Source organism: Musa acuminata, chromosome BXJ1-8 (genome assembly GCF_036884655.1).
Source record: "Musa acuminata AAA Group cultivar baxijiao chromosome BXJ1-8, Cavendish_Baxijiao_AAA, whole genome shotgun sequence".
NCBI lineage: Eukaryota > Viridiplantae > Streptophyta > Magnoliopsida > Zingiberales > Musaceae > Musa > Musa acuminata.
In genome coordinates, this window is record NC_088334.1 from 19,084,599 (window position 1) to 19,156,687 (window position 72,089).

Consider the following 72,089-nt stretch of genomic DNA (forward strand, 5'->3'; position numbering starts at 1 on the left):
ATAAAGGTCAGCCTCCCCGAAGCCTCCCATGTCCCTTAGGACCCACAAAAGAGAGAACGGGTTAGAGAAAACGCCTCAATCGGGATTCACAAGCAAACATCTCCGAAAAACACTTCATAGACAATGTAAATTACAAACAGACTTTACAAGCTCTGAACAATGGCACAATAAAGGGTAAAATGGTCCATTACAGACCAAAAATCTCTCGCACGTGTCCACATGACACAACCTTTATTTACAACCTAAAGAGGCCACCAACCCAACTAAAATGGGACTATTAAGCCTTCGACCGCCCCTCTACATGCTGTACAAGGCATGAACATGCCGTACAAGGCATGAACATGCCAACAGACACGAACATACATAAGCATTACATCAAACATCTTGTTTAGAAGTTTGTCCGTGACAGTGTGGCATCAGCTATGATGTGTCCCGGGGATAAAACATGCCTTATCAGAAAGCACGTTAGGTAATCCGAGGGACAGATTCGAGTCGGGCTGCTGCAGTCGTTCTCCCACTCGACATCGAGAATAGTTTTATTTACATAAAATAAATTTATTTAGTTTGTACTAAAAAAAAAGTTTTATATTTTGTTGAATCACTTATAAGTAGACTTTTTATTGTTGTTCATGAAATCTTATAATTCTTTTCGTCTTGAAGGAAACGAATTAGTGAACATTTGCAAACCCCACTCGACGCCTCTTCTCAAACTCCCCCCCCACCCACCTACGTTGCGTTTGCACTCGCGACGAGGTGCCCACGAGGCAATTACCGGTCAACGTTCCTTCTTTCCGCTCGATTTCCTCCGCCGCGGCGATCCTGTCCTCCGCACTTGATCTCCCCCGCCACCGATCTCTCATTCGTCGCCAGGGTTCCTCCCCACGCGGAGCCGGCCGCTCCATCCGCTGCCCCGCCGCCTTAGCCTTTTCTCTCCTTGCAATTCCAAAAAAGGTTGTTCTGAGTCTCTGTTCCCTCTCCACCCTACAGCTTCTTGCAAATTTGTTCCCATGTTTCTCATCGAGTTCTATCCTCGTTTCTAAACTTTGTGTTCCTATTGGCCTTCATGAATCTAGGGTTCGTTTGTGCTCCAATCTTTAATGGTACTGTTACCGATTTCGTTTGATTTTGCTCATACTACCTATTGGCTTTGTCGATTTCACAAGTTAGATTTGGTTTCCCTGTTCGAATACCCTGTAGGATTCCCCTTGTAATTTTGTAACGCCTTCAATCCTGTTGTTTGCTATATATCGTATGGATCTCACAAGTACTGAGTGTTTGACATTTGATAATCATGTCTCTACTAGAATCTTAGTTGCTATTTCATATTGCTCGATAATTTTTATCCTCCCGCAACTGTAACCATTAATGAATCGAGCACATGGAGCACTTGGCATCGGTCTCCTCGTTTTTTAATCATCATCTGCGTCTGATTTTGTTCTTTTAGGTAGAAGAGGACTCAACATCCTCCAAGAAAAGCTCATGGCAAATTTTCGTTCACTTCTCTTGGGGTAGGTGACATTCAATCTCACTTTTTTCTTTTCATCATTGACAATTGTATTTGTATTAATAATCAATAGTAAACTCTTTCTATGGCGTTTCATGCTTTGATTTATGACCTCTTGTAGGCATGTGAAACTCGCAAGTTTTGTTTGTCTAGAGTGATTCAGTTGGTGTTATGAGTCTTCGTTTTATGGATCTTGAAGTGGTAACATATGGTGCAAGAGAAAATACAGAAATTAAGGGATGTCAAGGTCCCTATTTGTCATATTCCGACTACATCTTGAAGGGCAAAAAGTGGAATACCTAAATGGAAGAGAATTTTGAAATCCTCTTGGGAGCCTCTTTGCATGTGATTTAAATTGAAAGCGAATATTCACTAATGATGCAATTTGGAGATGGCTTGGCATCTCCTTATTAGAAGTGGATTGGGACGAGTTGCAGTTCTTGTCGATGTTGTTTTTTTGGCTGGTCTAGTTGGTAAGTTAAATTTTGATTTATTAAGATGGTAGGAAGATAAGCTTGGTTTTTGATTTCATCTCCGACAGGTTGCCATAGGAATTGATTAAGTTTTGGCCACTGAAAAAATAAAGGGTGCATATATAGCTGGATTTAACGTTTATGAGGACGAAGTAACATGTAGTAAAATTTATGCATCATTGTTTTCTTATGATTAGAAGGTCAACTACAATGTGGTTAACATTTTGCATATTTTATGTTTGAGTGATTTTGTTGCATTTAGGAGCAGAGAATTATTCTGAATTCAGCACCAAGTTGATAAATTCCCATGTACTTGTACCACTGAAAGAGTTAGTCAATCAGCTTCGAGTTTGGTTAAATTTGGTTCTTCAAACCTGTATATAGCTTGATATTTAGATAATTAGGAGCATAGTTCATCCTTGGTGTGCAATCTGGTGTAGTCTCCATGTAGCCCAAATTTCTAGATCGAGTGGCTGTTTTTAATAAATTATGGATTGTCCATATTTGTGTGTTGACTAAAGCTCGAGGCTTTAGAATGAAAAATCAAATTTGATAATTAGGATAGTGCTAGTTGGTTCAGCACTTCTTTTGGAGATAATTTGGCAGTTGGCTGAAATTCAAGTTTAAAGAGGATATGTTTCATTATCATGCTTGAGGCAAGATTTGTTTATCTGTTGATATTGCTTAAATCCTTCAATGTTTTATTGGATTTTTTCATCATTTATTTTTCATATCACTCTTATTCTTCATAATATTAATATCTGTGTTATCATTCATGTCCTTGTTTCTTATTTTTGCTTGGTAAATGCACTTGTACAAAAGATATGGCAGCCAAAGTTATTATGTATATATGTTTGTGATAAAGGTTTTCTTTTCTTCATATGTATTTAAGCATTTTGTTCTTAACAGTACTTCTCTTGATCAATGGAGCCATTTAAATTGGTCTTCTTATGTAACTGTTTTGTCCTTAGCTTACTGACATAAATTCCTAACTATTTGTTGTTTTTTGTTTCCACTGTTTCATTTGTAGTTTGTCACGGGCACGAAGTGCTTCTCTTTTTGGTATTGGTAGTAGTAAATATCCAAGGTATGCACATTCATCCATTATACTATACTTACCTTCTTTATTAATATCAAGTGGCCTTATCTACTATATATTTTTTAAAACTTGAATAATGAAGATAATCTCTTGATAGCTATGTTACATTTTCTTTAACATAATGTTTGCTATTGAACAAACTATAGTTTTACTTGATTGTTACTTGGAAAATTTTCTTGTGAAAACCCTTTTGTGCACATTGAGAGAGCATCATATATTGCCTACTGAAATGGACAGAATAGTTTATTTATTTGTTAAGGGTTGCAGGATTGCTTGGCAGACCACAGCTATGTGGCACAAATAGTTAGTGACAGTTAGTCACTAATGTGTCTACTTTAATGAGCTTTTTCTTGAGGGTAATTTTGGTCCTTTTAAAGTTATAGGCAATAGGCATTCTATCTTTTCCTAACCAATTACCAATGATATCTGATGATTGCCTTGGGATGTGGCTTCTAAAATACCCACAAGGTTGTTCATACCTAGTCAAGTCTCTTCCAAAGATGTAGAAATGGCCCGATGTAAGATGTGAAAATGATGCCATTATTGCTTCCGTGGGTGGTATGGAGGCTCCCTATTTTCTTACTTGATTAACTTGATCAAGGAATGCCGTCTCATGTCGGTCGTCTGTATCGATTGCTGGTACATACCAGAACTTCGAAAAAAGGGCCGAAAAATAGCTTGAAATTAAAACAGACATATTTTTGGAATTTTCTCTTCTAATTTGTTGGTATATAATTCATATTTAGATAAGAATAAAGTGTATCTAAGCCATAAATGAATATAAAATTTTGGATGAAAAATTGAATGAGTGAGAATGAGATTGAGGAGGATTTAAAGGGTCAAAACAGGACTTAATGATCGATTTGATTGTTAGGACCCTGTTTGACCCGAGAGGAGACCAATATGGATGAAATTCAACTATTATCGATCGCTATCAATTGGTAATGGTCAATTTTTGACTATGTCGAGTGCTACAAGAGGTGTACCACCCGGTCTGTCCCCCTAACAATGTACCATCCGAAGTGGATTGGTTCATGAATGAGTCAGCTGAAGAACCGATACATATTGCTACCACATCAGGCAGAACGTTAAACCATGATCTTGATTATGATATGATGTTTTATGGTCATTTTAAATCTTCTTGATGCTTTAGAGTTCTATTTTTGATATATATACGTATGGGCTAGTTCTTGTATGATCTCTTTTATTGTGATGAAATTTTCTAAATGGACCTTTTGTTTTTTCACAGAAGTTCACTTAATTACAAACTTGAGAGCCTGTAAGTTTCTTGCACATGTGAGATCTTTCTTTCTTGCAATAATGATAGTTAGTTTAGCATAATATATTCATTGCTGCTAGTTTGTAGGTATTTTTATCCCTCGAAGCAAAGAAGCTGTTACCTTTATGAAATAGTTAATGAGACCATTATTGATCTGAATGGAATTGTAAGCAAATATTGCTTATAGAACTGAAGTGGAATGATTGAGGTAGATAGGGTAATATGTGATGTTGTGTTTGTTTAGTGTTCCTTAGATTAAGAAAGTTGTGTGGGTATGGTTTGCATGCAAGAATATTTGGGAGAATGAAACAAACATATCGAAAGTGTTAGTGTCATCGGGATGTGAATGTTGTAAATTGTGATATGTATATGTATAGATATGTGGTATTATAGAAAAAAAAAACTTGTTTAGCAAAAGGTGGTTGAACAAGATAAATTTGCATTTGTTAAAAATTAGGGGCGGTATTGATATAAAATATCTTGAAGGAAGTCTTAATGGTATCTTAGACATGGCCAAAGGACATGTAGATTCACTAATAAAGGGAGGTGAGTTAGTGCAAATGAGTGGTTTAAGGAGAGGTAGAGGAGATGTCTTCATTGGCAACAATAGGGAAAAGGATTTTTGTGGCTATTGAGTTTGAGCATGTTAACCACATTTAAACAAAGATCAATGGTTAGAGAAAAGCCATGTGGCTCACCCCAATTAATTGAGATCTACGCCTTGATTTTTACCATTGTGGTTAGTTCACATAATCAAGGACCACTCAAAATGGTATGAAATGGGCGGTATGTACTTGGTCCGGGCATGGATTGGTATGCGGACCACCCTCGTTTCGGGCATTTTGGTCCAACTCATGAAATAATAAAAATGAAATCTAAAACAATGATGGGCCGTCCAACTCTGTAATTAATAAAAAAACCCTAAAATATCGACTAGGGCTCACTAGCACAACCCCTTGTGTTGCAATGCTGATGCCATTGCTACTTTTCGAACGTTCTTCTCACCGCTTCCATCATCTTGTGATGCTGTTGCTGTTCTACGTCGTCACACTGCTCGATGTTGTCGTTGCTGCCATTCGCCAGTATCTATCTCCTAGGTGTACTCCCACCTCTTATTCTCCTCCTCCTCTTCTTCCTTCTCCTTGACTCCAACACTTTTTCTTCCTTCGTCTTCTTCCTCCTCCACCACTTCCTCTTCTTCCTCCTCTTCCTTCAGTGCCTCTCCTTCTTCCTTCCTCTTTCTCTTCTTCCTCCACTCCCTTCCTCTTCTTCTTCTTCTTTTTCTTGCTCTCCGAAATGCTGGTGTACTAACACACAGCACACTGGTAACTATATATACCAGTCTGGCCAGTTCATCGAAACAGGTCCGGTACTTGAAATGATAATCAAACACTGATGCGTATTGGCTTATTAGTGTTGTGTTCCTTTCTAGAGAGACATTATTTGCAATTTTCAACGATCTTAGTAGTTAGTTCATTCTTCATTGTATACTTTAAAATGTTTGGTTGTAAAGGAAAGCATTGCAATGAACATTAAAATTTTGGTACCTTCGTTTTTTTTGTTCTTAAGCTTTTTAAATACACTTATCTGTAGGAATTGTGCAGTATCATCTCCCAGTGGTGGCTCTTTATATGTTTTATCTAAAAAGGTTAGTCATGTTGTGATATATGTACAAGTTCATCATCTGATCTGGTCCCTTAATTATGTTTTCTTTTCTTTTTTTGACACAGTTGCTTGTTCAAGTTCATTTGTTCTCATCTGCAGGTACTGCTTCTTTGTTTATTGCCTTAATATCCTTCTTGATAAGTTGATATATTTGAACTTCTGAAGCTTATCATATACTAATATCTATGCGTATTATGGTTTCATATATGATCACAACCGGGCAGACATGAGATTAAATTGGGGTGTTACATATACCTTCATGAAACTTTTTTTTTCCTCGTACAAAATAGACTCTAGATCTATTTCTTGAAACTTGTTAAGGAGAGGTTAAAGAAATGCAATATTTGTTGTTCAAAGAGGCATCGCCTGAGCGCTCGCCCGAGCCCAGGCGCCGGGCGCTTCGGGCGAACGCTTGGGTTAAACCAGGCGACCGAACCAGCGTTTTAGGTCTTGTTTGGTCTCTGGTGCTTTAGTTGGTTCAATCGAACCAATTAAAGCACTGATATCAACGCGACTTCTCCAACCATAACCCTGCTCGCTATTGCCGCTGCCACTATCATCGCTTGCCACTCTCGCTGCCGCTGCCGCTGCCACTGTCGTTGCTCGCCGCTGCCACTCCCGTTGCTCGCTGCTACTGTTGCCGCTGCCATTGTCATCGCTCGCCGTTCCCGCTCTCGCTTTTCTCAATCAACACCCTTGGTCTTCCCTTACACTCTTCTCTTCTTTTTCGATAGTATACTATTAACAGTATACAGTATACTGTTAATTGTATACTTGTAACAGTATTTGTATTTATTAGATTAATAATATATTATTTTGATTTTAATACTATTAATTTTTATTTGTTTGAAATTATTCTTAGGTTTCAGGATAAATGACAAGTGTACAGAGCAATTCAATAGAGTCTCCAATGACATCAAAAAAAGATCATGCATAAAAGTATAATTATCTAAAGGATCCGAAAGATTCTAATGCAGTGACTTGCATGTTTTACGATAAGACTACCAGAGGTGGTATTTTTCGTGCAAAACAACATCTAGTAAAAAATTTCAAGAATGCAGCAGCTTGCAAAAAGTATCCACTTGAGGTAAAAGAAGAGTTGCTGAGTTATATGAATGAAAAGAAGACGCAAAAGAATGAATCTTACGGGAATTTACCAGAAGACATTTTTGAACATCTTAGGGATGAAGAAGAAGATTATTCTATGAGTATTAACCTAAGTGGGAAAAAAATATACGACAAAAAAGGAAAAGAAGTCATGAGTACTAAGAACGATAAAAAAGGATCGATGGATCTATATATGTTTCAAGGATTACAAAAGCAACAAGGGCAAGTAGGAGGCTCAAAATTTAGACAAACAAATATAAGTGATGCTTGTGATAAAGAAATAAGAGGAAGAATAATTCAGCACATTGCTCGCTTCTTTTATCAGGTTGGTCTTCCCCTTAGTACAACTCGTTTAGACAATTTTAAAAAAATGATTGAAGCTATTGGAAGATATGGTGCGTGATTAAAACCTTCAAGTTATTATGAGATACGAGTTTCATTGTTGCAAAAAGAGTTAAATTATACAAATGACTTACTAAAGGGTCATAAAGAATCATAGGCAACACATGGTTGCTCTATTATGTCAGATGTTTGGACTAACAGGAGGCGTAAGAGTATAATTAATTTTATGGTTAACTATTCTTTAGGGACTATGTTTGTGAAGTTAATAGATGCTTCATCTTTTGTAAAATCTGGAGACAAGATATATAATTTACTTGACAAGTTCGTGGAAGAAATTGGAGAACAAAATGTCGTTCAAATCATAACCGACAATGGAAGCAACTATGTATTAGCTAGTAATATTCATCTTTTGATTTTTTTAATTTTTTTAATTATTTTATCTTAAATTAAATGTGTTAAACTCTTAAGTCTTATCATTTTTGTTATCCTTTGTCTCAGGTAAATTGCTTGAAACAAAAAGATCACTTATATTAGACTCCATGTGCGGCACATTATATTGATTTAATATTGGAGGATATTTGAAAGATCTTAGACATCAAGAAAACCTTAGAAAGGATAATTTTTGTTGTTGGATTTCGTTATAATCATATTGGGGCTTTGAATATAATGAGAAAATTCACAGGGAACAAAGAATTAGTGAGATATGGTGTCACCCGATTTGCTATTTCATTCTTGACATTACAGAGCGTGCATCGTCAAAACCATAATCTGAGAAACATGTTTACCTCTGAGAAATGGGTGACAAGCAAATAGGCAAAAGAAGCAAAAGGCAAGAGGGCTACTGATATTGTCCAATGCTATCCTTTTGGAATCATGTAGTTTATATATTAAAGGTAATGGGCCCTCTTGTTCGAGTCTTTTGGTTAGTGGATAATGAAAATAAGCCTGCAATGAGATATATTTATGAGGATATGGATACAGCAAAGGAGACGATTAAAATATCTTTTAATGAAAATGAAGAAAAATATGAGAAAATTTTTACAATCGTTGACGAAAGATGAAATTGTCAACTTCATCGTCCCTTACATGCAGCAGGATATTATTTGAACCATGAATTCTTTTGTAAGATTAAATCTGTTGGGTTTGATGCAAAAGTTTTGGATGAGTTATATCAGTGCGTTGCAAGATTAGTTCCAAGCCTGGAGGTGCAAGATAAGATTATTCGTGAATTATCTTTATATAAAAATACCGAAGGTCTTTTTGGAATTCCAATGGTCGTTCGATGTAGGATAACTACGTCTTCAGATATTAATAATTTGATATAATTAATTTTATCTATAGTATGTTACTATGTTATTGCTAATAATAACATAAATTTTGCAGCTGAATGGTGGAGTCTATTTGGAAATTCTACCCTGAACTTACAGCAATTTACTATCAAAGTACTTAGTTTGACATGTAGTGCTTCGGGTTGTGAGTGAAACTGAAGTGTCTTTGAGCATGTAAGGATCACTAAATATTTTTATTTTAATTAATTTATTTGGATAGATGTATTAATATATTTTTAAATTATATGACATGATATATTCACTCAAAGAGAAGAAATCGGTTGGAACATCAACGATTACATGATCTTGTTTACATAAAGTATAATCAAGCTTTAATGGCTCGTCATGATTTGCAAAATTGAATTGATCCAATCTCATTGCAAGATATTGTTGATTATAATGAATGGTTGGTGGGAAAAATGTGTGCCAACTTGCAAGATGCCGAAGACGAGCTTATATTTGAAGATGATAGATTGACATGAGGAGATGTGGCAAGAGCTTTAGGTGCTGGAGAATTACAAACATATACAAGACATATGACAAAGAGAAAGATGAGTGCAAAAACATCAAGCTCGACTCCTGTTATTGTTGAAGACATAGAGAATGAAACATATTTTGATGAAGAGGAAGGACAAGAGGAAGAGGATGAATTCAACGAAGATGATTTGTTTGAAAATGACGATAATATTGATTATGATGAATGACTTTGATGTAAAATTTTATTGTTGTGAATTTTGAGACTTTTTGTTAATGTGACATTATGATTTTGTACCTTAGATTTTCTTAATTTAATAGCATATTTTTATTTAAAATTTTAAATAATTATATTTATTAATAATATTATATATTTTTATATTTTAGCGTCTCACTTCGCTCGGGCGAACGCCTGGGCGAGCGCCTCGGGCGTTTTTGGACCTTGGCACATAGCGATTTTTAAATCACTGCTATGTATTTATGAAAGAAATGATTACTTTATTTTTTATTAGAAGTTCAACTAAACACTATATAACTGTAACAAATTAGTTGTTAGTTGGGAGTTGAATCCAACTTTTACCAAAATATAATTTGTTTATAAGTTGGATCATAATGGGATTGTTAATCAGCCATTGGAGTTGAGGTTGGAATCTTTATGAACTTTATCATGATATAAATTTTTTTATTCTCTAGAAATTAGTTGCATCTTAACTGATTTCTATAGTTCAATTGAATCTTAGCAGACTTGTCAGCATCTTCAGGTGTTACACAACAGACTTCTTGTGGAAATTCAATGTAGACATGCTCTTACAGGATAGTGTATATGCTTATTTTACAAAATGGAACTACTCTATACTGATACTACCTTGTTGATTTTACATTTATATCCTTGTGTTAGTGTAGTTGGATGTCACATAAATATATTGTTGACATGCATTATGACTCAACACGATCCACTTATTATTTTAGATGATGCCATGATGCTGCTATCAGTACCTGTAAGTGCTGGTCAATGTATAGAACAAATTGATTTTAATCTAGAAAACAATAAAATACCAAATTGAAACATATGTCAGATAAGAATCAAAAGTAGCATCTAAAAGTTACATGTACACGGGAAGAAAATCTGACTAACATGTACACGATTTGGGTTTAGAACGTCGTTAAATAGTTTGATTCCTATCTAGTATTAGTGTCAAGAGAACTACAACAAGGCAACCTTAGTACAGGAGGACTGGCTTGGGTCAACCTATTGTGCACTGATTGCTATGCATTGGGATCACTGGGCAGCTAAGTTGGTATACAAGAACAGCAGCAGCACTGGAAATCCTCCTCAATACAAGTTGGCTACAGATATCTTTGGACATCTGGCTTTCTCGTTATAAAAAATGGGGATCTAATATGTAGAAAAAGGATCATTTTGGTATTGATGTCACGCTTGTACCAGTGATTTAAAAAGCGCTAGGCGCCAAAAGGCGCCAAGGTCCAAAAACGCCCGAGGCGCTAGGCGCTCGCCCGAGCGAAGCGAGGTGCTAAAATATAAAAATATATAATATAATTAATAAATATAATTATTTAAAATTTTAAATAAAAAATATATTATTAAATTAAGAAAATCTAAGATACAAAATCACAATGTCACATTAACAAAAAGTTTCAAAATTCAAAACAATAAAATTTTACATCAAAGTCATTCATCATAATCAATATTATCGTCATTTTCACACAAATCATCTTCATTGAATTCGTCTTCTTCCTCTTGTCCTTCGATTCCTTCATCTTCATCAAGATATGTTTCGTTCTCTATGTCTTCAACAATAGCAGGAGTCGAGCTTGATGCTTTTGCACTCATTTTTCTCTTTGACATCTGTCTTGTATATGTTTGTAATTCTCCAGCATCTGAAGCTCTTGCCACATCGCCCCATGTCAATCTATCATCTTCAAATACAAGCTCGTCTTCAGCATCTTGCAAGTTAGCACCCATTTCTCCTACTAACCACTCATTTGAATTATCGATATCTTGCAATGAGATTGAATCAAATCTATTTTTCAAATCATGATGAGTCTTCAAAGCTTGATTATACTTTATGTAAAAAGATCGTGCAATCGTTGATGTTCCAACCGATTTCTTCTCTTCGAGTGAATCTGTCATGTCATATAATTTAAAAATATATTAATACATATATCTAAATAAATAAATTAATTAAAATAAAAATATTTAGTAATACTTACATGCTCAAAGACACTCCAGTTTCGCTCACAACCCGAAGCACTACATGTCAAACTAAGTACTTTAATAGCAAATTTCTGTAAGTTCGGGGTGGAATTTCCAAATAGACTCCACCATTCAGCTGCAAAATTTATGTTATTATTAGCAATAACATAGTAACATAATATATATGAAATTAATTATATCAAATTATTAATACCTGGAGAGGTAGTTGTCCTGGATCGAACGGCAATTGGAATTCCAAAAAGACCTTCAGCATTTTTATATAAAGATAATTCATGAATAATCTTATCTTGAACATCAAGGCAGGGAACTAATCTTGCAACGCACTGATATAACCCACCCAAAACTTCTGCATCAAATCCAACAGATTTAATCTTATAAAAGAATTCAGGGTTCAAATAATATCCTGCTGCATGTAAGGGACGATGAAGTTGACAATTCCATCTTTCGTCAATGATTGTAAAAATTTTCTCATATTTTTATTCATTTTCATTAAAAGATCTTTTAATCGTCTTCTTTGCTCTATCCATAGCCTCATAAATATATCCCATTGCAGGTTTATTTTCATTATCCACCAACCGAAGGACTCGAACAAGAGGGCCCATTATCTTTAATATATAAACTACATGATTCCAAAAGGATGGCATTAAGATGATATCAGCAGCCCTCTTGCCTTTTGCTTCTTTTGCCCATTTGCTTGTCACCCATTTCTCAGAGGTAAACATATTTCTCAGAGTATGTTTTTGACGATGCACGCTCTGTAATGTCAAGAATGAAGTAGCAAATCGGGTAACACCATGTCTCACTAATTCTTTATTCCCTGTAAATTCTCTTATCATATTCAAAGCCCCAATGTGATTATAAAGAAATCCAACAACAAAAATTGCCCTTTCTAAGGTTTTCTTGATTTCTAAGATCTTTCCAATATCCTCCAACATTAAATCAATACAATGTGCTGCACATGGAGTCCAATACAAGTGTTGTCTTTTTGATTCAAGCAATTTACCCGAGACAAAGGATAACAAAAATAATAAGACTTAAGAGTTTAACACACTTAATTGAAGATAAAATAATTAACAAAATCAAAAGATGAATATTACCAGCTAAAACATAGTTGCTTCCATTGTCGGTTATGATTTGAACGATATTTTGTTCTCCAATTTCTTCCACGAAGTTGTCAAGTAAATCATATATCTTGTCTCTAGATTTTACAAAAGATGAAGCATCTATTGACTTCACAAACATAGTCCCTAAAGAACAATTAACCATAAAATTAATTATACTCCTGCGCCTCCTGTCAGTTCAAACATCTGACATAATAGAGCAACCATGTGTTGCCCATGATTCTTTATGACCTTTTAGTAAGTCATTTGTATAATTCAACTCTTTTTGCAGCAATGGAACTTGCATTTCATAATAACTTGGAGGTTTTAATCCTGCACCATATCTTCCAATAGCTTCAATCATATCCTTAAAACTGTCTAAACGAGTTGTACTAAGGGGAAGACCAGCCTGATAGAAGAAGCGAGCAATGTGCTGAATTGTTCTTCCTCTTATTTCTTTATCACAAGCATCACTTATATTTGTTTGTCTAAATTTTGAGCCTCCTGCTTGCCCTTGTTGTTTCTGGGATCCTTGAAGCATATATAGATCCATCGGTCCTTTTTTACCTTTCTTAGTACTCATAACTTCTTTTCCCTTTTTGTCGTATACTCTTTTTTCACTTGGGTTAATACTCATAGAATAATCTTTTTCTTCATCCCTGAGATGTTCAACATTGTCTTCTGGTAAATTCCCGTAAGATTCATTCTTTTGTGTCTTCTTTTCATTCATATAACTCAACAACTCTTCTTTTACCTCAGGTGGACATTTTTTGCAAGCTGCTGCATTCTTGAAATTTCCTACTAGATGTTGTTTTGCACGAAAAATACCACCTCTGGTAGTCTTATCGCAGAATATGCAAGTCACTGCATTATGATCTTTCGGATCCTTCAAATAATTATACTTCCATGCAGGATCTTTTTTTGATACCATTGGAGACTCTATTGAGTTGCTCTCTACACTTGCCATTTATGTTGAAACCTAGCAATAATTTCAAATAAATAAAAATTAATAACATTAAAATCAAAATAATATATTATTAATCTATTAATGAAAATTAATCATTTCAAAATTCAAATAAACTTAATATTAAGATTTAAGAGTATACTGAGCAGTCTGAGCTTGACGGAGAAAGGAAGCAGCGTCGGCAGCGGCGAGCGGCGGGGGGAAAGGGAAAGGGAGCGGGAGGCGCGAGCAGCGGGAGGGCTCGCGGGAGTCGCGAGCAGAGGGAAGGCTCGCGGGAGTCGCGAGCAGAGGGAAGGCTCGCGGGAGTCGCGAGCAGCGGGAGGGCTCGCGGTAGCTGGGAGGGCTCGCGGGAGGCGTGAGCAGAGGGAAGGCTCGCGGGAGGCGCGAGCAACGGGAGGGCTCGTGGGAGTTGCGAGCAGCGGGAGGGCTCGCGACTGGGCTCGCGGCAGGCGCGAGCAGCGACAACGACGAGCAGCGGCAGCGGGAGCAGGAGCGACGAGCAGCGAGATCGGGAGTGGCAGCGGTGGCGGGTTAGGGTTAGGTAAGGGTTATATCGGTTTAGTTGGTTCGATTGAACCAACTAATAACCGAACCAGGACCGAACCAGACCTAAATTCCTGGTTCGGTCACTTGGTTTACCCAGGCGCTCCCCTGAAGCGCCCAGCGCCTGGGCTCGGGCGAGCACCTAGGCGGCGCTTGTTTGAAGCGCGCCGCCTGGGACATTAGCGAGGCGCTCGGGCCTCGTCTCACCTTGCCCAAGCGCCTCTTTCAATCACTGGCTTGTACAGATCCAAACTGACACAATATGAGCCAATATCAGTTTTGGTACAATTTTGATCAGTATTAGTTACAAATTGATATTTGAATCCTTCTAGCTATTAAGTTTTAATTGGATTGGACAACAATATTTATGGTTCAAACTTATGAGCTCATAAGCACTTCCCTATTCCCTTCTCCAAGTAAATAGTGCTTCTTAAACAAAATGAGGAAGAAAAATAAGATAAGGTGAATACTTGAGTTGCTTGTGATGGTTTTCATTTTGGTTTATGATTTTCCCACAGGTACAATAGGCTGTTGGATGCCTTTGTTTGAGTTACCTTCTATCTACTGAGTCGTAATAGTTATGTCCTTGAACTATAAATTTTGAAGCTCAAGGAGCTCTCATTTTGTTTCTTAAATGGCGGCCTAACTGAATCTAGTTGACCCTGGTTTTAATCAGGGAGCTTATCTGAATGGAAATTTTATACTCCCACTTTACTTTTCATATCTCATCTCATCCCAAATGAATGACCTCTCTCCGTAAAGTATTTTTGGTTATTGCTTTAGATTTTGAAGATGCTCAAATAGTATGAATTATACAAGGAATTTGAGAGGGATGTTCAGCTGATCCATTCACCATTACCTTTTGAATTGATAGGTAAATCAATAGGACCTCATGGGGCTAATTTAAAGACTTCTTATTTAATCATTTTTATTGATGCAGGACTTCCTTCACATATGGTGCTTGGAATGCCAGCACTGTCCCCTACAATGGTGAGTAATGCATGAACAGATTTTCACTTGTTTGAATGTATACAGTCCCATGTATATTTTTTGTACTTAAGAACATGATAGGAGGATTGATAGGATTCAATCTGATTCTCTCAGAATCAAGGTAACATTGCAAGGTGGAGGAAAAACGAAGGTGATAAGGTTAGAGATGCCATCTTTACAAAATTATTAAGGAGCCTATCATATTATGATAATTGTTGGTTTGTCCTGCCACTGCTCTGACAGATTCATTCTAATAACTTATATCTTTTATTCAGATTGAAGTAGGTGATGTTTTATGTGAAATAGAGACAGATAAAGCAACTCTTGAATTTGAAAGCCTTGAGGAGGGGTAATATCCCAGTTTATTGTCAAGCAAATGATGTTATAATTTTTATATGCTGTTTTTCACAATTGCACTTAAAGTTCTTTTTATTACAAAAAAAAAGCAGAAAGTTCTATTTGTATGCAGTGTTAGTACTTAGTAGCTTGATATGCATGTAGGTTAAGACTTCCAGAAATACTACAATAGTTGGATTGAGAGTTTTGAACTAGTTTAAGTTTTTTCTTCTTGGGCACAAATTACTAGCATCCAGCAAGTTTGTGCTATTTCTTTTGCAATACCTATCTGTGAAAAGCTAAGTTAATAAGCAATTCTCTGATACTATATGAGAGGACAGCTGACTGAGGACTAGATATGAGATGAATATCTCTATAACTTGGTTCAATTATATCTGGATGTTTAAACAAACGACATTTATTTGTTGAGATAATTAATTGAAATGCATATAGAGTAGAAAGAAATATAGGATGATGTTGTAGAAAGAAAAAAGTTTTACATAAAAGTATTAAAAAGTATAGAGAAATATTAGTGGTTATAAACTTGCTAATGTACAATGACTAAGAAAAGGACTCTGTCAGAGTTGCAGAAATATAGCACCATGTTATAGAAAGAAAAGGGTTATTTAGTGGTTATTTAAAAGTATTAAAAGATATATACATTGGATCAGTCTCTAATGGATAAAAAGAGTGTTTAGGACTAGTAATGAACAAAGTTATTAAGCTTATTTGCGTTAAGTTTTCATGGTTCATGTTGTTCTTTGATGATATACCCTAATTGACGATGGCCTTGTTGCATCTAGGTTTAAGTTTATGGGAACAAACCTAAGAATACTAAAGTTTTAGTTAAACAAGGTTAGGAATGAATGTCCAATGCAACTTTACGAATGTTATGGAAAGAACCAATGGTATTTTAAAAATAGATGGATTAGAAATTCCCTGAAATAGAAAATTTAAATATATTTGATCTATCATTCAAGAGGGGGAATCAGTGAAGATATTGTTCATAGAGTTAGAGCATGATAGCTAAAATAGAGAGGGGCATTAAGAGTCTTTTGTGATCATATTTGGATTAAAGAAATGTATAGTTTTAAAGTTAGTTTTGTTTTTTGGGTCAGAATGTTGACAGCTAAAAAATAACATCCACCTACTATGAGTTAATGGCACCGAGATGAAAATGTTCAGGTGGATGTGTGAGATTACAATAAAATCATAGTATTAGAGATAATGTAATAACGCGTGGCACCTTGATGCTTGGTCATAAAAAAATATCATTGTCTAAGCACTATGTCCTTTGACTAGTGATTTTCATTCCTGCAAGCAAAATTCAGGTCTTGCCTGGTGGAAAAATTGGCATTTTCCCTTGTAGAAATTCTTCTATTTGCAATGATATTGAGTCTTATGTTTGTTTTCTTGTTTACCTTGATACTAGTATGGTTCTATTCTCCAAGTTTTCTTCCCTGTTTGGTAACGTGACGTGGCATTCCTCTGTGCCTTCTTTCCAGCTAAGTAGTCTGTCAAAATAACATGTCATTGCTATATGTGTTCATCTGTTTGTTGGTATGAATGTGGCATTCCTCTATGTGGTTGTCTTCTTTTGACTTGAACCTAGCTAGAATTGTCTGCAATTGATGGAGCTCTGACCCCGATAAATCCTTTTTCTCAAAATTGTTTAAGCCTGACCATAAGCCACAGCCCAATATTTGTTTACACCATTAACCAACATAGGACAAGAGAAGGAAGGGTTCCGTGTGATTCCGGTCGAGGACAACATAGGGCATGCTAGCCATGCATCTCTTTGAGATAGTTTTTGATAGAGTTGCTTTGAGACTTCAAATTTCAACTTTACATTACTGTGCTTGTATCTGTTGCTTAAAATATATATGTTTTTTAAAGTGTGTACGTGCAATTTTGCTGATGATAGTAGTGACCAAAGAAATTGATGCGAAGTCAATGAGCATACTTGCAGAACTTCTATCTATGCAGTTTTTATGTTGCATTATGCTCTGTAGGTTTTTGGCCAAGATATTAGCACCTGAAGGTTCAAAGGATGTGCTTGTGGGACAACCTATTGCAATTACGGTATGATGTTTCACACAAATAAACCAATTTAACATTTAGTGTTGGCTATGTGTAATTTTGTTGGCCATGGGGTTATCTATTTTATTCTATGAATTTTTAAGAATATTTTTATTAGATGACAGTTATCCTTTTCTTGATCCCATGCTTGCTACTTGCTCAACATTGTCTAAAGAAGGTTTAGTTGATGAGTCTTCTAACATTGTTATTCTCAAGGTTGAAAATCCAGATGATGTTAAAAGCATACCAGCTGATATATGCAAAGGATTCGAGGCCAAAGGGGAAGAATCGACTAAGGAATGGACTGACACTGCAGAACACAAAGTGAGCATTCCAAAGGCAAATTTCAGCAGAATCAGCCCATCAGCAAAGTTGCTAATTGCACAGCATGGTTTAGAACCATCTTCACTATGGGCATCAGGTCCTCGTGGAACTCTTTTGAAGGGGGATGTACTTGCAGCAATTAAGTCTGGAGTGCAGTCTACAGGAGCTCACAAATCAGATCAAGAGCTGGTAGCTGCATCAACAAGTACCTTGAAGCCAACTGTTCATCAGTTGTCTCAGTCTGCAGTCCCTTTACATGATACAGACACTCATGAAGATTTTCTAAACAGTCAAATTCGTAAGGTACGTGTTGTGTTTGTTTAGAGGAACATACCTTTTCCTAGTAAATGCTACTTTGGAGTGTGAAATTCTGGTAATTGATTTTCTTAAAGAACTTGCAGAAGAATTGTTTTTATACTGATCTGATATATTTTGGCATTATAGAAGTAAATATTATATTTAGTATTTCATATAAGGTTCTTTCACCTGCACACTATATTTTAAATACCAGACTGTAGTGGATACCAGCCAGCGCCTGGACCACCATGGGTTCGTTAGATAGACCAGTATAGCACACCACTCCAGTCCATATCATTGAGAAAAAATTAAAAATGGGAAAAGAATATAAAATACTTCGAACTTTTCTTCTTCCTCTTCTTTGGTGAAGGACTCCACTTTTATCTTCTCCATATAGGAGCAAAGTTGCACATGAGCATGACACCATGGGTTTTGAGGTTTTGAACCCTAAAGTTGGAATTTTTAGATTGGTCCAGCCTGGGCCTACTAAATAAACCGGGTTAGCTGGCTTACTTTGTAAGGCTGAGGTGCAAATTGCCCCTATATACCAGTGGTATAGTTGAATGTTTGGTCAAAACTGGGTACCATAATCAGTAAATTAAAGAACTGTTATCAAAATATGGGCTGTAAGGTACATTTAACCGAGGTTCTCAATTGTGGTCCATACTTGTGTACCGAGCCCTGCGCGGTACGGTACGTACCGAGGCGTACCGATCGTATTATCACGGACTTAGCTAGTTTTGCCTAAGTCGTGCGACACCCTTGCGTGTCCGTCCGCAAAGGTCAGCCTCCCTGAAACCTCCCATGGTCCCTTAGGACCTACAAAAGAGAAAACGGGTTAGAGAAAGCGCCTCACTTGGGATTCACAAGCAAACATTCCAGGAAACACTTCATAGACAATGCAAATTACAAACAGACTTTACAAGCTCTGAACTGTTGTACAACAAAGGGTCAAAATGGTCCACTACAGACCGAATATCTCTCACAAGTGTCCACATGACATAACATTTATTTATAAGCCTACGAAGGCCACCAAACCCAACTAAAATGGGATTGTTAAGCCTTCGACCGTTTCTCTATATGCTGTGCAAAGCATGAACAAACAGAAAGACACGGACATACATAAGTATTACATCAAACATCATGTTTAGAACTTTGTCCGTGACATTCTCCCCCACTTATTCCTTTGACGTCCTCGTCGAAGCCTTTGCCGATACTACAACTCCTTACCTTTGCCGAATCTTCAATCTTCTGCTCCAGTTGCAATGCGCCTCTTGGCTCCCAGTTGCTCTCCGCTGTTTTTGAGTAGTTGAACCTTTGATCCGCCATGCTGCTTCAACTCGCTAATGACTCTGACTCTAGTGTGGGGTTGGCTGAGTTGTGTTGATCCCTGTTGGTTCCTGCAGATTCTTTAGATGAAGGAAAAGACCATCCTTACTATGCGCCAGTCTCTCAAATGCCTCATGCTGCTTGAACTGGGTGGATCTTGTTGGAGCTTTAACGAGCATCGCCTCGTAAACTTCTGAAGTTTTGGGTCCTTCCTCCACAAAATTTGTCCATTGACTCTTCTTTCAATTAGTTGTCACTTCCAATTAGATTCACATCACTTCCGCTTTCGATTGGCATTCTGTTGGGAAATGAAACGGATAATCTACTCTCAGTAGTACTAATCACCATTGGTGAGGATTTGATAACTATTGTCTTCTAATATTTTCGAAGGGTCTTTGAATCTGTGCAGGGCTCCTCTACTGGATAGATAAGAGAATTGGAGTACTCAGTTTCGCCCATTCTCTTAAGAGTTGAGAAGGCAATGGTTACTTGACTTTGCCGGCCTCCTCAAGGGTTGTACTCCATGCATCGAGCTGATTACTGGCCTTCACCTGCTCTTTGCTCACACTTCTGAAGTACTCGAAGTGTTTGCACTCCTTGCGTTGAGTTAGCTACTGTGATTCACCTTCTCAATGCAATCGAACTTCTGGAATGCAGGAAGTTTTCACCCAAACTTGGAGTAAGTCTCTAATAGTTTTGGTCGCCTCTGGGATTGTACCGTCTTCTCTATCAACCCCGTCGCCTACTCCACTGAGTAGTAAAGGTACAATATCGCGTACTGCCTGCTTCGTTCCTTGGTCATGCACTCTTGCATGACCCGAAGTCCTTCACTTTCGGCTATCTTGATGAGAAGCTCGTTGACACCAGTCTTACGAAGTTCCTTAGCCTCTGCCCTTCAGCCTTGTCTCAGTACTTGAAGTTTGCCTCTGCATGCTCCACCTCCTCGGCCCCTTTCACGACCAAGCGCTTTTCCTCCATGGGAACAAGGGATCAATGACTTTCACGGAAGTCCCGCCTTTGCGGTACCATGATGCTGTCATGCCCGTGGCCCTACTATCCGTCGCTTCGCATCTGCATCCCTTTTCTTCACGATCAGTAGATATGTCTCTGTGGCACTCCTCCGAGTCCACCTTCATTCTAACTGATACTTGATTTTGGGTAGCTAATTCCTTCTGGACTCGTCATCGCTTCCTCGCCCCTTTCGACCCCCTACTTCAACACCTTTGTGTTCTCCAAACAGATCCCTTTGGTCGATGGAAAGACAGATTGCAACTCCCATGTATGGCCTCTGCCATCACGTTGTAGGGTTTGCACCGATTCGGTTCTCCTTAGCTTCCTTGGTATCAACATTCGCTTACTCAACCTTGTCCTTTGACTTGCTAGGCTCCCTTAAGCGAATATGGGCTCTGGAGCAGTCCAACTCTCCAGCTACTTCGATCATACCTCTGCATGATCAAGTCCCTCCTATGGGACTCACTGGTACTTGCATTCAAACTTTTTCCTTGGTGGAACACAACCCTCATATGCTGATGACCAAGGCTTTCATCCGATGCAAAATCCGATGCACGCACGGAAGACCCGCCTCTGCGGTACCATAGTCTTCACTCCTTGAATCCATAGCCCTTCTTGTCGTCGTGTTGTTCACCGAAGTGGAGCTCCTAGTAGTTCTCGATCATACCTCCGTATGATATAGTCCCTCACGATACTATGTCGTGTGTATCGCATTGCCACGAATTGTTCCACCACGATCCACTACACCATGTCGCCTCCTGGTGACATCTCTAATGCATTCTGATCCTTGTGGGATGAACTCGAATTGTGATCCCTCCATGTGTGGCCTCTGCCAATACATCGTAGGGTCTCTTCCACCTTCGATTTTGTTCACTCCTTTGGCAATCGACCTTCATCCACCCACTCTTGTTTCACACCTAGATGAAGCACCGCTCTAGGACAGTCCGTCGCCTAGTAGCCCCCGAAGTCCACCGACTTCGCTGCAATTAGTGCACCATTGTTTGGATCCTGGGCCTTTGCTCCTACCAGTTCAATCTCCGCTACGCACCGCTTCCTTCATGGCAACTTAAATGGCAACATTGTGGCGTATTCTTCGAGAGTACCCGTCTCTGCGTCCTCTTGCCCTGTGCCAAGGCCGTATGAACCCAACTTCGCCTCCGCAAGTTGAGTCGCCTTAGTTCCTCCATCAAATGCTTCTCCGAGATAAGGTGCATGTGCCCATAAGCTCCCATCGTCTTTGGCACTATGCAAGACGAGTTCGCTCCATCCAAATGAAGGACCTATGGAACGACATGATCCCGCTCTTGCCTCTGCAAGAGTTCATGTCCTTGGGCCCTGTCTAAGGAAAGCTTTGTGCCTCCGCTCCATGTTCCATCTTTTATGCTGGCTCCCTTCATGCGGCTTGGGTACTTCGCCAAGTTACACCCAAGTTGCTCCGCTCCTCGTTTTGCATTAAGTTGATGGTGGCCCTCGCACCCACCATTCCACGGGTCAGCCCTCCCTTGAGTTTGATCTTATATCAACTCCAAGTGTGCTTTCATTTGTGTTGCTTTGGGTCGCTTCCCCTCTTGATCTCGCAATGCATCCCCCAATGCATTCTCTCAAGCGAGATCATGCGACGACTCCTTGCCGCTCGCTCGGTTCATTGAGTTTCGTGGAGTTGTTTTTTTTTTTTGAGGTACTTCTCAACATGTGCGGTCTGTTGCACATGATTCTCCCTCTAGAGAGCCGGGACTTATCCCTCCTGGATATCTATCCCGTTAGAGCAACATCTCTCTTCGTTTCGGAGACCACCATCCCCTTGGACTACTCCGATTTGCTGAACAAACTGTGCATTGTTCTGCCTCCTGCAAACGTACTTGCTAGATTGTGACTCCACGTCAATACAGCCCCCGCTGCACCACTCAAGGCCTAGCAACATGCTGAACTCGTTGCACACTTCAGCCTCCTACGGACGTATCATTCACATGCCAAAGAGAAAGCTTCAATGCTCCATGGCGTTGAGTTTCGATCGCCTTGGGATGGCTGCAAACATTCCATCGTCCACATACAAGCCCATGCATGAGTACCGAATTCTTCGAGTTAGCAATTCCCCTCACCTCTGTAAGCTTTGCATAACTCTTTCGGTCGCTGAGCAACTCATTCCACCTTGCATGGTCTCATCCTTTACCAAGTGCCTCGCTTGCCTTGAGCACCATCAAGTATAGTTGTCAACGTCGAGCCATAGCTCGAACTCGGCCATCCCAATCTTTGTGCGCTACGCATTCTTCCAAGCTTGCTTGTTCTCATGGTGCCTCTTGCTCGAAGGGTTGGCCATTCCTCTGAATGCCAATCTCAAATGCCCGCTCCTCCGAGCGACTTCTTTTCCCTATATCTTCATGCTCGTTTTCCCCCAAACGGTCGCGCGTGTGCTGACTGCCTTCAATGCAGCCCCGCTAGGTTCCCCACATTTGTATGCTAAGTGTTTCTATGAGTGCTTGTCCCGCTCTGATACCATCTGTCACGGACTTAGCTGGTTTTGCGTAAGTCGTGACAGTATGCCGGGGGCGTACTGACGGTATACCCAAAAAGAGCTAAAAAACCTCCAAAAATACCGAGGCGTACCGACCTGTATGCCTCGGTAATGGTCGAAATCTGGGACGTACTGACCTGTATGCCTAGGTAACGATCGAAATCCAGGGCATACCGACCGGTACACCTCAGTAATGGTCGAAATCCGAGGTGTACCGACCGATACACCTCGGCAACGATCGGATTTCGACCGTTACCGCCCAGTACAAACCATGTATTGCCTGATACGGGGTCAAAACATTGGTACCACCCGATAGAGGGTAGTTCGTGTACCGATATTGAAATTGAGAACCCTGCATTTAACTTAATGGTCTTGACTGTATTGTTAATCACTGTCTGCAGATTTCCATAACCGACTTTTAGGTTTGCCTCCTTCCTACGATGGATGTCGGATAATACTGATAATTTTTCGTAGTAAGTTATTTCTTCAGCAAATCATAACTATGTCCATACTATTTATTGAAACCTTGGAATTTCCTTCAGTTCTTGTTAAATCATAACTAATTTTTCGTAGTAAGTTATTTCTTCAGCAAATCATAACTATGTCCATACTATTTATTGAAACCTTGGAATTTCCTTCAGTTCTTGTTAAACCTTCACCATGCAAGAATTGCTTTGTGTCAGAACATCTCATGCTGATTAGTGACCACTTTGGTGCTTGCTATGCTTGCATCACTTTGGCTCAAGTTACATTTATCTTAAGATTAGTTAAATTGTAATTTGTGCTATATTAGTGTCATTGGTCTACAATGAGTCCTTATGTAGTTTTTTATTTTAGGAGTTCTTTGGGGTATTTGTTTTTTCATAAAAATTTTCTGGGAATTACCTGCAACATCACTGATCTGCAGAAATCTTCTAGATCTGAAGACCAAGAGATTCAAAAGCTGCAATACTGTTGCGTCTAAATTGTAATTTTGGAATGAGGAAATGGTTTCAACATTGTAGGCGTTTTGATTGCTGAACTTTATAGCTGAGCACTAATAGCCAACTGATCACTTCTAACTTCTGCAAGAACATAGCCTTCCAGTTCTCTTTACTGGTTCTGGTAAAGTTAAAAGTGGTGTTGAGTGCACTTTAGGGTATTTTAGGGACAGTTGTGTTCTCAAAGAACTGTTGTGATGAAACAAATGAAAAAAGGGGCATTTTTCACATAATCGTGTTGTACAATTGTAGCTTTTCTATCTTTTTTGTTTTCTCTATCTTTGATGCCACTGTTGTGCATTTTATTAACTCAAGGGCCCAATGCGACATAAATGTGGCATTCCTGTTAAAAAGCTAGCCGACAATATCAGTTCAATCATTTAGATTTCTTGTATGTTGAATTTGTTAAGAAAAAGCCTTGGGATACTCAAACCATTGCATTGATAATGCCATCATCAGATATTTGACTGCCACAACCATTCATCATAGAATTAGAAAAAAAAGAAAAATGGAAATGAGGATTGAAGTGTTCCTACAAGTGTAGATGAAGTCTCTGGCGGTCGGTGAAAAGGCACAAGGCTTTTAAGCCACATAAGAAAGACAAAAGTTCTAACTTTCAAATCCATTTGAATGGACTGGCTTGGTTCAGTTTGCCCTTATTATGTGGCTTTTGGCCATATAAATGATGTAGACCATCGTGTTTTGCTACCAAGCCTTCTTTCTTTTGGTTCTCAGAATATGTTTCAAGTGTTACACCTGAGATATGTTGACACTTACCTTGGCACTTACATCATGTTTGGTGTCTGTCTACTAGTGGCTAGAGCAGTTTGTATTGAGCCACGTTTTGTGAGCATGCCTGCATTGGTATTATGTGCTATATCCTCTGTAGCAATATGTTGTACTGTATTCCGTTGCATGTATATTTGTAAGGTAGGCATGAGTTGAACTGGCACAAAGTGTATACTATGCCCCATTTTCAGCATTTCCATGCTATATAATGAGTCATATGAATGGTGCCATATTTGGAACTACACTTGAATTATACTACATGTAAAAATTTGAATGATACTACACTTGGAAATTACGAGCTTTGGTTCATTGTAATTAACATCAAACCTACAATTTTTGGAATTTGTACTGTTATTTCACTATGTTATCTTTTTTTCATGTACACCTTTGATGATCTTGGCGGATATGGTTTTATTTAGGTTATTGCAAAACGATTGCTGGAATCAAAACAACACATTCCCCATTTATATCTGTCCTCAGGTGGATCTTCATTCTTCAATTAGCATTTCTCATACCTTTTAATTGTAATTATATGTTTAACATGTTTTCAGATGTCATATTGGACCCTTTACTTGCTTTCAGAAAGGAACTTAAAGGTTGGCAACCATATCCATTCTCATTAAGTGTATTCGAGATATACTGCTTTTTTGGTTGATAAATATAAGTTCTTTTTGTCTCAACATGCAGAGCAATATAATGTCAAAGTCTCAGTAAATGACATTGTCATAAAAGCTGTTGCACTTGCATTGAGAAATGTACCTGAAGTAAATGGTAAGAGTTTGAACCATCTGTACTTGTATAAGATCCTCAAGTTTGAAATCTGAACTTGGTCATCTGATAGGAGAATACCATTGCATATAACTTGTTATTTTCCTTATACATAAATGTGAAAATATTCTTTAACAGATCTAAATTTTAAAAAGCTATCCTCAATCGAGCCATCGAACTTAATGTGAATTGAAAAGTCAGCTATCACTGCTTTTGATTTGAAGTGTTCTAAACAATGGACTTGAAATCCCTTCCCTCTTTATTTATCCATTTTTCATGTGAGCCTGGCATGCTTGATGAATAGATCGATGGAACAGTTGCACTGTTCAATTTACTGAAGGTAAGAAGATCTCATCAGTTAGGAGATGTGACTGTTAGCTTGACCAACTACTTTGTATCATTAAAAAACATAAGTTTTACACCACTTCATGTATTATACCACTATTTTTTTTAATGCAAGTGTCATCCATAAGTATTCTATTGGTTTAGATGACCTTCTTTTGAATCATTTAAGGTAAATAGAAATTTCTACTTGGTAATTATATTGGTTTTTGTCACATACTCTTTGAAATGATATTTCCTAAATGGTTGATTTAGGAATTTGCACCGTGTCACCACATGAAGTACATAATAGTGCATCTATGGCTTTAGATGAGCAGGTGATTAGAGCATGACTAATTGTAACAACATTATTATATTTAGCAAACACCTTTTGATGTTATAAAGCTTTAACTTCTTAATTTGGTCTTTTACTAAGTTTATTGTAGTCCCATTATCATGAAACTTCTATAAGATAGGTATTATAATAGCTAAAAGAACATATATGAAAGATGGGAATAATATGGGATCTAATTACTAGGGTTTTTAATCTCAAAGGTACGTATCGGTACGATAGCATATCGGTACGTGGATTGCCCGGTACCAGGCGGAACGCTTAATAATGCCTTGTATCGGACGATACAGGGGTATATCGGGTGGTAACGGTTGAAATTTTGACCGTTACCGCCCGACACAACTCGTAAATGATCGTTGGATCCCTTTCTCATGGGTTTTTAACCTCATCTTCTTCCTTATTTTACTCTATTTCACTCTCATACTCTCTTAAATTACCTCGAACTCATTTTTTCTCACATTTTCACTCTCCTAGACTATACAAAGCAATGATTTGTGAATTGAATCGAGGCTAATTTGGGAAAACTAAAAAGAACTTTTTATCAAGAGGTATTTATTTTACACATGGATCGAGGAATAATATTTTAAATGTCACCCAAGATTCAGATCATGGGCCTCGACAAGGTACTGGTCAAATTTATGCGCGGAAGGGGAAGGGGAAGACCGTGGATGAATTTGAGCAGATGTGATGGAGCCTACATGATGTAGACATAGAACGAAGCTCATCGTATTCATAGTCGTCGTATTATGGAGAATCATATGGCCAACAGCAGTACGGTGATAGTTGGTCATACCTCGTAGAGCAATAGTATGATATAGAGCAACATATTAGTAGTGAAAGTAGAAGCTCTGACAATCACCAGTATATACCTCAGGAACCGCCTCGGACAAATGTGATTCATGACGATCAACTTACGATCATCACCATATCGATGCACCAATGGTATACGGTGTATCGATACACTATGTCATGGGATCAATTTCATGACTGGGTCCAATAAACATATCATATTGATATGCATATGTATAGGATCGAAGACCCTGATCCACCACCCCTGGAGGCCCATTGTTCGTTTTGGTGGCAGAATCAACAATCAGGTATATCTACATATGTGATTATTTAATTCATTTGAATTTTAAAGTTTATATTGTAACAAAATAATCTAACAATTCAAATGATTTTTCTGTAGATATTTTAATTTTTTATAGAGGGATAATCCGTAATGGATCGAAATACGAACCTTGCACAAGGTTATTCCTCAAAGTCCGAAAAAGATATGTGATACTATTTTTACTTAATTTACATTGATTTTGCTAAACTTGTGCCGATACACCACATACAGGACTTGTATTGTTCCAGTCAGGGATTGACACAAGTCTGGTGTCCAAAGTGTCAAACCTTATAAAAGATTCCACAACACGAGCTTGCATATCATGTACCGATACAACACATATGGGACTTGTATTGTTCCAATCGGGGATCGACACGAGTCTGGTATCCAAAGTGCCAAACCATGATAGAACAGAACACTATGGTGGTATTCATCATAGTGTAAATACATTTGGACTTACTAATCTAGTGCCACTACTTTTCTAGTGCAAAATTTGGTATTTATCAAATTTTACAAAATATGAATACCTAAAATGACTTCTAGTGTCAGCAGAATTCTCGTTGAAAAATTTCAGCAGTTTACGATGAAAATTTGCAGCAACATAAAATCGTTTTTAGAGATGAATTCCTCAATAGATCAATCTTAGATGGAAGCCAAGTTGATCTATGAAGTGTATAAGAAATTTCATTCAAAAAAGATTGCAAATAGATGTGTTAAGGCAACAATATGTGGCTGAAATTTTCTGCGGCATAGATTTTTAAGTGTAGCAGATTGGATGCATTTTAAGTGTGTTTTAAGGAATTTAGTTTTGCCTGGACTGGTTCGTATAGACCAGTATATATGGATCCGGGTGTGAATTGTTACATGGACTGCCCTATTTCGTAAGGCGTGGCCTTGTTCGATGAAAAAATCGGCATCCTAAGTTTAAAAGTCACAATTTTTTAGAGTTGCAAATTGTGAGCCTCTCTGTCTCCTCATCAAGTGATCACCATCACTGATCACTGTCCATTGCTGCCCGTCCACCTGCTGCCCACCTCATTTTTGTTATTTCTCTCCTCAGTGTTTGGTTTAACATGTGCGCCTCAGTGTTTCTACTAAATTTATCACCCTTTGCATGTGCAAAAGAAAAGGGTATCAGTGTAACAAGGGTACTGTCAAAAAATGTTGACAGGATTCTTACACTTCTCTTATATGAGTTTGATTTAAAGTGTAACAGTAGGTATCATCATATTAAGTTTGTCACATTAATATGATGTATTTTGAAATATCTTTTGAATGATCCTTTTGCTCTGTTTTGAGATGCCACATGAGTTTCCATCACCTAGCTGTATCATATCCTTTTCTTCATCAGTAGCATGTCTTATGCATGCCATCAAGCATATCCCTGGTTGACAAATTATCTTTATAAGTTGTAATGAATGATAAATAAGATTTTCTTCAAAATCTACTTGTTGAAAGATGATATTTCTCAAATTTTAAAGGTCAAAAACTGCAGGAAAGTGGTCACCTTTATATGATCTTTTGAGAAAGCAGTCGGTCTTTTGGTTTGGAAACTGAGCACACCCTTCAGAAAGCAGCACCAACTTGTAACTATATGTTGGTCTTTTCTTTTCAAAGAAGTTGCAAATAAAATTGCATCTCCTTTCTAGTTGTTTTAGGACAATTTTTTCTACTCAGATATAAACAGTTTGATGGTTCATTTACCTTATTATATATTCCCATAGTTTAGCTATTTGTTGCATTTTGTTGACTCTCTTTATCTGCTTATAATAATTTGTAAATCGTGTTGCACGAAATACTATGTGAAATGTATGAAAACTCACATTTGTTTGTACTTTGTGAGGCCCCTATTGAAACATTATAACTATTAATATTGTTTTATTTCTCAACTTCCGACTTTCTTTTGGGAGTTCTTTCTGTGGCTTTGCTCAAGCAGTTTTTTATGCTAAATATTCACATGTTATGCTAGTTGTATCATCTTCAATCTGATTGAAAGATTATTGATTATGCATCGTGAGCAGTTTGCTGGAATGATGAGAAAGGAGAACCTGCTTTATGTGACTCAATTGATATATCAGTAGCAGTTGCAACTGAGAAGGTGCTTCTTTATCTTCTTTAAAATGGTTATAGATATACTGTTAAATATACACCATCAACATTGTTGAGTTACAGGGCTTGATGACTCCGATCATAAGGAATGCAGATCAGAAATCACTCTCAGCAATATCCTTGGAGGTAAAGCAACTTTCTGTTGATATAAAATCAAGCAGCTAGTTGTAAGAATTGCACGATATGCCGTTCTGATCATGCTAATTGGAACAAAATAGCCTTACCTAACTATTGTTTTTGGAGTTTTCTTAAAATCCCGACCTAGTTCATTAAATTGAATCACAACTGATATTCTCTGTTTCCATGTTGCAATCTGTCTTTTTATTTAATTGAGGTTTATGCTATATTTATGTTTCTGATCCAGATTATCCAATTGAATCAACATATCCTGACCTAGTCATTTTCAGAATTTGTTGAAATATACCCAAACCACTGGAACTGAAATGTGGATTAGTAATATTATCTGATACTGCTAATAGTATCCTGTTATTTTTTCCTTTAATTAAGAAAAAGAGTCTGAGTATATGTTTTTGATGATTTTTGTTTTAGCATTATCAAATTTTGGTTCAAATCAATTAAAATAATCTAAATTGTCTTCAAACCAAGGTTCACTATACCATAGCATATCACTCACTGCAGGTGGTATGTATCAGTTTGATAAAAGATCGATATGGGCAATATATATCGGTATTGTTGGTACGTCCCATCGTACCATATCGATATGTCAGCACGGCTTGGTACACTTCGTATTGATGGCCAGTTGGTAAATCGGTACAGACCGATAAGATAAACCATTCTTGAAACAGCTAAAAATTGTCAAAAGTTGTCAAAATCATCGAACTTCAAAAAATCTTTGAGAATTGGATCTCTTCCAGAGAGGCCTTATATTGAACCTGTAGTCAGTAATCCCTTTGTGATCATTTACTTGTGATGAATTACTCAAAGAACCTACTGACATTCCTTTCAAAGTGTTTGCGCTGTAATGTTTATAACATTCAAAGGCTAGAAAAAAGAGGCTTGGATCTTTGGATCCCAATCCCTGAAGTCAATATTTAACTTGCATCTTTTAAAAGAGTTCAACAAAACAATATTCTGTTTGAATTTTATTTCATGGGCGAGTAGAGTGAATAGCTGATTGTTAGTGGTAAACTTGTTGGTTTGGTTATTCTCAGAGGGGCTAAAAGAATTGTTTCAGTGGATTTAAATATGTTATATAATAACAATAACCTTTTTTTCAGTATGCCTGCTTCTCAAGAAATAAAGAAAACAAAATATTGTTTATGAACTGCTATTGGATGCTTACTTCCAACTAGGATTTTCCTTTTCCACAGTTTTTCCATATGGTATCAACTTAAGGTGGCATCTGCTTCATTGAAATTAGAATTGGAATGTAATTTCAAATATACCAGAATAAGTTTTGAAACAAGCAAGTACATTATTTAATATTTTACTCTTATATATTATGGTATATAGTTTGTTATATTATATTATTTGTATATTAGTTATCCTATTCAATTTTTTTTTATTTAGATATTTATTTTCATTTATTGTCTTTGGGAATGGAATTTGGAATCCAATTTCCCCATTAAATCCTAGGAATGGGTCATTCATTTTGATCTGCTTTCCAATGACCTAATCATGTGAAAAAATGCCATCTCAGATCATATGGACCTCGATGGTGGTACAGTTATGTACCCATGTTAGTTAAATGCTCATTGAAAATTACTTATGGATTGTGGTTCTTGAGGAGTAATTTCTCATGTTAGCTTTTATTTAAGTTTATGATATTTTTTTTTTGACTTTTTTGTGCTTTTACGGTTTTACCGTTTTAAATTATTTGGTTTGTCCAGTGGTGGTATCTTACAATCATAACTAATTGAAGGACCTCAATGGTTTATGGTTTAGTGCTTTTCTTGACAATATGATTGGAAAGTTAATTTATATTTACTAAATTGTATAGCGGAAGCTACAATGAGCTTGTTGATTTTTATATCAAGATATTAGTCACAACTTATTAATCCTTTTGCCAATCTTAGCTTGTGCATCATAAACTGATGATGAAAGTAATGGAACCAGTCTACAAGTCCAGATTTGATTTTATTAAATAAAGATTTTCATCATTTATCTTTTGTGCTTTCATGTCATTTGCTGTAAAATTCCAAGTTCTCTCAAACATTTGGTATTTTATCTTCATCAAGCAAAAAAAACATGAGCTCTCAATTACTTGTTCTAATGATCTTAGGTCAAAGAATTGGCTGAGAAGGCACGAGGTGGAAAGCTTAAACCTGACCAATACCAAGGTGGGACTTTTAGGTGAGTGTCCAAAATATCATGGTCATACTAGTTTTTTTTATTTTACTTCTACTTTTTCCTGATATTTTTAGGTTCTTAGACTTTCATTTTTAATTGTTTATTTCTTTTGCAGCATCTCAAATCTTGGAATGTTTCCTGTGGACCATTTCTGTGCAATTATAAACCCTCCACAGGTCTCTCTGCATGCCCCTCCCTCTTGACTGTTTGCAATGTTTTTGTGATGTCTATATGTATGCCTATGCTGCATTTCCTCTTTATTACTTGATAAACTCCCAATATCAGCACCTTAGAAACAATAAAATTGCAAGTGTCTTTTCTTAAACATATTTTGACCGAATTCCATTCATTAAATAAAGGATCTTAAGATATTTATTTTAATAGATGCAGATTAACTGAGAAATTGACATGCTTGCTTCTGTATGTGTTTCTGATATTTACCATTATATCATACAATTCTAAGTTGACAAACTTGAAGAGGTTGGCTTAAAGATGATAAAGAACAATCTGCTTTTTTCCAGGTTAGTAACCAGAAAATGATATTGAGAATTCCTAATGTATTTAAGCTTATTGTAATCAAGAATAATCCAGTGGCTTAAAAATAGGATACCCTTTTAGAGATATGCATGGGTTTTGCAGTATGTTAACAGTTAACCTGTATAAACTTAACTGGTGTAAGATGCTCCAATATAATTTTGCAACCTCCCTAATTTGCCATTCAAAAACTATATCATTTATAGTAAAATCTCTCAACTATCAAATTGAAAGAAACATGATAATAGATGTGTCATAATCCAAGTGCCTTATTAAATATCTTGTATACAATGGGCTTAGACAAATGACCTTGTTTAAAACTGTCAATAGTGTTAAAGTACTAAGTCTATGTACACAATTTTATCATCTCATAATTCTTCCAATCTACTGCATCCACTCGTTTTTTTGTTATTCTCATCAGAGCTTCCGGTGGACCTTTAATTATTATAAGCCATGGATCGCTGGTTCGGGTACCAGACCTGTTTCTGTCCTCTTCTGCTTTCATGATTCAATTTTCTCTAACAACATTTAATGTGGCCTGGGAAAGATGTGACGGGTTTACAATTTAGTCTTGAAATTCTTCTTCTATATACCTTTTTGATTGGTAATATACTTATTCCATGTAGATGGGGAGCCTTGGTGTATATAAGGGTATTACTTTGCAATTCTAGACCCATATTGCAGGAGCTTTGCGTACATGGAATGTGTTTTTTTAACATATTTCTTCCATTTCAGGATTGAACAAATAAGCACTATCGAGATGACTGTAGAATTGTTAGAAGTATCTAAGATACTACTGAAGATGGTTCTTACAGTTTGTTTTAGCTTTTAGTGAGCTGTTGTTGGAAGAGGAAATAGATGATGGTTGCTGTAGCTTCTGCTGAAATACTAGGATTTTAAAGGAGGGAGTTAAAAATTACTCATAATGTAATAGGAGTCAGAACAAAGTGATATCAACAAGCCAGCAAAAGAGAGTGTAATTTTGGCTGTGATCTAGCAAACCCTATTTTTATTGAAAGAAAGAAATCTATCTATTAATTCATCAAAAAGGAAGCTTGGTACATCTGATCTCCTGAGCATCTGATCTAATTCAGAGATGGTGGAGAGTCCTCTTTTGGCTCTTTGAAGTCCATGCAGAAGGCCAGCAGCAAAGATGGCCCCTGTGGCTCCTTTGATAATGTAACCTGAGCCTGCAAAACTTGAAGAAGGGTGAAAAGAGCCATCACATTCAATTATATAATGAAAATGATGGGAGATGTTGTTAGTAGAAAGAATGTTCCTCATGGGAGCCCCTTCAGAAGGGTTGATGTTGTAGAAGTAATCATTGGTTAAATTAAGCATTCTGCACCACAGGGAGTAAGGCTTATTTTGGTGGTTGTGGAAGTGGCATTCACTATAATTCAATCAGACCATCCAAAGTGAATTGGCAATAAGGCATCAAACCAGATTAGTTTCTTGTTTCCCCTGGTCATGTCACTCTTATTTCACTGTGAACAATCCTCAATTTGAGGTCTACTTATGTTCTTTTATATAAGGATAGAAACATGATTAAGGTTATCCATTTGAGGAATATAGAAAACCAGTGCTTTATTTCTTTCCCGATTTCTTTCAACTACTCATTTTTCTTATAGATTCTATATCCTTCATAACTTTGTAAATCATAAAACAGTGCTGCCATATTGGCAGTCTGTGTAAGTGCACATTTAGCCTTCCATGCATAATTCCTATTTCACCTGAACACTACTTTTTACTCGAAGATAAGACTCTCAACTCAGGGACATTAAATATAACCTAATGACAAACAATATAATAATAGCAAAATTTCTACAAAAAAATTAAAATGGACTTACTGTATATATTATATGCATAGAACTCTTGATTCTTGTGTTTGGTTAAAGAGTCAACATGACCTAACCATCACTAAGCTGAATCTGGAGTAAGTAAGCTCTTTCTTGAATTTGTTGTAATTCTGTACTGATTGATCTAACATGTTGTAGAATTGATACTTTCAGTATATAATCTCATCTTTGTAGATTTGGGAAACAATTGACCTGACTCGATATTATCATCATAAGCTCCAATACGACAATATTTCATATGACTTAATTGTATCTGATGCTGTTGGTTCTGATTGTTATCATGCACAATTTATGCCTTACACATTCCAGTTGTCTTAGGCTGTTAAACCTCTCCCTTGTGTATATTGAATTGCCTTGTATTACTTGGATGCTGGGCATTGTATCTGCTATGTTGATCTAGCTTGGTAATGTGCTATTAAGCTGGTTCTTTTTTTGACTGAACCCTTTTGTCAGTTTTGATGTTATGTCACCAAGAAAATACAAGTTTTGTGTTAAGTTAAATGTTCTCAACAAATTTCTTGTATCATGCCCAAGTATTTTTATAAATTGCTACCAGGACTTTTTTTTTTTTAAGATGGCGAAGTTTCACAAAATTGTATCAAATTCTTTCAGGCTTGTATTCTTGCTGTTGGTCAAGGTAACAAAGTTGTTGAACCTGTCATCGGGATTGATGGTATGTCCTCCATTTCAATTAAGTATTTGCTTTGATAAACTTGCAATTTTTTAATTGAGCTTTGTACTCTTTTTCAGGAGTTGAGAAACCTGCTGTCATAACAAAGATGAGCTTGAAGCTATCTGCTGATCACCGTATCTTTGATGGCCAGTTGGGAAGTAAGTTTCCACATTATTCTTCTTCTTTGATAAAAGGGAATTGGATCCAATTTTCTCTGTTTTATTTCTTCTTGCAGGTAAGTTCCTTTCTGCTCTGGGATCGAACTTTAGCGACATTAGACGATTACTCTTGTGAAGCACAGAAAAGTTCTAAATATTTCATGGAAGTATCTGATTCAAAGTCATCGGATGATGGGTCTTCAAAGTTGGGAGTGTTCCAACTCGAGCAAAATTAATTTCTGCACATGAATAAAATTATCAAATGGTGTCTGTTCTCTTCAAGAGGCATCACATGTCTTGGGCTTCACTGAGACACCCAGAGACACATTCTTTCTTAAACCCAATTTACAAACTCAGTTCGTTGGACTTTTTGCAAGTGATCTGCGTGATCAATTACTCTTCTTGCTGATTGTGAGGCTTGCGGCCAAGTTCAACACGTCTCTGTTGAAGCAACTGAGGCTTTAGTTAATGATCTGCGTCATGAATCTACTCCAAGTGTGTCTTTGTGTTGACAATCAGAGATTTACTTTTCGTATGAGGATTCTAATACCATCAACATGGCATGAATCGCAACGGTGGCGACTCTATACTTGGGTGTAGCAACAACAGACATTGATAGTATTTGCATATGCTATTCTTCACATTTTATTTAAATGTGGGGGAAAACATTGCAGAGCCATCCTATTTATCTGTGGCATAAAAGGGAAGCTGCTGGTAGTGATGCAGCAACTACTTTATTGTTGAAGGTCAGCCCACGGAGCTGACCCTCTTTGTCTCGATTTATGTTCTGATTCGTGGTTGCATTTTCATTCTCCTTAAGTAGCATTGCTATGTGTTAGGATTCCAACTCCATGTCAAATCATTACTGTCTTCTTTTGGAGAGAAGAGAGGATGATGCGCTTTCAGAGTCCATGTCGAATCGTACAAGTTTCAGGCCCCATCGATCTCTCTTCATGATGATGAATGAATCAATTCAGTGCCGCATTCAAAACGAACGTATAGTATAATCATACATGATATATAACAGATATTCATAGGTAACTAAAATGATTGAATAGTGAAAAAGCCAGGAGGCCGATTATTAATGAATCTATTTGTGACTATAGTTCACGGGTGCTTAAAACGAATTCCCCACAAAAAGAGTATTCTTGTCACTCCATTATGCTCCCCATTGACTTGTTTGATGTATTTTTTCAGACTAACAAGTTCTTTCTCTTTTGGTAAAAGGTAAGTGAAATAAAATTTGATCACATGAACAACCTTACAGTTTCTGAACCCTTAACTTTTGGCTAAAAGAATGTACTCTCTCTCTATCACCACAACCGTATTACCAATATTTAGCTTGGAAACTTTTTGTTTTTTTAAAAAGTTATTCAACTTAATTATATGTCAAAATAAAGTGATTTTGCTTAAACCATGTGACACACTGTAATACCCATAAATTAGTACACATTGTAACATCATGCAATCTCGTAGGGACCTACCTATAAGAGAAAAAAATTAGTTAACATTGATGCATGAGCAAACTACCATCGTCCCTTTGTCGTAGCATAAATTCGGGATTGACATCTAGGCATACTTATAGACACTACAAAATATAAAGGCTATTAACGATTGTGTAGCAAATGGTCTAAGACAACAAGTTGTGCACAATCATGTTGCATAAATGCCCAGACAAACAATACTGTTGCAAAACAAAGTGATGGCCCAAACTGGGACACTACCTCACACTCCTGTTTAACCCAATGTGACCCATGAGGTTCTAGGACGCTGAGATGATTATTATTTTACAATAATTCTTTGCTCTAGAAAATCATAACAAATGGCAAGATGGAGGCTTTGTTTTTGGACATATTTACATTTACATGATGATTACATGTAAACTTTGATTACAATTCAAAAATGATAATCCAACCTAAATAAAAATGAGGTTATCAAGCTTACTACAAGTCTATTACATGTTGCATATCATATGAACAAATTGAAAAGTACAAATATTATATCAAACACTACACTCCTAGTTTACTACATCTTTAATCATTCTTTAGTTGCAACATGCCTTGTTGACTCCCAACCACTTTCTTAATATCATTATTGAGTAGTCAAACTTTGATTTGCTAATGTTGTTTTAACTCATTAGTGACTCACTCTAATGTGGCAACAATCGAGTTGTGATAATCTCCGATGGTATCTATGTATCCTTTTAATAAAAAAAAGATCTTATTTGTCGTATATTAATCCCTCAAATATCCTACCTTGAGTGAACTAGATGGATGCTTGGACTTTTAATGAGCATCATCTCGTAAAATTTGAAGTCTTATCCTCGTAAAATTTACCCATTAAGTTTACTTTTCTTTAATTATCATCTCTAAGTAGGCTCACTTCACATTTGCTTTTCAATGTCACTTTATTGAAAGATGGAGTGGATAAGCTACTTTCGATTGAATTAAGGATTTCATAGTTATTATCATATTCTAAGTACTCCTTGAAGGGACTTTAAAAGTGTGCAAAGCTACTCTACAAGATAATTGAGAGAAATGAGCAATCGATTCTACCCATTCTTTGAAAAGTTGAGAAGATCAAAGTTACTTGTCTTTGCTGCCTTCGAGTGTTGCACTTTATGCATCAAGGCGATGACTAATCTTCATTTGCTCTTTTCTTATGCTTTTAGAGCATTAAAAATATGGGAATCTTAGTGGAAACTTAGTTCAAAAGTTTCTACTCCTCTTTACTATCACATTTATAACACAGGAAGTGTTGCACCAAAGAGCAAAACTTTGCATTGATTGGAGCAAGCTATTGGTAGATTTGTCTATCCTTTTGGGGTTGTACCACCTTCTTCATCATTGTTGTCATCTATTCTTTAATAATAAATATATTCTTTAATAATAAATCCTTTGACGTAGATCTTATAAAACTTTACCTCTCTCAATAGCTCTTTTGTCTTATCCCAATACTTAGAGTCTACTACTACATTCTTCACTACCTTAGCCTCCTTTCATGACCTTTGTGCTCTTCACACTAGAAAGCAAGGGATCGTTGATTGTTTGAAAGTCTTGTCTTTATGGTATCGTATAGATCCCTTGTGCCCACAACTCTACTACTTGTCACCTTTCATCTATATCTCTTTTCTTATGTTTGTGATTGTAGATCCATCATTACGATGGCATCGTGACACTCCCTCTAAGTTCACCTTCATTTTAACTATTGCTTAATTGATAAAAGACATATTATAACTTTTATACATAACTTCTACTATCATATTGCAAGGCTCACATGGATTCTATTCTTCATTGCACCCTCGATAATAATATTCACTCACCTAGCCCTTTCTACTCATTGTGTCAGGGCTCCCTCGAGCAAATATAAATTTTAAAGAAGTCCAACATCAAGATCATACCATCGTATGATCAACTTCCTCATAGGACTTGCAATTATGCACTTAGAAATTTCACCTTTATGGTAATGCTCCTCCATTCACTAATGTCCAAGGCTTCTATCTAATGCAAATTTGGTGCACTTATCGAGTACTCATCTCTCTGATACCATAGAACTAACCTTTTCAGTTCATAGTACTTCCTATTATGTTGCTCATCGAAATGAAGCTCCCAATGACTCCAACCGTCCCTATGAATGTTTGTCCCTCACAAGACTTATTGGTGTTTCACATTGCCTCTAATTGTTCCATCATGATTTGATGTTCTGTGCCACCTCCTAACGACATCTCCATTGTCCTATGATCTTGGTGTTAGAAACTTGGATTATAAACTTTCCTTCTGTGACCTCTACCAATAGTTTACCACTTTGAATTATATTCACTCCTTTAACAATCAATTACTACCCACCCTATTAGTCCCCATAATGTCGAGCCACCCACAAATGAAGAGCAACTCCGAGCCTATTCTATAAGTATAAAAAAAATTATAATATGCTATTGTTATGTAAAAATACTTAATGCTAGGATTAAAATCAAATAACAATAGATCAGTTTTACAATGTATACCTTTCAATGTTATAAAAAAAACCTTTATTTGATCTGTAGGGGAACCGTTCTTGGATCCAAAAATCATAGTGATATCGATATGTAAGGAGAACTAGGCTCACATTCTCCTCTCTTCCTATCATTCACAAGACCACTATGATCAATAGATTATGGACAAGGAGAGATGAGAAAAGATCTATAATCTCTCAATGATTGGCTCATATGACTAAAGGAAGATAAGAGAAGATTTGTAATCTCTTAATGATTGACTCACATGACTAAGGGGGATAAGAGAAGATTTATAATATCTCAATAATATCATATATTCACGTCTATAAATATTATATTTTTAATTCTTAGGAGGTCATATCTATTTATAAACAAGAGTAGATGGTCTAAGATAAGTAATTATAAGAGTCATTCTCATTAAGATATCTCCTAAGGAATCCTACAAGAATTGAGCTTCCTTTCTATTGGCTAATAACCATTATCAAAATTCAATCAGATCTATAATATATCTTACCTAATTAGATAGGCCCACATAATCTAATATTCTTCCACTTAGCCCACTAATTGGTTAGATATAAAAGAAATTTAAAATCAAAACAAAAATAAAAATTATTTGAAAATAATTTTACCTAATTAATTTTTTTTAAAGAATTAAAAAATATTTCATACATGATCATGAATTCTAAAATAAGCCAAAATAACACTATATTAAGTCTAACTATCAATATATGTTATAATGGTTGTATGTCATCAATGTTATACTCTCTTCTATATACCACAACACTCATTTCCTAATATAGTAGTCCATAATAACTCTTATAATTTTTCATGTCAAACCAATCATATTATTATATTAAACTATAATATACATAAACATAAATATAAATAGGATAGTAGAAACAAATAATTTTAATTAAATAAAAAATATTAATAATCATATTCACCTAAACATACATCACCATATCTTTTATTGCTTACTCATAAGCCTCATTCTAAAAATATATTCTTTAAATATTTGACTATAAAGCTTTAGTAAATAGATTAGTAGTTATCAAGATGGTGCTCAGGTTTTCAATTAATATTTGTTGTTTTTAGATGCTTTCTCTAACCACCAAGTATTTTTTTCTCGATGTGCTTAGAATCACTAGTGTATTTATTATTCTTAGAGAAAAAAACTACTGTAGTGTTATCACAAAATATCTTTAGTGGCATGATAATTGAGTCAACCATACCATGTCTTGAGATAAAATTTCGTAACCATAAAACTTGATTTGTGGCCTTAAAGCATATCATAAATTCAGTTTCTATTGTTGATGATATGATAAGCAATTTGCGTTATAATTTTTTAAGAAGTTACTCCTCCAACTAACATGAATATAAATCCTAAAGTAGACTTCCTATTATTGAGGTAATTTACAAAATCAACATATGAATATCTTGTTACTTTAAACTAATATGATCTTCAATATGGGAGCACATAATTTTTTATCCTCTATAGAGATCTCATTACTTTCATTGCAGTTTTACAATATTCTATTCTTAGGTTACTCTGGTATTTACCTAGCATTACAATTGTAAAACTGATATATAGTCTTGTATAGGTTTGAGCATATAATAGACTTGTAATTGTGAATGCATAATCCTTCATTCAATTTATTTTTTAGTTATTTTTCGAACACTAGCTTTGATTGAATCTTTCACCTCTAAGATAATCCTAGCAATCCTTTAGATCTATTTATGAATATCTCAATACTAATAATATAGATTGTTTTATTCATATCAATAATCTTAAAATTCTTGGTGAGAAACATCTTGATTTTATGAAATAAACTAAGATCACTACTAGCAAGTAAAATATCATCCATATATAAGATCAATATAATAAACTTGCTCTCACTAACCTTTAGATATATGCACTGATTAACAATATTTTTTTTTAAATCCAAAGGAGATAATAATATCATAAAACGTTTTATATCATTATTTGAAAACTTATTTAAGGCTATAAATTGATTTTCTAAGTTTGCAAGCTTAATTTTTTTCTTCCTTTTTTATGAATCGATTAGGTTGTTCAATATAGATTTCCTCAACTAAATCTTGTTAGAATCTTAATAACACTAAGAGAGGGGGGTGGGGGTGTGTGAATTAGTGTAATAATATTTTTAATTAATTTTAAAACTCAATTAATAAATTAATATTTTTTAGAAACTCGAACGATAAAGTTAAAGTTATAAGTAAAGGGCAAGTAAAAGGAGGTAAACCAATTTATAGTGGTTCGATTTTTTCGACCTATGTCTACTCTCGATTTCTCTTCGCTCGAGATTATCGACTTTAATTATCGATCTTTTTTCCAATGGATGAAGATTAACTATCCTTGTTATAACTTTCTCCTTTTTTAGGCTGAGGAGAGAATCATCACACTCTTGTTTTAAAGAAGATCTCTCATCTCTTACAACTCAAGAGGTGGAGACTAAAAATATACTCAAAATGAGAGTTTACAACACTTTTTTGCTTAGAAATATATGCTTCATCAATTAAACATAATTGGGGTATTTATAGGCTCTAAAAGGCTTCAAGAATGGAGCCAAAAATTTAAATCCTCAAAATTTAGAGTATGTATAGTACTATAATTGATATTGAGTGTTGGAAAATCTGGGGTAATATCATATATGCAACGAAAGAACAGAAAATAAAATCCTAAAATTTCCTATAGAAAATAAGGTTTCATCGTCATGCAAAGATTAGTGTGCAAAAATTCATAAAACTAAAAAACTAAGCGTATAAGAGAGATTGTGTTACTTAGGGAGATCGTATATCCCTGAATTAATGCAAATGTGTAGGAGAGGATGAAGGAGGTCAACTATCCTCCTTTCTAATAGTGATCCACATTATAGGGGCTACGAAGATTCTCCTAAAATCACTATACAATCTTCCTCGTTGCATGCACCATGTGATGAAGAAGGGGCTGCCCCTTCTTATTGTCCATACGCCCCAAATAGGGGTTGTAGGTTGAGGAGGAGAGGGAGAGAGGAGAATAAGAGGTGGCAACTAAAAGAACCTAGCCTATGACATTTTGGTTCCCTCATATTTGTAGAGACCCTATGTCAACTTAACCATAATGAATCATACTATAATGGGTACTAGATCTCCATCCAATTACCCAAGCCTCTTAGATTAGTAGGTCTCTACCCAATAATCTCTTATTGGCTCTTATTGGATCTTATTCATAGGATCCAATAATTTAGGGGCTTATTGGATATCCAATAAGATAGGGGCTTCAGCGAATATCGTATATTCGAATATCTACTCATCGCAACACCTACCATATGTGTATGACACTCTAGGCCCAATATCGAGTTGGTCATAAATCATACTTGTCAGAACTCCTTCTGGCTTAGGGAATTATTATCTCCATAATAATTTACTTGACTCATCGACTACGGACGTATTAGGCCACTACGTAGTAGTCCCCAAACGGTATAGGAGAATCTGATATATTGGACCTATTTGTCCTTAATTATTGTATACCTATAATCACTCATCTATCTAATATCCTAAAGACTATATATTGGGCATGGTGTTATCAGACCCATACGGTTTATACTCGAGTTTCGCTCTAATCAGATTCTCCTAGAGAACTATTTCTTTCTCGATTTGAATGAACCTAGTCAAGGATTTACTTAAGCCAGAACATATAGGATATTCCTCTCATAACATCGAGGGTGGATGGTTTTTTATTGATACTCAATAGCTCTCATAAGGTTGGTGGCCACTCCCGATCCGGTTATGTTAGATCTAGAACTTCCAAACCTAAAAGTCCAGTATCAAAGAGTAGAGTACTCATACAGGATATCATTGGTATCTCATGTCTAAGGATCAGATACATTACTGGGACAACAGAATCACTATATGACAATAAGGCATCATTAACTATCCAGCATTCCGTGAGTGGATCAATTAGTGAACTCATTCTCCAATTAGTATATGCATTGTATCCCTAGTGTCCCTATATAAGCAGCTATGAGACTAGTCGCCTCTATCATATGAACGAGTATACAATATACTAGTCTATTTGGTGTACTGTATGAAGCATCGGACAACATAGGATTCATGCTTGTAATCGTGTGTCTAAATCGAGTTAGTTAGGTCTAATTGAGTTGGTTTTATGTGTAACAATGCCAACTTGATTAGGGGCCAATGGGCCTGAATCAGGACTGATTTGGGCTTATTGTTTGGCCCATTCCGTGTCTTGTAGCAGTGTCTGGCAAAGGTACCGTCCAAACTGGGCGATGGTACCACCTAGACATAGTCTTCAGATTATGTCAGGTAGTGGTACCGCTAGACTAGACAGTGGTACCACCTAGTGTCTGTGTGTCAAGTAGTAGTATCGCCAGACTAGGTAGTGATACCACCCAATGTCAGACTGACAGGCAGTGGTGTCGCCAGTACCGCGAAAACTCAAGGATTTAAATTTTGGCTCCAAGTTTTGAAGTCATTTGGGGTCTATAAATACCCTATAAATTCCTACTTAGAATATACATGAAAATAGAGCAAAATCTATATAATTCCAAGGTTGTAAACTCTTTTCGTATAGAGTCTCTCCTCCAAAAACTTAGTGATAGTCCTAAGGGAGGTGTGTGAGGAAACACTTATAAAAGAAGGGTGTAAAGGTTCTCTCCAGAACATGGGAAAAGGAGAAAGAGTGTAAGGGTAGTTGATCTTCACCCATTTGAAAGAAGATCGGTAGTGAAAGTCGATGACCTCAAGTGAAGAGGAATCGAGAGTAGATGTAAGTCTCGACGACCAAACCACTATAAAATTAGTGTGCCTCTCTTTCTCTGCTTGTTTACTTATTTTGTAACTACTTTACCTACTTATTACTACTCTTGCAAATGTTTTATGTTTAAATGTATTTCTGATACGATTTTATTGAATGAGATTTTCAAATCGATGTAACTTTTACGAAAGCACTAATTTACCCCTCCTCTTAGTGCTAACTTAGTCGTAACTCATAGGATAAACCCTTTTTGGCTGCCACCTCCTATACTCCTCTCTCCTCTCCTTCTCATTCAATAGTCCCCACTTGGGGCATGTGGGCAGCAAAAAGGGCCAACCCCTTCTTGATCATGTGGTGTGCATGGAAAGGAGGATTATGCAGTGATTTAGGAAGTGTGTTTGCAACCTCTACCATGTAGATCACCGCTAGAGAGGAGGACAGTTGACCTCCTTCATCCTCTCCCATAGATCTATAGATTTTTAGGGATATACAATCTTCCTAGGTAACATATTTTTCTTATATGTGCAGTTTTTGGTTTTGCGAGTTTTTGCGCACTAATCTTCGTACGACAATGAAACCTTTTTTTTTAAAAAAAAATTTAGGATTTTATTTTTTTATTCTTCCACTATGCATATGATGCTGCCTTAGATTTTCCAACATAAGTATCAGAGCCAGGTTACTCGTGCGAAAAATTAGTTTATAAACTACGGGTGTTGTGTTGAATCACATAGAACTATTTTTGCATGATTACTATAGTTTTTCATTGTAGTTTTCAAATCTAGATTGCACCTATTTCCTCTATTAAAAGGTCTTTTAGAAAGGGCTTTTGACGTTAAAATTGTTGACGCAAAAGGGGAGAAAAGGCAACAACTATTGTCGCCCTTATAGGTTGGCCAAAGGTTGCTTGTAGCCTTGGTTGAGAGCTCTCAAGGGAGCTCTTGGTCTAGCCACCTGTAGTAGGATACTTGCTGGCAAGAGCCATAGGCAACTACCAACTGTCTACCAGTAGTGGCAGCACCTACGGGCAGGGGTGGCACCTGCGGGCACAACGCCCACGGGCGAGCTGCCTATGGGTAGACCACCTACGGGCAAGGTGCCTGTGCAAGGTGGCAACCGCCTGAAAGGCGATGGTCGCACCACTGCACTAGCACAAGGGTAGTGTCGCCTGCGTCCAAGACTATCGGCCCTACGTGAGGCGGTGGTCGCCTATGCAAGGGCGGTGCCGATGGGATGGTAGCGGCCGCAACGCAAAAGGGGATTAGGGTTTTTGGATGAAAAGATAATTTTATCCTCTTAATTTTAAAAATTTTAAGGTTTGTCCTTTTTATCCAAATTACATAAATACCCTTCTTAAAATTAGAAAACTCCTTATATATATCTTGAATTTCAAAAAAATATTAGTTAATTAAAATATTTAATTAACTATTATTATTTATCTAGTAGTCCTATATAATGATATGTACATGTGCTATTTATATGTATTTGTGATTATTATTATTAGAGCCTACGAGCCTCTAGTTTTTTCTATTTATTATCTGGCCTGCATACTTGTGATTATGTTGTAATTATTGAAGAGATATGGTGAGAGCGTGGAGGTGACAATGGGACCCACGAGATTGCGACGGATGATTGCGACGCATGAAGATGTGTCAAAATGCCAACGAAACCGATGAAGATGAGATGAATGATCACATAGCATGGAGATGCGCTATTGCACATATAGATCGTGATGTGAGTGATTGGGCCCACTAGCTTGGGCCTGATCACATTAGGTTGTGGTCCATGATCATTTGGTGTGATTGCTCATGTGATGTGTGATTATCTATACACATACTAGATATGTATATATATTTGCATGCGATATAGATGTGTATTAAATATGTATGTGTGTGAAACATAATATTAGGAGATCGAATCAAAATCTCTTCTTTCGATAATATTAAGTCGGAAAACATGAGGCAATTAGATTGACCTACGTAGCCTTCCATTGTTATCAAGATCAATAGTATAAATATTATCACTTCTTAAAGTTATCAAAGATTTATTCTTATTTGGTATTTGTAAGCATAAGATTCAAATTTAACATTATATCTATTATCACAAAGTTTAGCTAATGCTTATTAAGTTATGTTTCAAATCATCTACCAAAAACACATCTTTAAATAAAAGATTCGAAATATTACCAATATTTCTAATGCCAATGGTTTTTCTTTTATTGTTATCATCAAAGGTAACATATCATCTATCTCAACTAGTGAGCTTTGTGAAGCTCATAAAATTTCCGATCATGTGCCTTGAATATCCATTATTAAGATATCATCCTTTACTTCTAACTCTTGTTTGAAGAAATACTTATAAAAAAGTGATGTTTGTTTTGGATACCTATTTAATTTTCAATCATTCATTGTTAGATTTATCTCTTTTACTTTTATCTTTAAATCATTTATGATTTTTTTAAGAACTCAAACTAATTTATGATGATGATATTTTTTAAGAGAGCATGTATAGGTATAGTGACCAAACTTTCACAAATGTTACATTTAACTTTTACAGGAATTTGTAGTATGGGTCCTTTTACAAATTTAGTTGACTTTTGATATGTGCTATTACTTGGGAAACCAATACCTTGTTTTTCAAATACACGACTTTGTTTAGTAAAAATCATATTAAATGCTTATTTTTAATTATATTTTTTTAATGTTTGTCGTAGAAATATATTTTTCTTTTTAAGAGATTCTATTATATTATTACTATTAATTAATTTTTTAAGCAACGTTTTAGTTTCTCATTTAGGATAATCATATTATTTTTTTATATTTTTAAAAGTATATGATTTTTAAAATAATTTATTTTTTAAGTTTAGATTATATACTTTTAAATCTTCACATTTAGAGCAAAGAGTACAAGTTGTTGATGTATATTTGTCTTGCATAATTTTAATATATCAAATTCATTAGTAAGTAATACATGATTATTTTTTAGTGAATTATATTTCTTACCAATCTTTTTGAGTTCATCATATAAATCATGAAATGCTTCAAATAATTCTTCATATGACAAAGAAGTTTTAGGAAAATTTATTACATCATTATGGAAAGCCACTAAGATATAATTTATCACTTCTCCTTCATTGATTTATTTTTTTCGTTCTAAGTGCTTGTTTATCCTATGTTGATTTATCCTATGTTGTTTTGAGTGCTTGTTTCTTCTTTTTCAAATATGGATACTCATTTTTTAAGTGTCCCAGTTTTTTGCACTCATAGCATATGATTGTATCTTTTTAGGCTCACTTTTATTCTTACCTTCTCTTTTTGTTAGATTTATCTTATTTTTCCTCATGAACTTTTCAAATATTTTTATAATAAGTGTCATGTCTTCATCGTCATCACTTAAGCTTTCGCTTAAGTAATCTTCTTTAAATTTGAGAGCAATATTCTTCATTTTCTTTGGATTTTTTTTCTTTATGTATCATTTCATAGGTCATTAAGATGCTATGAGTTCTTCAAGAGGAAGGTTATTTAAGTCGTTAGCTTCTTATATTGTTGTTACTTTTGGATCTCAATTTTTAGGAAGAGAGTTTTAGATCTTACTCATCAATTTAAGATTAGTATAAGTTTTACTAAGAGCTTTTAACCTATTGATAATATTCATAAAATGGGTAGGTATACATGTCACCAATAGATTTGCTTGACTTCATTTTAAATAATTCATAACTATGAACTAAAAGATTAATTTTGGATTCTTTTGCTCTACTTGTGCCTTTGTGAGTGATTTTAAGTGTGTATCATATATCATATGTCATGTCACAAGTAGAAACTCGATTAAATTTATTTTTATCTAAAGTATAAAATAAAGCATTCAGAGCTTTAGTATTTAAAAAAAACATTCATTTTTTTAAATCATTCCATTCTTCCAATAATATTTGTGTAATAATATTTTTAATCAATTTTAAAAACTCGATTGATAAATCATCATATTTTGAAAACTTGATTCATTAAGTTAAAGTTGTAAGTAAAGAGAATAAAATTAAACGATAAGTAAAGGGTAAGTAAAGAGAGTCAAACCAATTTATGGTGGTTTGGTTTTCTCAACCTATATCGACTCCCGATTCCACTTCCCCCGAGGTCATCGATTTTTACTATCGATCTTCTTTCTAGTAGATAAAAATCAACTATCCTTATTATAACTTTCTTCTTTTTCAGGCTAAAGAGATAACTTTCGTATTCTCTTTTTACATAAAATCTCTCACCTCCTATAACTTAGAATTATAACCAAAATCAATAAGAGAAAGAACTCAAACTATACTCAAAATGAGAGTTTATAATATTTGTTTGCTTAGATACTCCATCAACCAAGCTTGAGTAAGGTATTTATAGGTTTCAAGAATAAAGTCAAAATTTTAAGTCCCTAAAATTTTGGGATACGAGCGATTCTACCATCAACATTGGACGGTATTATCATCATAACCAAGTGGTTCTAATAGTACTACCATCGCCATAGGCATTTGTTGGCTAACTCAGGTGGTACCACCACCCAAGCCTACTTTAGGCTACCTATTTAGCCTTCTAATAGGCTCAATTCGGCCTAGCTTCAAGCTTATTAGGTTTTCTTAATAATTTGACATTATTTTGGTCCAATACCAACTCAAATTGACCTAAATGACCTCAATCAAGACTTTAATAAATCAACCACATATCCAGCACATTTACGAAGCTTTTATGTTATATGCTCTTCCAATATGTCATCAGATCTTTCAATACTTTGTTCGAACCTCTAACACATCACTCTTTATTTTAGTATATCACTCATTTTACCGACATATCAACTTTCCCATGACATCTAATCTTCCGGCATAATATCCGATCCTTTCAGTATGATGCTTGAATCTATAGTACGAAGTTCGATCTTCGACACATCAACTAATCATTTGGCTAGACATCCAATTTTTAACACTAATTTTTTAATATAATGTTTGACTCTCTTATTCGATAGTTGGCCATTTGGTGATCCAAGCCCGTGTTTAAAGTGGTTCCTACATCACTTATCTCAAAAATACATTTAGTCCAATAAACTTATCAATTAGTTTCATCATCAAAATATAAGATTCAATATATTTCTATAGATATCCCACAGGGAAGGCAGCTAAGTAACTGACTTGAGTTACCTTTTGAGTTTCTACTTTAGTGGATAGTAGAATATCGAACTACTATGGTGTTGGCTTGGTGAAGGGTGGGTAGTTGATTTTATATTCTCTATCAGATACGAATTATAAATATTTAAAAAAACATAAAATGCTACTATTATGCAAAAAAAATTTAATGTTAGAATTGAAATCAAATAATAATATATTAGTTTTTCGATGTGTAAGGGCACCATCCTTGGATCCGAAAATCATAATGATGTCAATTTACAATGTGAACTAGACTCACATTCTCCTCTCTTCTTATCCTCCACAAGACCACTATGATCGATGGATTAGAGACAAGGGGAGATAAGAGAAGATCTGTAATCTCTCAATGACTGACTCACATGACTAAGGGGAGATGAAAGTGTTAGGATCAAGAGCACTAAGAGGGGGGGTGGGTGAATTAGTGCAGTGGAAAACCTTCTACGAAAAATAAAAACTGTGTTCGTTTGTTAAAAGTGATTTTGGTAAGAAAGCCAATTCGTAAATTACTTTAACTTTTGTTTAAGCGGGATGCAGCAAAGATATAGATGCAGTTTACAGTTATGATTCTAATCAGATAGTAGGCGCAAACTGAAATATGATATTCGTACGAAAAAACTGATTTACGTCTAAATGCTGATTAATAAATCACTTGATTAAGCGAGATGCGGTTTAAGCAAGGATATAAAGGTAGTTTGTAGTTATGATAGAAATCAAAACGTAAACGCAAATAGAAATATGATGATCGTACGATGAAACTGTTTTATGTCTAAACGCCGATTCGGAAAGTGCAAAGCTTGAAACCCGATCATATATGTGCAGAAAGCAGTAAGCTTTAGAGGAGGTTTGCAGTAAAGATAATATGCTCAAAGTAAATGCAAACTGAGATTTAGAGTGGTTCGGTCAATCTTGACCTACTCCACTTTTGGCTTCCTCCACCGACGAGGTCACCGACGTCAACTAGAGGCATTCCTTCAATAGGCGAAGGCCAACCACCCTTTTACAGTTTCACTCCTTTTGACGGGCTTAGGAGACAACCCTTACAGAATTTTCTCTCCTCTCTTTAAAGCTCAGAACTTGGAAGAAAAGAGGGAGAAGAACTTTTGGCCTTTACAACAATTTTGAACTCTAAAAATCATAGAATAAGATCAGGATTTCGGTGTATATTCTATGCCCTTTCAGTGCTAAATGGGTGGGGTATTTATAGGCCCCAACCCAGTTTGAATTTGGAGCTCAAAACTGTTAATTCCCGGAATTCTGGGATCTGGCGGTTGCACCTCCTGACTGGAGCGGTTGCACCGCCTAGTAGAGCTCGAAGACTGAGCCTCTAGGCGGTGCCACCTCTTGTCAGGGGCGGTTGCACCTCCTGCCAGAGCTCAAAGACCGAGCTCAGGCGGTGCCACCTCCTGACTGAGGCGGTTGCATCGCTCAGCTAGAGCTCGGAGACCGAGCCCAGGCGGTGCCACCTCTGTCAAGGGAGGTTGCACCGCCCAGTCTCGCTCGGAGACTGAGCCCAGGCGGTGCCACCTCCTGGCTGGGGCGGTTGCACCGCCCAGTCTCGCTCGAAGACTTAGCCCAGGCGGTGCCACCTCCTGGCTTGGGCGGTTCAACCGCTTGGTAGAAATCAGGGTCCGAATGAGTTGATCCATTCGACCCAATTTGGGTTTTTCAGGGGCCCAATTGTCCCAAGATTAAGTTAATGAGATCACCTCCCATTTTGAACTTAATCATTGTGCTAACTACGATATTTCCTAAGATATTTACTGTAACTTGCTCCGGTGCGTCAATCGCTTCTTCCGGCGAACTTCCGTCGATCATCCGATGAACCCTCGGTGATGCTCCTACGGACTTCCGGAAAACTCCTAGACTTGCGACGATCCACTTGGCGAGTTCCGACAAGCTTCTTTTGGCAAGCTCATGGACTTCTCAGATTCGTTCCCGCAGAACCTCCGACGACTGTCCGAACTTCCGTCGAACTCTCGAACTCCCAACGTGATCATTGTCTTGACTCCGGCGCAACTCCTGCTGCATATCTTACTTTCATCATAGTTAATCCTGCACACTTATCTCAACATATAGATTAGATAACAAATGACAATTGACTTCATCATCAAAATCCGAGATTCAACAATCTCCCCCTTTTTGATGATGATAATCAATTGATAATGGAGTTAACCTTAACTCCCCCTGTCTATATGCCATACTTGAGATAAGTCATTCTTGAATTCAAAACCTTTGAATTCAAGAGACATATTGATAAGTTAAAATCATTTAAACTTATCAATACTCCCATCATGATTCCCATTATGATGTTTCTCTCTGAAGATGATGTCAAGGCTTGACATTCATTTTCAAACTTTACATAACAGGTTTGAATGATGGTAATAGTAGCAATTCATCAGATTGTAAGATATCAACATGTAAAACTGCGAAGTAAGATTTTGATATCATTACATGATACAAACAAGGCATAATACATATTATAACAATCATAGCATCAATTCATATATCTCTTGGTGATGCAAGCATGGCATTAATACTCATATATTTCTCGGTGATACAAGCATAGTATTAATACTCATATATTTCTCCCCCTTTGTCATCAACAAAAAGCATGGTAATTGTGATAGCAGGAGAACAATAAGCGAATTTTGAGCATAAGCGTGATAGTTGTTCATGCCTTTACATGTTATTTTCCAAACATATAAATGAAAGCATGATACATAGATTGCTTTGAATACTTCTTCCTTTTTATTTGTTATAATCTTTTTGCATGAAGGAGGAAGGCTATTTGTGATACCAGCTATTTGTGAGTTTACTTTGAGTGAAATTAAAACCGATGAGAGATCAACTTATGAAGTTAAAGTCGATGAGAGATTGGATCATACTTCATTTTTACAGGTATCAAGATATGTATGTGAAACAAATCTTTGCAAGTAAAAACACTATCATCCATATTTCAAGATGGAATTCATAAGCATGAATCATTTCATCAAATCCATTTCAGAAAAATATTTTTCATATAATAAGTGTATGAGAAAATCCGATTTTTAGGATACCAATTGTTAAGCGAATCCGAAAATGAAATTAACACTATCATGCATTTGGACAAGACTATGCTATTGATCATGAAGACAAAACATGCACATAATTTCTAATATGTTATTTAGGCATATAATGGCAATCAAGTGATTTGATCATTCAATAAAGTCCGAAAGATAATTTTAACTAGTTTATGTATTCGGACACATCAACATTCCTAATTCTCTTCTTATGAAATCAAATTGTTCTTCATTTAGAGGTTTTGTAAAAATATCAACTAGTTGATGTTTAGTATCAATGAACTCTATGATTACATTATGATTAGTAACATGATCTCGTATAAAGTGATGTCTAATATCAATATGTTTTGTTCTTGAGTGTTGTATAGGATTCTTCGTTAAGCATATTGCACTTGTGTTATCACATTTAATGGGAATATTTTTAAGATGAATTTTATAATCTTCTAAGGTGTTTTTCATCCATACAACTTGTGCACAGCATGTACTTGCTGCAATATATTCAGCTTCGGTTGTTGATAGTGCAACCGAGTTTTGTTTCTTAGATGACCAGGAAACAAGGGCATGTCCTAAAAATTGACATGTTCCTGATGTGCTTTTTCTATCTAGTTTATAGCCAGCAAAGTCCGCATCAGCATAAGCAATTAACTCAAGATTCTTTGATTTTGGGTACCATAATTCTAGATTTGTGATACCATTAAGATATCTAAGAATTTTTTTAACTACTTTGAGATGAGATATCTTAGGGTTTGATTGAAATCTAGTACAAAGTCCTACACTGGACATAATATCTGGTCTAGTTGCAGTGAGGTAAAGTAAACTTCCTATCATGCCCCTATAAGTTTTTTGATCGAAGCTTTCTCCATTTTCATCGATTTCTAACTTAGTGGAGGTGTTCATAGGAGTGTTAATAGCTTTTCAGTTATTCATATTAAACTTTTTTAGCAAATTCATAGCATATTTAGTTTGACTAATAAAGATGCCATTGCTTAGTTATTTGATTTGTAAGCCTAAGAAGAATGTTAATTCTCCCATTAAACTCATTTCGAATTCAAGACTCATAGTTTTAGCAAAAGATTCACAAAGAGATTCATTCGTAGAACCAAAGATAATATCATCAACATAAATCTGAACAATGAGAAAATCATTTTCAAAATTCTTGATGAACAATGTAGTATCAACCTTGCCTTTTGTGAAATTATTTTCGATAAGAAAAGAACTAAGTCTCTCATACCAAGCCCTCGGAGTTTGTTTTAAACCATAGAGAGCTTTAGTTAATCTAAACACATGATTAGGGAGGCTATTATTTTCAAATCCAAGAGGTTGTTCAACATAGACTTCTTCGGAAATAAAGCCATTAAGAAAAGAGCTTTTAACATCCATTTGAAACAACTTAAAATTATTACTACTAGCGTAGGCAAGGAGCATCCTTATGGCTTCTAATTGAGCCATAGGAGCGAAGGTTTCTTCGTAATCGATACCTTCTTCTTGGTTGAAACCTTTGGCCACTAATCCAGCCTTGTTTCTAACCACGATACCATATTCATCTTGCTTGTTTCTAAAACCCCATTTAGTACCAATAACTAAATGGTCATTTGGCCTAGGAACAAGCTTCCATACCTCATTTCTCTTAAATTGATTTAATTCATCTTGCATTGCGATAATCCATGAATCATCTTTCATGGCTTCGTCAACACATTTGGGTTCAATTTGGGAGAGAAAAGCGGCGTTGGAACAAAAATTTTTAAGAGAAGAACATGTTTGAACCCCCTTTGATGTGTCTCCTAAGATTAGCTCCTTAGGATTAGCATCTACATACTTCCAATCCTTGGGTAAGGATGTTTCGGAAGTGGATGCATCCAAGTTGCTAGTTGGAGACGGGGTTTCATTTAAATTCAAGGAATCAAAATTAACATCATCATCAAAATCATTTTTCCTGATTTCAGAAATCTCATTGAAAACAACATGAATGGATTCTTCAATAATTAAAGTTCTTTTATTGAAGATACGAAAGGCTTTAGAAACTGAAGAATAACCAAGAAAGATTCCTTCATCGGATTTAGCATTAAATTTTCCTAAGTTATCCTTTTCATTCAAGATAAAACACTTACACCCAAAGACTTTAAAATATGAAACATTGGATTTTTTGTTATTCCATAATTCATAGAGAGTTTTGGTGAGTAAGGGTCTTACTAGAACTCTATTCAAAATATAGCATGCAGTATTTACGGCTTCGGCCCAAAAATATTTGGGTAGGCTATGTTCATTCAACATGGTTCTTGCCATTTCTTGTAAATTTTGATTTTTTCTTTCTACTACTCCATTTTGTTGAGGATTTCTAGGATTAGAGAAATTATGGTTGTATCCATTGAGTTCACAAAATTTTTGAAAATCATGGTTTTGAAATTCACCACCGTAATCGCTTCTAATTGACGAAATCATAGAACCCTTCTCACTCTGAATAAGTTTACAAAACTTGGTAAAATATCTAAAGCATTCACTTTTCTGTTTTAAGAAGTAAGTCCATGTGTATCTGCTATAGTCATCCACAATGACGAAGGCGTATTTGCTACCTCCTAGGCTTGATGTAGAGATTGGTCCGAACAAGTCCATATGGATCAATTGTAAGGGCCTAAAGGTGCTTATTTGATTCTTAGATTTGAAACTGCCCTTAATTTGTTTACCTAATTGGCAAGCATCACATACATTCTCTTTGATGAACTTGATATGAGGAATACCTCTTACAAGTTCTTTAGATGATATTTGAGTGATTAGTTTCATGCTAGCATGACCTAATCTTCTATGCCATAGCCAAGCATCATCATTCAAAACTGAACAACACATTTCATTACACAAATCATTGATGTCAATAGTGTATACGTTATTTTGTTTTAATACAATCATAGACGTGTTTTTATGTGGTTTTTCAATGATGCAAGCATTAGATTCGAATCTGACAATATATCCTTTATCACATAATTGACTAATGTTCAAGAGGTTATGTTTTAAACCATCAACTAACAAAACATTTTCAATAAAGAAGTTGGATTTGTTACCTATGGTTCCTTTGCCAATGATTTTACCCTTGTTGTTGTCTCCGAAGGTGACATAGCCTTCGTCTATGCTAGTGAGCTTAGAGAATTGAGATGGATCTCCGTTCATATGCCTTGAGCATCCACTATCAAGGTACCATCTCTTGCTCCTAGCTTGCGATGGTATAGGTTTCTACAAGAAAGGATGATCTTTAGTTACCCATTTGCTTTTGGATGCCTCAAAAATAGATCTACATTATTTATCATGTTGCATAGAATTTATCATGGTTCCTTTAGGAACCCAAATTAATTTGTTTAGACTAATTTTCTTGAATGGACAATAATGCGTTTTGTGTCCTAGTTTGTAACAAAAGTTGCATTTGTCTTGGTGTCGAACATGTAAGATGGGGCCTTTTATGAAGATGGCTGGATTTTGGTGAGGACTTCTCACAAATCTGATTCCACTTCTTTTGGGAACGTGACCCTTGTTTGCAAGGATCATGTTCAAGGACTTGCTACCAACCTCGAATTTCTTCAAGGTGTCCTTAAGTAGTAAGTTTTCCTTTTGGAGAGTTTCTAGATCATGACATTTTATGCATGAACCTAAACTATCATGATATTCAGCTTTTAACTTATCGAAATTACAAGTAAGACTATCATGCTCCTTTTTTAGCAATTTATATTTTCTACTAATAATCTTGCATTCATCAAATAAATCATGGAAGGTATTTAATAATTCATCAAATGATAAATCTGCATCTATTAAATTTGTTACCTCCTCTCCGATGGCCATTAAGGCGTAATGAGCAACTTGCTCGGTGTTGGACTCCTCTTCTTCGGACGTGCTCGAGTCATCCCATGTTGTTTTGAGTGCCTTCTTCTTTGATGTTCTCTTTTTGACTTGGGGACAATCACTCTTGTAGTGTCCCGGCTTTTTGCACTCATAGCAAATAACTTGGTCCTTCTTGGGTTCAAGTTTATTTTTGTGTCATTCTTAAACTTGTTTCTTTTAATGAATTTTTTAAATTTTCTTGTTAGAAGTGCCAAGTCATCGTCACAGTCCTCATCACTTGAGTTTTCTCTCAAGTGGTCTTCTGAAGTTCTAAGTGTCATATCCTTCCTGTTCTTTGGAAGGATGTCTTCTTGCTCTTCATGAGCTTTGCAAGTCATCTCGTAGGTCATTAATGACCCGATTAGTTCTTCAAGAGGGAAGTTGTTTAGATCTTTCGCCTCTTGAATAGCAATGACTTTAGGATCCCAACTCTTAGGAAGGGATCTTAGAATCTTATTTACAAGCTCAAAGTCCGAAAAACTTTTTTCGAGTCCTTTTAGACCGTTGAGGACATCCGTGAAACGGGTAAACATGTCATCAATAGTTTCACTCGGTTTCATCCGGAAAAGTTCGAAAGAATATAACAAAAGATTGATTTTTGACTCTTTCACTCTACTTGTGCCTTCGTGAGTCACTTCGAGTGTGTGCCAAATATCAAATGCGGTTTCACAAACCGAAACATGGTTGAACTCGTTTTTATCAAGCGCATAAAATAAGGCATTCATAGCCTTTGCATTAAGAGCGAAAACCTTCTTTTCCAATTCATTCCAATCGATCATTGGAAGAGAAGACTTCGAAAATCCATTTTCGACAAGATTCCAAAGTTCAAAATCCATATAAATAAGAAAGATCCTCATTCAGGTCTTCCAATAGGTGTAGTCCGTCCCATTGAATATGGGTGGACGTGTAATAAAATGGCCCTCTTGGTTTCCAGCGTATGCCATCTCTCTTGGGTTTTAATCCATTTGAGAGTTAACCTCTCTCTGATACCAATTGTTAGGATCAAGAGCACTAAGAGGGGAGGGGGGGGGGGGTGAATTAGTGCAGCGGAAAACCTTCTACGAAAAATAAAAACTACGTTCGTTCGTTAAAAGTGATTTTGGTAAGAAAGCCAATTCGTAAATCACTTTAACTTTTGTTTAAGCGAGATGCAGCAAAGATATAAATGCAGTTTGCAGTTATGATTCTAATCAGATAGTAGGCGCAAACTGAAATATGATATTCGTACGAAAAAACTGATTTACGTCTAAATGCTGATTCATAAATCACTTGATTAAGCGAGATGCAGTTTAAGCAAGGATATAAAGGCAATTTGTAGTTATGATAGAAATCAAAATGTAAACGCAAACAGAAATATGATGATCGTACGATGAAACTGTTTTACGTCTAAACGCCGATTCGGAAAGTGCAAAGCTTGAAACCCGATCGTATATGTGCAGAAAGCAGTAAGCTTTAGAGAAGGTTTGCAGTAAAGATAATATGCTCAAAGTAAATGCAAACCGAGATTTAGAGTGGTTCGGTCAATCTTGACCTACTCCACTTTTGGCTTCCTCCACCGACGAGGTCACCGACGTCAACTAGAGGCCTTCCTTCAATAGGCGAAGGCCAACCGCCCTTTTACAATTTCACTCCTTTTGACGGGCTTATGAGACAACCCTTACAGAAATTTCTCTCCTCTCTTTAAAGCTCAGAACTTGGAAGAAAAGAGGGAGAAGAACTTTTGGCCTTTACAACAATTTTGAACTCTAAAAATCACTGAACAAGATCAGGATCTTGGTGTATATTATGTGCCCTTTCAGTGCTGAATGGGTGGGGTATTTATAGGCCCCAACCCAGTTTGAATTTGGAGCTCAAAACTGTCAATTCCCGGAATTCCGGGATCTGGTGGTTGCACCTCCTGACTGGAGCGGTTGCACCGCCTGGCAGAGCTCGAAGACTGAGCCTCTGGGCGGTGCCACCTCCTGTCAGGGGCAGTTACACCTCCTGCTAGAGCTCGAAGACCGAGCTCAGGCGGTGCCACCTCCTGACTGAGGCGGTTGCACCGCTCAGCCAGAGCTCGGAGACCGAGCCCAAGCAGTGCCACCTCTGTCAGGGGAGGTTGCACCGCCCAGTCTCGCTCGGAGACTGAGCCCAGGCGGTGCCACCTCCTAGCTGGGGCGGTTGCACTGCCCAGTCTCGCTCGGGGACTTAGCCCAGGCGGTGCCACCTCCTGGCTTGGGCGGTTCAACCGCCTGGCAGAAATCAGGGTCCGAATGGGTTGATCCATTCGGCCAAATTTGGGTTTTTCAAGGGCCCAATTGCCCCAAGATTAAGTTAATAGGATCACCTCCCATTTCCAACTTAATCATTATGCTAACTATGATTTTTCCTAAGATATTTACTGCAACCTGCTCCGGTGCGTCAATCGCTTCTTCCGGCGAGCTTCCGGCGAACTTTCATCGATCATCCGATGAACCCTCGGTGATGCTCCTGCGGACTTTCGGAAAACTCTTGGACTTGTGACGATCCACTTGGCGAGTTCCGACGAGCTTCTTTTGGCAAGCTCATGGACTTCTCGGATTCGTTCCCGCAGAACCTCCGACGAATGTCCGAACTTCCGTCGAACTCTCGAACTCCCAACGAGATCATTGTCTTGACTGCGGCGTAACTCCTGCTGCATATCTTACTTTCATCGTAGTTAATCCTGCACACTTATCTCAACATATAGATTAGATAACAAATGACAATTGACTTCATTATCAAAATCCGAGATTCAACAGAAAGAAGATCTATAATCACTCAATAATATTATATATCCACGTCTCGTTTTTAATCCCTATAAGATCTTATCTATTTATAAGCGAAAGCAGAGGGTCAAAAATAAGTAATCAGTAGAATCCCTCATATTAAGATTATCTCATAAAAAATATTATAATAATTAAACTTTTTATTATTGATTAATAACTGTCATTAAAATTCAATCAGATATATAATATATCTTACATAATATTATATAATCTAACATATTTCTATAATGTTATCTAGATACTATACCTTTGACCGAGCACAAACTTCATTTCATATGGCTTATTTTTATTCGCTAGGACAATTCATTTCATATGGCTTATTTTTATTCGCTAGGACAACTCGAACGTACTCTTTTGAGAGCATCAACCCCTGTGGCCTTTTGCTCCCTCAAGATCTCGTTCCCAGGTCTTCTAACTTCAATTTCACTATTATAAGTTCAGTCGAATTGTACCTCCTTAACAAATCACTAAGTTCGGTGAATTAGGACCAAAATTTAATTCCTTGGAGGTAACTCCCTAATTAAATTTTCATCCTGCAAATTATGTTCTTCTTCCATCATAATGTATGGCTGGTTATTAAACTCTAACAATCTGGATCCGTGTTTCAGAAGCATTCAATGACGCTCGAAACTTAGCCTTCTCTACCAAAGCTAGCAGGACAAGCATAAAGATCTTATAAAGTATCTTTCAATAACTTTTACAAACAGGACACGGCAATCGCACTTCAATGACGATGTTAGATCATGTTCATTATATAGTCGAAAACCTGTTACCTCTGTGAAGCATCAATTTTCCTTCATTGTTTCTTCCTCAATAAATTCTTCTCATAGACAGATGTCAACACGTAGCCCTCCGGTAAGGCAAAGGGAAAATGGATTGGTTCAAGAATTTAAAGTGAGAATATGATATCACAAAAAATATTCAACCCACAGGAATACTTACTGCAAGAAAATGGATTGTTTCAAGAATTTAAAATGAGAATATGAAATCACAAAAAATATTCAACTCACAGGAATACTGAATGCAAGAAAGATCTTCAGTGGCGTTCATACAAATCCAGTTTGACATCGCAAAGCCATTTTTGATCAAACACTGAATGACTGACTATATGGAGTTATCTGACACTTAAATACCCGCCCGGCAATGCATTGTTTCATTGAAAAATGAAAGCAGCACCTGGGTGATTTCAAGTCATAAAAGATCCATACTTCAATTATTGTAGAACGATGTTGCACACTTGAAAAAAAAAAAAATTATGAATGGGGCTCTATAGCATCGCATGTCCCCAACACAATGATGAGACATTGCACCAACTATCCTGCATCTTCGACTCGAATTGCGATAAATCTTTAACATTGAGACAAAGTATCATAGGGATGGTAAGTTTGAGGATGATCTTGTGTGACCAAATATACTGCACAATTGATGAGATTTCACATGTTGTGCAGGTAAATCAAAATGCAGATCCACCACCTTTGGTCTTTCCAAGCAGGACATCTTTTGCCTCGTTAATCTTGGAAGCAAGGTAATGACTTCCTCCTGCATCTGGATGGTTAGCAACCATAACCTTTTTGTGTGCTTCTTTTATTTTGTCTGGAGGGGCATTTTCCCTGTAACAAAAAGTAGTTCTCAGTCAGAATAATGAAAACTATATAACAAAAAAAATGTGGCTGAAATTGGAAATTTTCAGGTACAAAGGGAGGCAGAACATGGTATTGACAGGAAAAATTGCTTGCATGAAAATAACCAGCCAGGTTAAATAGAAATATGATTGTGAATTTTATAGAAGGAGCCTGTTAGGAATTAGCTTTCAAAATCTGAAACTACTTAAGCTGACTTGACAGGCAAACCTGAAACTCATTGGTAATAACTAATGAGTCGGACCACATTATGATGAGCATAGACCATAAAGATACAAACTACTGATATTTATTCCAGTATAGATCCCTGATAAAGCATAACTACAAACTATTAGTGAGAAATCAAAATAAAGAAAATATAATAGCGGCACAGAAATGTCACTAAGATGATAATGTATTATTTACCAAATGCAAAGTGACAGGCAAAACTCCTAATAGAGAGTTTCATTCAAGCTACTACCAGATCCCAGCTTTCAAGATCTAGATAAAAGCAAATGGCAAGTTTCTCTTCATATTCCTTTCAAAATACAAAAAGGTTTCTGACTTTCCCCAAGTAAAAAAAAAAAAATCAATAACAAGACATTATAAATCATTGCTTTCTGCGGAAACTCAACAAACCACCAATACACCATTATCAATGTGTAAATAATACATCCACAATCTTTCTTGTGGATCATATTCTACCTTGTGCAAGTGAAAGAAACTTCATTGCTTACAGTACAATTTGAATGAAGTATAGTCATATCTTGCATGGCTATTCCATGTTACCATTACAATGTCAAACATCAAGCATCACCTTCTTCAGCCCAAAATATCAAGATCTTTCTAATTAAACCTGAATCTAAAGCTGAGTCAAGGATACTATCCTTGTCTGAGATTCTGTCCATCTGATCCTACAAAGATAATATAATGACAGGAGACCACCTACGATCTATTAAATGACAGTTTGCGAGATGGAAATAATATGGCTGCCTTGGGGAAGTAGAATGTAGAATGTCAACCTGGTTTTTCACATATGTACATAGCAAGATTTGATAACTTGCTGTTGCAACAAATACAGAAAGCATGTACTTCCACAAAATTTGAAAAGTTGAGACCAGGTTTATCTTCTTCTTTTCTAATTTATTATGCATACCTGACACCAAGAATAAGGGCAGCTTCCCTTCTCGTCATAGTAGGCTGGAAGCCCCCTTCATAGAACTTACGCATACGAGGAACTACCGGCCGAGCCTTGTATGCCTGCCAAGCTTGGACACCATATCTACCAGCAAGAGCAGCAGCAGCAACTGCTAATCCTGCTAGTAAAGGTAAAACCTGCAAGAAGAGCCAAATTATAAGAAGGATTAAAGCGTAAAATAATCCAAAAATATTGATGAAACATGCATCTACATCAGCCAAATTATTGATCTAATGAAAATAAAGACCGTAAAACCTATTCTGTAAGATTGATATATGCATTCTATTGAGGATCAACCCTAAAGGCCTTGCTCCAAAATAACTCCAATATGGCATATTCTATACACCAACGGTGGTTTCAGGTCTTATTTCTGTAATAATTTTCCTTGTCCGTTTTCACTTGTCAAAACATAGTATTGAGATCCAGCCAACACTTCAACAACCACATGAACAAGTTCCTACTCTGAGGTTTCCAAAATTAGCTGATTTTGCCCGGTGTTTAGATCAATACAAAGGCAAAAGATGTTTTATCCAACAGTCTTTATCCTTATATCTCCTGATCAAGGCCCCATTTGTCTTCCTCTCTTTCGCATGAACCTCTAACTTGATCTATTTCAACATACGTAGTGCCTTTTAACACCTTGTTTGGATTTCTAAACTACTTCAAATAAATTTTCTTTAACATAAGTAATTTCGGACAGGATATATTTATATTGAGATGTTTAGCAGAAAATAATTTAGAAAAGGTATCCAAGTACATGAGGCAGACACTGTCTTACTCCTGGGAACAGAGATTATTTCCAATAACTCACATCTTAGTTCATTAACAACAAACATATGAAAGAAGTAACTGACGCAAAGCAGGCAAACAAAGACTTCTTATTAAACTAAATGGCAACTGAAAATTGTTTTGTTTTTATCAACAAGAAGTCGTCGCTCTAGCTAGTCATCAGTACTAATCAGTATTTGTAAAAAATCCAATTTGAAGCATACGCATCAACATCAGAATTTTTTTCCTAAATCATGAACTTGTAAAAACATTAACCAAAGTAGCAGTGCGTGATAAATCGAAACCCTATACACAAATACTTCTGAGATACATGCCGTATCTCGTAACACACTGAACTACTACTCATTGACCTATGATCTTGGTGGATGACAATAACCCGATGACTAAATCAAGGATGATATCCAAAGGAGCAAATAGAACAATCCCAACGTGAATTTTGCATGCCGAGCGAGCTATCATGAAAGAGGTAATAATCCTTCAACAACTGACCCTCGAAGAGATTGCCATCTAACAAAGAATGCAAGCGAGAGAAACAAAAGCAATCTTCCACAACAACACACGTATAAATCATCGCCAATTCCTACAAATCTTAAAATCTAGAAGGAAAAAGCTTTTGCAATTACATGATCAGAAAGAGATCAGATAAGAATAGATGCTTCTTTTCACAGAAGGAGTTGAAAAAATCACTAATCAAAACCCTCAAATCCCACACATTTTCGAGCAAGAACAAGCGGGAAAAGAAGAATCAAACAACTCACCATTTCCAAAGGAAATCTACCGCTAATCCCACGATAAACATCGGCAAGAGCTCCCAAATCGCCGATCGTCCATCATACCCGCTTCTCTGCTTCGATCGACACCACCTAGGTTTCTGACACCGCCTGCTCTTCTTCGACCACAGAAGAACCGGTCCGGCCGGTAGATTAGTTAAACCCAACCGGAGACTCAAGAAGGCCTACGGTTGATAGACGTGGCAAATTTTGATCCGCACGATCTTGAATGCAGAAGGCCCAAAATTATGGAGATTAAAAATATGCAGAGGACGACTGTTAGCAAGAAAATTTTCTCTAATAATGTAGAAGTAATAGGTTTACGAGACACTGACTGAACACAAGCATTACAGTAGTAGAATGCAAAAAGCTTTCTGGTTCTCCCTTATCATAGCCTTTACGTAGTCTATATCTTTATAAATGTAAAGATTTAACTTTAGAAAATAATCTTTTACGGCCGAGTAATAGAAGAAGTTTGTTTACTGAGTATTCTATCTGGAGTGAATGATTGGAAAGCTGAACTTTTGAACTCTGGAATTGAGAAGTGAGGATCTCAAAGTTAATTATTGAATCCGATGCTTGTGCACTGGTGGCTAAAACTTGGAACAGAGAGAAAACTCTCATTGGAGGAGTATTTTGGAATTATTTTTTATTTTATTTTAATTATTAGGTTCATTAATTATAAATTTACTCATATATATTATGAGGATAATAATGATAGTGCTCATTGATTAGCTAATCAGATTAATTTTCTAAAAGTTCTATTACTTGAATGTATGATTGGCCTTCAGAACTATGGTCTATTTTAGTATGAAAATTTTTCAAGAGGCTCTTAAAATTATAATATAAATATATTTTTTGTGACAATCTTATCATTGTGGAAGAGGATGATTTAAACAGATATAATCTTGAGATCCAAGGGCTGGAGCCATGCAAAAGTGATTTCAAGGAGAAGAAGCTTTTCTGTGAATTGGTAAATGGAATTACCGAGAGTCAAATCTAATCTTGTTCATGCTCAAGATCTTGAAAATTCTCAGATAATAGGCAAGAAAATAAAAAAGAAGAAGAAGAAGAAGAAGAAGAAGAAGAAGAAGAAGAAGAAAAACTCAGCTTTGTGTCATGACGAGTATAAACCGAGGGGGAAAGCAATTGGCTAGGTTGGAGAGCAACCTGGAAGAGGAGTCCACGTTTGCGCCAGCCATGTCTCCTCCGCAGTAGATGATACCGCTGTCTGCCAAAGCTGCGAGTTCTGTGAACCCTAAACGACAGCGGCATCATCTCTCCTGCGAAGGAAACCTTCTTGGTGCCTTATCCAGAGAGAGAACAGCAAGGACTCCATAAGACCACAATTATCTTAGCATGCCTTGACACCCCCAGCTGAGATCAGGTGCCTGATATCGGCTCAGCAGCATCACGGACACAGATAGAAAGCAATGACTGCATTGTGATAGGCATGGCATGAAACTATAATGCCAAGAGTGCCTCGTGTGCTATTGTGTTCGTGGATGACCCAGGATTCCAGGCAAGTAGTGAGTGGAAAAAGATGTAATGGAGAGTGGGGGTTTTGCATCGAGCTAATGTCGGCTGAGGCTGAAGCTGAAGCTGAAGCGACTGTGTTCCAAGTCAACTGACATGGCCCGGAGGCGCATAGAGACCGCAACCCATACATAATTCGACAAGTGGATGAGGATCGATGGCCGGTGCTTAAGAAACGAGAGGGAGAATCATTAAGGGTTTTGATTAATCTTATTTGCTTTAGCTACGATGCTTCGTGATCCTTCGGCATCGATTATATTGCCCAATCTGGTAGATTACATTTGTTGATGAACTGATGCGCCGTGGCTGATGAGTCAACACGGCCTGGTTCGCGAGTCGATGTCGGGAGTCTTCGGCCGGGTGGGCTAGTTGACGAGGTCGATCGTGCCCTCCGAACGGGGTGCTGACGTCAGAATATTGAAAACGCCTCTCTCGATCGGGATGGTCTCGTCTTGGGGAGATCCGCTTTCCTGCACAAAAAACCCCCGTCGGGTGTTTATCGACCGTGGCCCCACCGACGAGTAAGTCAGTGGTGGGTTGATCTCTCTCTCTCTTTCTTTTTTTGTCTCCCCCTGGGTCGGATGCTGGCCAGGGGTTTTTATACTATTGTACGAGGGTCGATCGTACGTGGGTTTGGTGTGGTAATCGATCCTTGAGAGGTGAGATGGTACCTTTGTGCAGCCACCGTCCCGGGCTTTCCAGGACGGGACGTACCGAGCAACGCCTTGGTATGGATTCTGGCTCGGTGCGTGGGGGTACTCCTCTTGCCGACTTGGCTGTAGCGTGGCATGACATCGGTGGTGGCATGGTTGGAACCCAAAATATATCTTATCACTTGTCCCATCCCCCCCCCCCCCTCAAGAGGGCGAGGGGTGCGCCTAGGTCGAAATGCTACGGCTATGTTGATTGCTTGCGAGGCGAGGTTGGATTGGCTCACCGTGAGGCAATTCGGGGGCGATACCCTGTGCTTTGGAAAGGATTTGCACCATTGGTTGGGTGGCTGGGCCCATGCAGGATGATGTTGGTGAGTTGATGGCCAAGAGACCGAGCTGTGTGAGCCGGGAGGAGACGACTTGTTGGCCGAGTAACTGATCTCGGGCTCAGGCTTGTGGCTAGCAAGTCGCAAGTTGGAGGACCGATCTGGCGCGATTAGGATGAAGACTGGGCCTGTGGGCCAAGGGTCTGCACTCGAGCTCAGGCAGGAATGGCGAGCCGCAAGTTAGAGGACCGGTTTGGCGTGACTCGGATAAAGACTGGCTAGTCGCAAGTCGGGGACCGATCTGACGCGATTACGATGAAGACTGGGCCTATGGGCTGAGGGTCTACACTCGAGCTCAAGCTGGACTAGTGAGTCACAAGTCAAAGGATCGATCTGGCACGACTCGAATAAATACTGGCTAGTCGCAAGTCGGGAACTGATCTGGCGTGACTAGGATGAAGACTGGGCCAAGGGTCTATACTCGGGCTCAGGGTGGACTGGCGAGTCGCAAGTCGGAGGACCGATCTAGCGCGACTTGGATAAAGACTAGCTAGTCGCAAGTCAGGAATCGAACTGGCGCGACTAGGATGAAGACTGGGCCTATGGACCAAGGATCTGCACTCGAGCTCGGGCTGGACTAGAGAGTCACAAGTCGGAGGACCGATCTGGCGCAACTTGGATAAAGGCTGGCTAGTCACAAGTCAGGGACCGATCTAGCGTGACTAGGATGAAGACTGGACCTGTGGGCCAAGGGTCTGCACTCGGGCTCAGGCTAAACTGGTGAGTCACAAGTCGGTGGACCGATCTGGCACGGCTCGGATAAAGACTGGCTAGTCGCAAGTCGGGAACCGAATTGGTGAGACTAGGATAAAGACTAGGCCTGTGGGCCGAGGGTCTGCACTCGGGCTCAGGCTGGATTGGCGAGTCGCAAGTCGGAGGACCAATCTGGGGCGACCCGGATAAAGACTAGCTAGTCGCAAGTCGGGAACCGATCTGGTGCGACTAGGATGAAGATTGGGCGTGTGGGCCGAGGGTTTGCACTCGGGCTCAGGGTGGACTGGCGAGTCACAAGTCAGAGGACCGATCTAGTGTGACTCGGATAAAGACTGGCTAGTCGCAAGTCAGGAATTGAACTGGCGCGACTAGGATGAAGACTGGGCCTATGAGTCGAGGATCTGCACTCGGGCTCAAGCTGGACTGGCGAGTCACAAGTCGAAGGAACGATATGGCGCGACACAGATAAAGACTGGTTAGTCGCAAGTCGGGGACCGATCTGGCACGACTAGGATGAAGACTGGGCCTGTGGGCCGAGGGTCTGCACTCGGGCTCAGGGTGGACTAGCGATTCGTAAGTTGGAGGACCGATCTGGCGCAACTCGGATAAAGACTAGCTAGTCGCAAGTCGGAGGACTGATCTGGCGCGACTCAGATAAAGACTGGCTAGTCATAAGTCGGGGATTGATCTAGCGCAACTAAGATGAAGACTGAGGGGCCTCGTTAGGCGGCACATTTAGGTTTGCCCGGGTGTCATTGCGCCATGTGGTGTGCATGGTGGAGCGGTGCGCTGAGGTTTGCCCGGGTGCCATTATGCAACGTGGTGTGCCTGGTGGAGCGGTGCAGGGCCTAGCGGGAAACTTCTTGTTACGAATGGCTTCCGACAGTAGATCTCGGGTTACGAGGCGCCTTTAGCGGGGGCTCTGAGACCGGTGAATTTGGAGAATCTAAGGAGTTATGATGGTTTTAAATGTTGTGGCCATCTCTCTCCTTGGGAAGCCCAATCGTCATCTCGTAGCGGAGTAGTATGCTCTTTATAAGCTTTTCCCAGAGTCATTGCCATCACTTTTGCTCAGTCCTTCGTTCTGTGCCCCGACTTCTTCCTTACAACCTTGAGGTCAGGATGTCTCCATCTTCATCTTCGTCTTCTTCTCCCTTGTCTTCTTTCTCATCTTCTCTTCTTTGTCTTCTTCTTCTAGGGGCCTGTGAGCTGAAGTCGTTAGCTTGTCCTCGGGTGGCGCACCATTGGAGGCTGTAGGGAGCCCTGCTGCACTTGAAACTCTCAAGTGATGGCATGATGTGGGCTCAGTGGTGATCAAGGACTTTTTGAGGGTACTTCGGGATAGCTATCGTATCCCGGAGTGCTATGGCGTTCATGCCCCTCGGCCTGGTGAGCGACCGTACGACTAGTTTCTCGACGGGTTCGGGCTGATCGCGGGGGCTCTCGAGGCGGGACTACGGTTCCCGCTGCATCCCTTATCAAGGAGTGCCTCCGTAAGTGGGGGCATATCGCCATCCCAGATGGCGCCAAACTCTTGGCGCTATCTGGTGGCTTTTATTAAGGAGTTTCGAGGGGCCGGGATCAAGCCGACCAGGACCCTCTTCCTAGGTTGCTTCCGTCTATGTAAGGGGCAAGACGGGTATTACCTGACCACCCGTAGCGATTTTAAGATTAGCGACGCTCCTTCCAACAATAAAGGTTGGAAGCGCTGCTTCTTTTTCATCAGTTGTAGTCGGGGGTGGGGCTTTAGTACTGGATGGACTTCCCGAACCATCGACAACACCCGCCCGTTGCTTTCTGTCGGAGAAACAGCGGACGTGAATCGACTGAGAGGCATCTTGTCCTCTTCTCGTGCAATCAGGGAGATGACCGAGAAGTGGCTGGTCGAAGCGAGATTGAGCCCAGCCATTGGGGGTATGGTCATTCGTATATTATGGATCGTTCACTCGTCCTGAGCTAGCTGACCGACCGGGATTTTCCTTGTAGAGATAGTGGATCTTCAGTCTGTGAAGAGGATGCTTCACGCCAAGGCCGTCGCGCCACCATCTCGGGGTGGCGAGGGTTCCGGAGCTGGGGGTGCCTCGTAGAAGGGCACACTGAGGAGGGCGCCGGGGTCCTCGGAGGCAAGTCGCCCTTAGAAGAAGGCGAAGACCGTGGTCCGGAAGATGTTCGCGGGCTCAGCTGCTTGTGAGAGTGTCGTCCCGAGGTCGTCTGGGGCTGCTCCCCAAGGCGAGGGCTCAGGGAGCGCGAAAGGGAAGGGGGTGGCCGGATCGTCCAGTGATGACCCTTCGAAGAGGGCACCGAGGCGCCCGAAGTCGATGCAGGACCTGTGCCGTGTCCATGCTTAGGCCGAAGGCGAGCGGTATCAGGCCTTGAGTATGGCCAATCTTCTGGCGAGGGAGCCGGGGACTCCCTATGCCTCTTGGTGGGCGACTCTTATAGTTGACAGTTAAATCTAGGTTGACGGTACGATCGCCCAAGAGTTCATCCGGGGGGCGCTTCACTCGGCCATGGCCAAGGAGCTTTATTGCTCCTCCTCGGAGGCATTGGCAGATCGGGCGACCAAGTCGTTGGTCTGGGTAAGTGGTGGCACTCCTTCCTTCTTTGATTCTTCCTTCTTTGCGTGGGTCCTAATATGGATTTTGGTGCAGGGCCAACACTACACCATGGCGTTGATCGATCGGGTCCTCGATGCCGAGTGGGCGATTGAGCGTTAGTCGGACGTCTATGCCGCGCTTCGCTAGGAGAACTTAGAGCTGAGGATCAGATTTAGCCTAGAGGTTGTGGCTGCAACCGAACAACGTGCCTTGGCTTTGGACGAAGAGATGAAGCGCTTGAAGGCTGAGCTGGAGGAAAGCCGGTCCCGCATCCAGACGCTGGATGATGAGTTGCTGACCCTCTCCCATGACATCGAGTCTGCCAGATCTTTGGCTTGGGCTGCCGAAGAGGTCTTGAAGGAGGAATGGTTGGTGCTACCCGAGAAGATCAAGGGAGAAATTGTCGAGTACAAGTCATCCGTCGGGTTTGAGTGTGGCCTGGTGAGGTCGGGGCGGGTGACATACGAGTTTGGGTATTGGGTGGCTTACGCTCATTTTCGAGCGAGGTACCTTGACCTAGAACTAGAGTCGGACCTATTTGCCGACCAGTTAGAGGATTATAACGTTGACATGTCAGCGAGCGTCCCCTCTGATGATGGGCCCGAGACTCCTTTAAATTAAGAACTGTATTCGTCTTTTCTTTTACTTTGGTCGGGTCGAATCTTGAACTTGTATCGCCCGACCACAACGTGTATTTCTTTTTCATCAATGAAAAAAAACTCTTGTTTTGGAATCCTAACTTGTCCTTTCCGATTGTGGATGTGCATGCTCCTTAATAACACATGTCTTTTCAGCACCTTGACCTACATCCATTACTGGTAGAATTTCTTTAAATTTGTCGTATTTCACATCCTTGGAAAAGGGTTTCCTCCCATAGTCTCGAGTCGGTAGGTCCCTTCTCAGACCATGTCGTAGACCCGATAGGGGCCTTCCCAGTTGGGCATGAGCTTTCCTCTCGCTCGAGTCGGGTTGCTCACTTCCGTCTTTCGAAGGACGAGGTCCCTGACCTTGATCGGTCGTGGATGAACTTTGCAGTTGTACATCTGAGTCGTAGCCTTTTTGTATGCCAAGGTACGTAGGTGTGCTTTGGCTCTTGTTTCCTCAAGGAGTTCTAGGTTTGCTCGTAGGCCCTCCTCGGAGTCTTCTTATTTATAGTTGGAGGTGCGCAGGGTCGGGAACACCATCTCAAGTGGGAGGACTGGTTTGGACCCGAACGCCAGGCTGAACAGAGACTCCCCCGAGGCGGTTTTGGGAGTCATTCGCATCGCCCATAGGACACTAGGAAGCTCATCCACCTAGGCTCCGTGCGTGCCCGAGACCCTCTTCTTGAGGCCCTCCAGAATCGCCTGATTCATTACTTCGGTATGGCCATTAGTTTGGGGGTGCGCGACCGAGCTAAACTTCAATTGTATCCCGTACGACTAGCAATAGGCCTTAAACTTAGCATTATTGAATTGAGCTCCGTTGTCGATGACGATAGCCCTCGGGATCCCGAACCGGGTAATAATGTTCTTCCACGTGAAGCCTTGAACTTGTTTCTCGATGATAGAGGCTAAGGGTTCGACTTCAACCCACTTCGTGAAGTAGTCAACCCTGACTATAAGAAAGCATCATTGTCCCGATGATGGAGGAAAGGGTCCAAGGAGATTAAGTCTTCATTGGGCGAAGGGCTAGGCTGCCTCCATCGGGGTAAGAGGAACCGTTGGCTGGTGTTGTAGTTGGGCATGCCTTTGACATTATTGGCACCGCTGCACATATGATATGGCTCCTGGCGCATGGTCGGCCAGTAGTACCCCTGTCTAAGAGTCTTGAAAGCCAAAGTTCGTCCCCTAATGTGTTCCCCACAAATCCCCTTGTGGAGTTCGGCGAGGACCATTTCAGCTTCTGACGATGTGAGACAGTGCAAGAGGGGTTGAGAGAAAGCCCAGCGGTACAGCTGTCCACCGAACACACAATACCAAGCTTGGGTTTGCCTCAGTCATCGTGCGATCGTCGGGTCATCGAGCTTCGTCCCGTCCTCCTTGAAGCAGAGGATCTCTTCCATCCAGTTCAGTGAGACCTTCGTTTCGGTGACCGTGTGATGCGGTATTGTTGGTGCCATTACGAATTTAGTTGCCAGGGTTGTCACCAGGCTATAGATGGAGGCTGATCTGGCCAATGCATCGGCCTGTGTGTTCTACGCCCGAGGTACTCTAGTGATCGAGAGGCGGTTGAAGCGATGGGCGAGCCGTTTTGCTTCTGTTAGGTATAATGCCATTGTTAGGTCCCGAACTTTGTAGCTCCCATTGACGTGTCCCAGCACCAACTGGGAGTCGATGAAGACTTTTAGGTTGCTCACATGCATCTCTAGAGTGAGGCGCAGGCCATGAAGTAGCGCCTCGTACTCGGTCTCATTGTTGGTGGCCCGGAATTGTAATCGGAGCAATCTCTCGTAGGTTTCTCCGGACTGTCACGGACAAACTTCGAAACAGGGTGTTTGATGTAATGCTTATGTATGTCTATGTCTTTTGGCATGTTCATGCCTTGTACAGAATGTAGAGGGGCGGCCGAAGGCTTAATAGTCCCATTTTAGTTGGGTTGGTGGCCTCTTTAGGCTTGTAAATAAAGGTTGTGTCATGTGGACACGTGCGAGAGATTTTCGGTCTATAATGGACCATTATACCCTTTGTTGTGCCACTGTTCAGAGCTTGTAAAGTCTGTTTGTAATTTGCATTGTCTATGAAGTGTTTTTCGGAGATGTTTGCTTGTGGATCCCGATTGAGGCGTTCTCTCTAACCCGTTCTCTCTTTTGGTGGTCCTAAGAGACAATGGGAGGCTTCGGGGAGGTTGACCTTTGCGGACGGACACGTAAGGGTGCCGCACGACTTAGGCAAAACCAGCTAAGTCCATGACAGATGGTATCAGAGCGGGACAAACACTCATAGAAACACTTAGCATGCAAACGTGGGGGACCTAGCGGGGCTGCGTTGAGGGCAATCAGCACACGCGCGACCGTTTGGGGGAAAACGGGCATGGAGATGTAGGGAAAAGGAGTCGCTCAGAGGAGCGGGCATCCGAGATTGGCATTCAGAGGAATGGCCAACCCTTCGCGCAAGAGGCACCATGAGAACAGGCAAGTTTGGAAGAATGTGGAGCGCACAAAGGTTGGGATGGCTGAGTTTGAGCTACGGCTCAACGTTGACAACTATACTTGATGGTGCACTAGGCAAGCGAGGCGCTTGGCAAGA

General features: G+C 38.2%; 2 protein-coding genes across 4 annotated transcripts; one reads left to right on the top strand and one right to left on the bottom strand.

The window, feature by feature from the left end:
- Nucleotides 1-671: 671 nt before the first annotated feature.
- Nucleotides 672-35,765, top strand: LOC135587659 (dihydrolipoyllysine-residue acetyltransferase component 1 of pyruvate dehydrogenase complex, mitochondrial-like). 3 transcript variants are annotated; one of them, XM_065079293.1, is made up of 21 exons: nucleotides 672-951; nucleotides 1,445-1,508; nucleotides 3,008-3,064; nucleotides 4,326-4,355; nucleotides 5,949-6,003; nucleotides 6,086-6,119; nucleotides 15,055-15,104; nucleotides 15,219-15,263; nucleotides 15,380-15,453; nucleotides 17,453-17,522; nucleotides 17,736-18,146; nucleotides 25,181-25,241; nucleotides 25,313-25,357; nucleotides 25,449-25,532; nucleotides 29,335-29,411; nucleotides 29,486-29,548; nucleotides 31,665-31,735; nucleotides 31,848-31,908; nucleotides 34,738-34,798; nucleotides 34,876-34,956; nucleotides 35,034-35,765. In XM_065079293.1, exons 2-21 carry the CDS (start codon nucleotides 1,480-1,482, stop codon nucleotides 35,090-35,092), a joined length of 1,518 nt encoding a protein of 505 aa, XP_064935365.1. In that variant the 5' UTR covers nucleotides 672-951; nucleotides 1,445-1,479; the 3' UTR covers nucleotides 35,093-35,765. The 3 variants fall into 3 exon arrangements, with proteins under 3 accessions (XP_064935365.1, XP_064935366.1, XP_064935367.1); XM_065079294.1 differs by lacking the exon at nucleotides 4,326-4,355 and having other exon boundaries at nucleotides 673-951; XM_065079295.1 differs by lacking the exons at nucleotides 672-951; nucleotides 4,326-4,355 and adding an exon at nucleotides 1,626-1,977.
- Nucleotides 35,766-59,583: 23,818 nt separating this feature from the next.
- LOC135587660 (mitochondrial import inner membrane translocase subunit TIM14-1-like) lies at nucleotides 59,584-63,168 on the bottom strand. Its single transcript, XM_065079296.1, has 3 exons — nucleotides 62,965-63,168; nucleotides 61,376-61,554; nucleotides 59,584-60,210 (listed from the first exon to the last, which is right to left on the bottom strand). The coding sequence occupies exons 1-3, from the start codon at nucleotides 62,965-62,967 to the stop codon at nucleotides 60,054-60,056; spliced, it is 339 nt and encodes a 112-aa protein (XP_064935368.1). The 5' UTR covers nucleotides 62,968-63,168; the 3' UTR covers nucleotides 59,584-60,053.
- Nucleotides 63,169-72,089: the final 8,921 nt, after the last annotated feature.

What these genes read in the sequence shown, in the direction of transcription:
- LOC135587659 (XM_065079293.1), top strand. Translation starts at nt 1,480, where the DNA reads ATGGCAAATTTTCGTTCACTTCTCTTGGG. An exon ending in TAAACAGTCAAATTCGTAAG is followed by an intron (nt 18,147 to 25,180) that starts GTACGTGTTGTG and finishes GGTTTTATTTAG; the next exon opens with GTTATTGCAAAACGATTGCT. An exon ending in TACCAAGGTGGGACTTTTAG is followed by an intron (nt 31,736 to 31,847) that starts GTGAGTGTCCAA and finishes TTTCTTTTGCAG; the next exon opens with CATCTCAAATCTTGGAATGT.
- LOC135587660 (XM_065079296.1), bottom strand. An exon ending in GCCCTTATTCTTGGTGTCAG is followed by an intron (nt 60,211 to 61,375) that starts GTATGCATAATA and finishes TTTTTGTTACAG; the next exon opens with GGAAAATGCCCCTCCAGACA.